The sequence below is a fragment of the Eptatretus burgeri genome, chromosome 4 (genome assembly GCF_056783735.1).
Source record: "Eptatretus burgeri isolate ZD-2024b chromosome 4, Ebu_testis_v1, whole genome shotgun sequence".
NCBI lineage: Eukaryota > Metazoa > Chordata > Myxini > Myxiniformes > Myxinidae > Eptatretus > Eptatretus burgeri.
In genome coordinates this window covers 31867455-31939543 of record NC_140964.1, presented here as the reverse complement: position 1 = coordinate 31939543, position 72089 = coordinate 31867455, and the positions used below count along the sequence as shown (strand labels likewise).

Genomic DNA, 72089 nt, shown 5'->3' with positions numbered 1-72089 from the left:
TCTCCAAACTTTTCTGAGATACAGGTTGTAAAATAGACTTTTCTGCTCAAGGTACGGCTACCCGACAAGATTTGCAGTGGTCTACCCATGCAAGAGGCCATAATAATCTATCATATCTGAAAAGTCAGAGTTTTGAAGGAAATAGCCCAATAGGAGTGGGGGAGTTAGTGGGAGGTTGGGCTTTAAATGTAGATGCATGAGGCATATCTATGGGATGGGAAGTGTAGGGTTTAAAGGGGAACCCAAACACTCATATCACCTCGATGCTAATATATCCTCATTGATACTGTCGTGTCCAGGGGGTTAAATTAATTTCCGCTACCCAATTGTCCTGGACGGGGTGGTTAACACCAGCCTGAAGGGATAGCCAAACAGTTCTCCCTTGGAGGTGAACACGTGATCCTTGGAGGTGAACACGTGATCCTTGGAGATTATGGCACACTGGAAGGAAGAGTGGCAAAGACACATAGCAGACGGAAGCTCAGCACAAGGGTTTATACTCGAACCCACGACAAGGAGACAACACAAACAACATTACTAAAAAAAGGGGTTGATTGAAAATAAATCAAATATTTACAATGGAAACGAGAAGGGCACTCAGGAGAGCGCATGCCTCCACCACGTAATGCCTGATCCACGAGAAGATATCGGGCCCAATACATTTTTGAAATATCATGATATATATAGTACTATATCGTTTTTTTTCCGAATCTCTCAATGATGAAGAATCACTTTAAAAATTAAATAATTCTCGTATTCGGATCCACATCTTCAGCAAAATCGAATCAATTCTTCCTTCTCACACACCCAACATGTCTACCAAGTTTCATCTGAATCCGTCCACAACTTTTTGAGATATCTGGTACACAAACAGACAAACAGACAGAAAGGGGTGAAAACATAACCTCCTTCACCTTCGATGGCGGACGTAATAATTATTACATGTATTACGTTAATTATAATTAAACGTGTAAAAATAAAAACAGAACGTGAGGTAAACTAAATTCCGATTTGAGGCACCTCCACACAGACTTTAATACAGACAAGGGTATATAATAAATCACAGAAAAGTCCTCCCTTTCTCCCGGCACTTAGCTGTGTGCCCAGAGATGAGTTTCTGGAGCTTGAGGTTCACCAATTTGCATTGCCACTGTGCGGGAAAACATGTCCAAAATGGCACCAAGCCACTCTCTGGGCGGGAAGAGTACGGGAGGTAGTTTGGGCGGTGATATTCAACACCAGGGCTCAGAAAGTACCGTGCAGCTTCTTTTCACGATCACACTTGCCAACGCCGCTCCTCTGCTAAAAGGCGCCGCCTTCTTCCCCGATGGCCCAACACGAGGCTCCGAGGCGCGGGCTCACACGACCCAGCCGAACAGTCTATGGACAGTGTCTTGTTCCATCACGTGACCAAATTCACACAAACGAACAATGGGACCCACGCTGCATTTTCCGTCCTGTCAAGGACGGCCAGCCAGAGCCTCGATCTCAATCGCGTTCCTCACAGAACCTCCCTTTTCCACTCCTTGTTCTTGTCCTGACTCCGATCCTAACTCCATCCTCCTCTCTGACGTCACACCCATTAATCATCCACTCCAGGGGTGTGGTTTGTTAGTTGTCATACCTGGAGGTGGGGTTTCTTGCCTGCTTGGAAGTGCAGCTCAGTTGTTGTTGTTTTAAGAACATGATCCCTTTTTATTTCCAGTCTTGAAATGCAAAAACATAGGAAAAGGTCACAGGGGGTAATCGCATACTGGGAGAAATTAGCCTTAATCTCTACCTAATTTCACACAGCACCACCCCCGTGTGGTGATGCGTAACACTTAAGTTCACAGTTTCCCTACTTAATTTACATCAAGATGTCTCCTACACGTCCACAGACCAAGCAACTCTATACAATCCTACCTTTTCTATGAAATTCCTCCATCTAACCCACAAATATAACAATACCCTACAAAATAGATATGATGTGTCCTTTTCCAATTGGTGATTTATAAATAATAAATTTGCAATTTTCTGACTTGCGATTTATAAATTACCCATGCGATGGGCAATTTTCCCATTAAAAATCAAAATCTTCTTCTTCTTCTGTCACAGCCATGATGTCACACCTAGAAATCAACTGCCATATCTGTATTGTCTCCAAGTTACATTGCGGTACGATTAAACTCAAACGGCGAAGAATTTTTGATTTTCCACCAGTATGCCGAATCTATGCATCCTTGGTGGTTGTAGTAATACAAACCGAGATGGTTTCATGCTACACCAATAGCCAAAAGACCCGAGTTTGCCAGAAATTGCATGAGTATAGGTTTTTCCGAAATACCCAAGTGTGGATCAGGCCTACAAATGTTTGTTTTTGTGCTCAGAACATTTTACAGAGCGCTATTATGAAACAACAGAGATGGCTAGATCTTGTGCTTATCCGCTGCGATTGAAAGAGGATGCCATCCCCATGATTAAGTGGAACAAACAGCTGTCGCTCGAAACTAACACCATCTCCATCCAGCTACCGGTACATGTACACGGACAATTTGAATGGTGAATCAAACACCTGTGTTGGCCTGCGGCAGCCAATTTCACTTTGCACGACTCACCTCGACAGTGGGACATGGCACGGACACGACACGGCAGGACCACAGACACTACAGTGGGACACGGCACGGACATGACGGTGGGATATGGCACTACACGGCATGGACATGACCAGACACAAATGGCATCCTGGGAAAGTATGAAATGGGACGATGCTGTAACATACAGAATACCTGGTCAGCCTGCGATGGTCGGACAAAGCATTCATTGCCCATTTTGTCGGTGGTGTCTGAATGTGCCTGGGCGGTGTTCATGCTGTGTCTTGTGCTGTGTCCGTGCCGTGTCTGTGCCCATGTCCGAGTATGCACATGTCATGCCGTGTCCCACTCTTGTCCTATGCTGCATCCCACTGTCATGTCCATGCTGGGTTTGTGCCGTTTCCCACCGTTGTGTCCTTGCCGTGTCTGCGCCATGGCCCACCGGCCTGTCTGTGTCTGAGTATGCCCGTGTCCGTGCCGTGTCGTCTTTCTGCCGGAGTAATACGACTGATTTATCAATTAATACAAAATCCCTTATAAACTGTCAATTGAACTGAAAAACAAAACCTACCAATCTGTCGAGAGCATGCCACCGGTACTTTCATCTTCACCAACACCTCCATTGTCACCATCTTCATCTGAATCGCTCGCACAAGGCTCGAAACGACACGGCTCTATAATTTCCCCCGAAAGCGTTTCCATCACTCATTTTGTCTCCAATAGTTTCTTCAAAATCCTACTGATCAGTTTCAACATACTGTGAACCTTCAGAGTTGCTAATGTTGGTGGAATCAGTCTCGGAAACTGAGCTTGAAATACACTGTTTTTCTATGGAAGCCGCCATTTGGATCAAGGTGGGTTCCCAGTGTGACATCACTGGGAAAAATCGAAAATGGACACTCTCGGGCTTTTTTCGGCACTTTGTGATTGGCAAAAGAATGTTAAAATCTATTTTCCTTTGACATTAGACCGTGATTAATGATTCTCAATGGTTTTCAGGAAAAAAAAACAAAATTGTGCATTTGGGTTCCCCTTTAAAGTTCACCGTTCCGCGTATATATTGGCAGCCTTGTCGTCATTGTAACATCACGGACTGATAAAAAAAGAGATAAAGAGATAAAAAAAAAAGGTTTACGAAGCAGACAGTCCTGAAGGAAGCACTTTGCAATTCTAAAAAACATAATTAAAGATTGTCGCGTCATAATGATCAAGTTATCATAAGGCAGCTTTGTTCTCCCGAAAGCCAAGCAGACATCTATGCGTGCTTCCCAGAGAGTATTCTGTTCATATTCATCACTATGGACAGTTGTTTTCTGTTTTATAACCTTATAATCTGGACATCCTGGCATTCATTCATTACAGTGACAAGGTCATTCAATCATTGTGACCTCAAACACACAGTATGACCGACAGTCTTTCACAACGTTGTTAAAATGTTCTTGCGATACGAAGAATCATTGCATCATCATCGACCTTGAAAGTAGGGGCACGGCCAGATGATGCATGCTGCAGTTGTGGAGACAAGCCGCCTTTTTTAAACGAGTGCACAGGAGAGTGAAATCAAGCAGATTTTTTTTTGGGGAGGGGGGGCTGAAAGCTGCACACAATGACCAAATGCATTGCAGGGTGAGTGGATGGAAAGGTGAGAATAGAAGTCAACTTTGGGTGATTTATGAGTCTGGATCACAAAATTTGGCAAGACTTCGCTATTTAAAAAAAAACAACAAAAAAAGTTTGCAGGAGGTACAGGATGTCTTCGATAAGACCTAACTATTTATTTATATATTTATTTAAACAACTTGAGGGTTGGCAGGATGGCCTAGGCCCGAGAGGTACATTCACCCGTATCTCAGCTGTCGAGCCTGGGTTTGAATCTCAACCCAACGATGAACTGTCATCCTTTCACAATTCACAGGCAGGATGACCCATCAATTAATCTTACAGAACCACTGCTCACCCCCACTCATTCATTCCTATTTTTTTTCACTCCTGTTGAACCAATTTCAACACTCACTTTAATCTCATTCTTCCCACGAGGTCTTCAACACAGCTGTTCATCACCATCTCAGATCATCCCCCATACAAAACCATGATCTTTCCTACCCCTGTTAACCTCCCACCCCACAATTTTCTTGTTCTTCCTTCCTGAGAGTTTGCTCCTGACTGCATGTTGTCCACTCCCTGCATTTTCCCCAACTTCTCATTATTCTCCGCATCCCTTGTTTGTTGACCTCCGTCTATTTTGTCCCTTGGCCCTGCTGTCGGCATTTCCCCCCCCCTCTTTTTCTGTTGTTCCTTTTGTTCTGTTGCATCCTGGTCCATTCTGTGTTTTGGCTCTTCCATGAGCCTTGACTTTGTATCCAAAAAATAAAAAATGTGTGTGCCATCCCTTGGCTGGAAGTTAAACTGGCATCCCATTTGCTGGCATTCATTGGTGGACGTTAAAGATCCCATGGTGTCCATCGCGAACAGTAGGCGAGCTATCCCCGGCACCATGAACAAATTACAAATTCCTGCCCTAACTACTGCTAAGAAGGCAATGGCAAACCACCTAGTTAAACATTTGCCAGGAAACTGCTTCGGCAGCACCGACGTTCTTTAACGGAGTATGGGACATCAGAATCAGAGAAATAACTTGAAGTAAAAGGATTCCCATTTCAAGCAAACTTTGTGGATGCAAACTATAGATCTTAGCATTTGATTCTTCTTGTCTACTTGTTTTAGTCTCTTTCCAAAGCTGGTTGATTAAATCTTGACCACTTAAAATGCAAACGCAGCGTTTTCAAATTGTAGCATGGTTTGACGAGACTTACCCAGTAGTGATTGTTCAACGACATTTCAAGCAGGAATATGACAGAAATGGGTCAGCACCCAACTAAAAACACAACACAGAAATTTCATTGTGATGCTGGTGAAGATGGCTTGGCAATTTTGGGCCAAAACGGTTCATATTGAGGAGACGGTTGCAGAAGTCCTTGGAGCTTTTTGCAACATCTCCATAAAAGTCTGTACTGTAGGAATCTTTACAACTGAATCCGTCAAATGTCTCGGTTCATGGGATTTTGAAAGAAGCAAAGTTAGATCCTTACAGCTTCACATTTGACCCGTGGTCACTGAGGATCCACCTTCTTGCATGTCACTATCACAAGAAAGAAACGAAATATGATGACAAGTAGAATACAACACTTGGCTTGGTCGCGAAGTTTAGTGTCATTCAGTGTCACGGCCAGACAGATTTTTGTCCTGATGAAGGGTTAACACTCGAAATGTCAACTTCTTGCTTCCAAATATGGTCAGTATACAGTACTTCAATTAATCCATCCATCGAACAAGAGAACACTTTTTTCTTGATCATGTCTTATTCAGTGATGAGGAACATTTTCGTTTGAGATCAGCACTTGGTAGAGCGCATACCTCCGCTACGCTGAACACTTTACGTTTCGTATCCCATTGATAGGCAGGATCTACAACCGGACCTCAATCAAAATCGAATCGCCTTGTTCTCGTCAACTACCCAACTCATCCACCAAGTTTTGTCATAACTCGTCCACAACTTTTTGAAATATCGTGCTATATATCGTATTTTGGCTCTATTTCTCAATTATGAACAAGAATCACTTTAAAATATTTTTTTAATTCTCAGATCTGGATCTGGATCTTCACCAAAATCAACACAATTCATCCTTGTCACACACCCAACCCGTCCACCAAGTTTCGTCTGAATCCGTCCATAACCTTTTGAGATACCCGCTCACAAACAAACAAACAAACAAACAAACAAACAGACGGACAAACAGGGGTGAAAACATAACCTCCATCCACCTTCGGTGACGGAGGTAACAAGTTGGTTTGATTGTGTTATTATTTGGCCGAGGAGAACCCTCATCATGCGACTCTCACAATTCACTCAACCCAAAGTTGTCTCTGAGTTAAGGTCGGGTCTGGGAGCAACAACCTCCAGCATTCAGTGAATGCTTTGCCTTCTCCAAGACCGAGTGCCTCTATACTTGGGTTAAGCTGTGCACACTCAGCTACATGATAAATTCTTGAGAACCATATTTACCTCCGCCACCGAAAGTAAACGAGGTTCTGTTTGTTTGCAGGATATCTCAAAAAGTTGTGGACGGATCCGGGTTAAATTTGGTGGGCAGGTTGGGTGTGTCACAAGGACGAACTCATTCGATTTTGTTGAAGATCCGGATCCAGATCCGACGACGAAAATTTTTTTTTTTTTAAAGTGATTCTTCACCATTGAGAGATCGGGCCAAAAACGATTCTTTTGTATATTTCAAAAATGTATTGGGCCCGATATGTTCTCGTGGATCAGGTGTTACGTGGCGGAGCTATGTGCTTCACCGAGTGCCGTTCCAGTTGTTTTTGTATTGAAAAATAAAAACAGCAGCATGGGTATTTCTCAAACTCTTGTGAGCATCTCGTTCATCGTACTTTTGAACAGATTACAACACCCTACTAAACTTGCACTTCATTACTGCCATAACTACATATAATGGTGCAATATGCACGTGTGATATCTCTAAACATTGGGTGTAAAGTGAAGGTGACAGGGTTCCAAGCTGTGCTTGTTCCCAAAGGTTGGCCAACACCTGACTATAAATGAAATGGTTGTGGAAAAAGAACCCTGCATATCTCCTTCGCGTCCCATTTATTATTGGTATTGTTTTGCAAATAGGTATGACACCTGTGGATTGTGGCCGAATCGCTTAGAATTAAAGGTATGCACACTCACCTTTGAGATCTCTACGTTTGGTTAGAATCTCGGCCCTGCTATAAACTGTCATCCTGGTGTTTTGCAAGCCAAGCAAGACAGCAATGTGTGCTCCGTACATCAGAAGGATGTTAAGCCACAGGACCTTCTGCCAGCACTGGTTGTTTGTGGATATTAAAGACCCCACTGTCTTTGTTGCAGCATAGGTGAGTTCTCGCTGGCACCCTGGATAAATTACAAGTTCTTGCCAGTTGAAAGTTAGGCCTGCCCAGCCGGTTTGAGAGAGACTTGGGTCAGAACCAACCCCACAAGAAGGTGGGAATAGTTCTGAAAGATGACTCTGACACCTCCAGTCGTACGATATCATGATCAGTTGTAAAGGGATTGTTGGTGTGACATGTTGAGAAGTAGTTCAAATACAGGAAGGAAACCATGACATGAATAGCCACGTTTGACCATGCATAAAGGAACTACCAAATGAAATGAGGAAGCAGGATGATCCAGATTGGTGGTAATTAATTTTTATAATGCACAAAAATAAACAACAAGGTTATGTATCACATTTCAAACAAGGTGAATATATCCTTTGAGTTGGAGGAATTCCTCATGAAAAGTAGGTCAAGGAATTCAATCGTACTCGTGCGTTTGCATATTGCAGAACTCAACAGAAACAAATGTGTGGCAGAAAATGCCTTGACATTACGAGTGGGTGCACCCCCGCCCTCTGGGGGGTAGGTGCACTGGACTAAAGTTAAAGTGCGTGTTCATTTGCTGGCCACTGAAGGCCTGCATTGGGGTTGGAACCATAGATAGAACCAGGTTTGGTATCTCTACACAGGCCCAAGAAAAGTTAAATGTCATTTTTGGTGTTGCGGTGACATCCACGACGCTTGCTCCATCACAGTTCTATTTCAGAAATAAATAAATAAATAAATAAACAAGCAGTCATAGACTGGCACTTAGGAAATCGTCAACTTGACCTCTGACCTTGTCTAATAAAAGCTGTCTCTCGAGAAGGTAGCGACGCAAACCAGAAGTTTGTACGATGATTCTGCACCAAACCATCAAAAATCGAATGTTTGACCTCACCGTGACCTTGACCTTTGACCGATTTTGACCAAAATCTAATCAGCGCTAGCCATCACCCTCCTGAATCACGTGGTGTAATTTGACATTGGTAGCTTCTTCCGTTCTCGAGTTATCGTGCCTACAAACAAACACAAACACACACACACAAACAAACACATAAACAAACAAACACACAAACAGATGACGGAAGTCATCAATATACTTACGAAATCTAAAGATTTCATAAGTAATAACTAATGACACATTTGCTTTCCTGAGAACCTACTGATGCTTTGATTCAAGTGGCCAAAACACTTTACTGAGCAATCCTGCAGCTGAAAGCAAGAGCGTTGGAGGGCCTTTAGCAATACCGCATGGTTTGTTCATCACACAACTGAATTTCCTCATTGTGGTTCTTCTTTTAGTAGAGAGGGTGTTGCAACATATTTTCAGCAGAGGAAACAGGAAAAAGTCACAGGGTGATTATATATATATATATATATATATACAGGGAGTGGCAAAAAGATGGGACACGTTTGAAAAATAAATATCTTTAAATTATTTAAGTTATTTATTCAACGGTTTTACCATTTGTAAAGTACAGACATTGGAATTTCTTCAGAATACATTAGGTTTTAAAAATATTATCAGTTAAATAGCCTTCTTGGCACGTAACGCATTTCACTGTTCTGGAACCCATACCTCTCAGAACCGTCACAAGAAAGTCTATGAGAATGGATTTCACTTGCTATGTTTTCTTTCAGTTCACCGAGCGTGTGTGGTCTCTTCTTGTACTCCGTCTTTTAAATATCTGCACAGGAAATAATCAGAAGGGCTGAGATCAGGAGATCTGGGAGGTCAATTCTCATCTCCAAATCTGGAGATCAGCTTTCCAGGAAAATTATCTCGCAACAGCTCCATGCATCGCCTTGCGATGTGGAACTATTCTTATAGCCCCGTGTTGTTGTTGCATGGAAGTTTGCCATACATCTGTTTATTACTTTTCTTGATGGTGCATCACAAACTTGGAAATGTCTTCCGAATTCTCTTTGTGCCGAAATCGTAGAATATCTATGGAAGAAGTGCTACACCATCATATATGCTGGTTGTTCACATGTCCAATTTGCCATCCCTGAGGTTTAATTGTCTTTTTTTTTTAAATCTCCAGTTCATCGAATCAAATACAACCTGAAAAATTTTTTTTTCTTCCTCATTTATATATTTTGCAGACGTGATCGGAAGCGAAGTGATACTGCACGCGGAATCCTGGAGGGTTGTGAGCACGGCCTTCGGTGAGGATAAGATGTTGACATTACACAGCCTTGCATATTGTTCCAATACCCCAAAATAATTGGGGGTATTGGGAGAACAAATGAATGAAAATAATTAAAAAATTAAGACGAGTGATACCTTCTATGTCGGCTCGAGGTCGCCGCTACAGGTCTATAATCAGTCTGTGTCGGAGGGATGTGGACTTGGAGTTGGGAGGGGGAAGGGATGCGGACTTGGAATTAGGAAGGGTGCAGGGATGTGGAATTGGAGTTGCGAGGGGGCGGAGGGGACTATACATAGAGACTATACATCATGCAATTTCAAAGCAGAGAGGGACTGGCTCTGTGACGGACAATAATGCAGGACATTTTGGACATCCATGATATAATGAAACTCCATGAGAAATCATCAAGAGAATTAGCGAAGTGATAACGTGTAACCCTAGAAAATTAACAAAGAGCATTTCACATGAAATTGGAGCGTCTCAAAGCAGTGACATTGGAGTGTTAGTACAAAGTCTGATCTGAAGGCTTTAAATTAAAAAAGAAATCCAATTGCTGCACCAGTTAACCTCAGATAATAAGCAACAACATTATGATTTTTTTTTTTTGTGCGATTAAGTAGGATTGTTGCTGAAGTATGAATCAACATCGACGACATAATCTTCAGTGACGAATGACGTGTTTATTTGAATGGTTTGGTGAACAAACAGAATTGTGGGTTTGGGGCATGGAGAAACCATCCCACTTTGTTGAGTTCCCTCTCCACTCGCCAAACATAACGATAGGGTGTGGTCTCAGTAGTCATCGGATTTACGGTCCATACTTTTCTTGAATATCAGGATACTTGGTAAGGGGTGGCTGTGAATGCGGAATGTTAGGCACACATGTCGAAGGCATCTTCCTGGAGTCACGTGACAAACATTTTTGGTGCTCGGTTTCAACAGGACGGAGAAACTGCACGTCCAGCTCGCTTTTCCACGCAGTGGCTCAATAATCGCTTTCCTGGCAGATTATGTCCCACCGATTTGGATTTCCTTGGCCTCCAAGATCTCTTGACCTCTCCCCTCTGGATTTTTAAAAAAAATTTTGCTGTGGGGATTTGTGAAGGGAAATGTTTTCAAAGAGAACCCAATGAACATTCCTGAACTCAAAGATGCTACATTGATGGCTTTTTTTTTTCCAGAGTCTTGCATTCAACACTTCCGTCTTTATTCAGAAACGATTCCATACGTGCAGAACTTAGAGGAGGGCATTTCGAACATTTGTTATAGTCAAACCAGGCTTTATGATTTCCTTTATGTGTCTTATAAATTACAGTATATGGTCTTGCATTTAAAAAAAAATAGTGGATTTAATAAACAATGATAATCAGGTTCCTTTTTTTTTGACAAACCTTGTATTATACTAGTATATACTATTTGTTGTGCTTTCACATTGTAAGCAATAACGAACCGTGCTTTCCCATTGTCTCGGGTCGCTCACCTGCATTAATTTTTTTCATTTATTTATTTTCTTCTCTTTTTTTTTTTTCATTCATTTATTTATAATTTCCATTTACGGATGCTTTCTGACAGTTCTATGATTTCTCCTGGTGTCTCGGCTTTGATATCCATCAGCACGTGAAATTTAACTTTCTACGTCACCTTGAAGGTACCGAACATTAATATCAGTCAGTCAGTGGTTAGAATGAGCTTTATATGTTAGATGAAGGACAATGAGGACATCATTAAACATCAATGTACTTTTGAATGAACAACAAGGACATTGGAGGCAATGATTAAATAAACAATGTAATTATGGGATGTCGACCCGTAAACAGGATAATGAAGCGAGCGCTCAATCAACAAAATTCGTGAAAATTATTTGTTGTCAATTTTTTGAACCTGACTGCAAATTTTGTTTTAAAATTAGTTCTTTCTGTAACATTTTTCTGAATGCAAACAAGAAAAGAAATCAGAAGAAAGACCCAGACCAAACAGTGTCTGCTGTGTGGTCTATGTCCCTCCAAGCTCAGCCCTCCACGTCAAATTTCAGACAATTGATTGTTCATCTTTCTTGCGAAACACGCCAGTGTACTTTTCAGATAATCATTCACATTTGTTTTCAGCTATCATGCTGCATGCAAGTTTGAAACACGAATCTTCTGTTTAAATGAATAACTGAAAGCAAATGTGGATGTGTTGCGTGTCTTCTTTTTGAACAACAGGGCCAGGGGAACTTATCAGCAATGTATTCTCATCGATTGTAAATGAGTTCATGTGTTGGTTAAACTTCATGGTTGTATATTCTGTGTTTCTCAACTTCACTTTGCGCTTAACTTCTGGATTGGCCTATTTGTGTTCCCTCATGATGCAAGGAAGTCAGGTTCACCCTTGTCCACCATAGGTATTTATACATTGTATACTAATGTTGATATAATTCATGTAAAGGCACACTATGTCTGTCTGTCTGTCTGTCTGTCTGTCTGTCTGTCTCTCTCTCTCTCTCTCTCTCTCTCTCTCTCTCTCTCTCTCTCTCTCTCTCTCTCTCTCTCTCTCTCTCTCTCTCTCTCTCTCTCTCTCTCTCTATCGAGTGCAGCCTGTGGCTGCTGGTTGCATCATTGGTTGGGATGCGGCTACGTCGCTGATGCAGTGTCCCCCTTACCAGTACACTGGTGCTCATTTTGCCGACCTCGGAAGGATGACAGGCTGAGTCAACCTCCTAGTGTAATTTTTAATTCAGCGGCCAACGGGGCTTGAACTCAGGACCCTTGGATCCCAAGACTTATGTCTACTTGATCATATCTTTGTCCTGCATGTTATTTATGTCCAAGTTTCTCCATGGGTCTAACATCATTGTTGGATTAAAAAAAAACAAATTTTGGTGGGTGCGGTGATTACATATTGTATGTGATGCCTCCAAGTTAGTGTTGATGGCCATCAGTGGGTGCATTGTAGTTTAGTCATCACCAATGATAGTCGTTTGGTGAGTATAGAATCAGTGAAGAATATGCTGTAGTTGAGTTTGGTCATAATGTGGAGGCACAATAGACGTAAAAGACACGTCAACAAACCCTATTGATTTTGTTTTATTTGGCTCAGTCCCCTACTGATTTTACATGATATATATATATATATATATATATATATATATATATATATATATATATATATATATATATATATATATATATATATATATCTCTCTCTCTCTCTCTCTCTCTCTCTCTCTCTCTCTCTCTCTCTCTCTCTCTCTCTCTCTCTCTCTCTCTCTCTCTCTCTCTCTCTCTCTCTCTCTCTCTCTCTCTCTCTCTCTCTCTCTCACACACAACACCCTATTAAGTTGGGGTCGAAAGCTCATCGAGCATGTACACTTCATCCAGAACTTTCATGAACAACCTCGCCAGAACTGATGTTTGATGGAAACGGATTTGGGCAGGAATTTTCAATTTGTTCAAAGTTATGGCAAATAACTCCCTTACTCTTCGTTGAAAGGCCTCGTGAGATATTTAATGTCGACAAACGAGTGCATGGAGACAACACACTCAGCTTAACATCCATCTGAGGGACGGTGCACTTTTTAATGGAACGCCCTACCTGCGAATCAGCAATTTGACGATTATTTAGTTGGATCTGGAATCAAACCCACACAAGACTACTCATAGGTAAGCTATTCAGGCCACATCCTGACGGACCACATCTGCTTGTTACGAAGAAACAGATGAAACACAAAATGTAAATCAATTTAATTTTCAATCACAGTATATCAAACTACTGTAGTAAAAAAGGTAAATATCACCGGGCTGAACGACATCGGACTCCTGCTCAAAAATGGCAATTCTAACCGTGTTTCAATATTATGCTTTGAAACTTCTGTTAGCATGGGAAACACCAGCTTGAGGGTTCCGCACGTACACATACAGGAAAGCCTGTTAATATAGCTGATGAGACATCAGTTTTAGCATGCTACATCCTGCTTATGCAACACCCCGGATGGTTTGTCAAATTTAAAATGACACTTGAAGCCCCACCCGTACAAATGCAAGTATGAAACGGAGTGTTTTCAATGCAAATTCTGATATTCAAGAATAAGAAAATAAAACGAAGAAACAACTAGATATCTACGATCACAAAGCGATCGCCAAGGGTACGGTAAACCTCCCCCGGCACCCGCGTTCCATTGATGGCAAACTTGTTTTTGTACCGCCACATGACGTTGATGTTCAACATTTAGGGAGAGAGTGTAAATTAAGAAAATGCGTCCCTATCTACAATCTATCCAAAAAAAAACTCAACATCATGAAAATTGGAGGAAAATTATTCAAATTATGATGAAAAACATGTTTTTAGTTAATTAGATCACAATCTGAAAAATGTAGGTCAAGGACAATAATCAGGTAATAAGGTGCACAACTTCAGTTCAGGTACACTATTATGGTGCGAGAACATTTTCGGAAGACAAAGCGGTCTTTAAGATTCCACAATGGCACAAATGAACGAAGACAAAAAAAGACTTTGCTTTTTCCAAATCACCATTTAACCTTGACCTTTAACTCAGAAGGGTATGATGTGAATTACGCATCAATGTGCCTTACTCTAGGCTATGTAGAGAGGGCAAATTCGTTTTGATTGAACAAACCTTAATCGAGTTATCGGAAATAATGTTTCATTGTCTATAATTAAGTCATGACCTTAAAAATTAGGTGAAAGCCAAAAAAAACGTGTCAATCTCACATTCTGTGTATTCCCATTATCGATGCTAAATTTCATTGGAAAAGTCTAAGCTGAACAGCTCGGGGGGGGGGGACATGGATTGGCAGAAAAATGTTGTCAGTCCTATTTTTCTATGAGCGCGATATCTCAAATTTATGGACAGATTCGGACAAAATTTGGTGGAGAGGTTGGGTGTGTGATAAGGACAAATCGATCCGAATCTGGGTACTAGAATTTTTAAAGTGATTCTTCATCATTGAGAAATAGGGCCAAACACGATAGATGGCATGATTTCTCAAAAAGTTATGGATGGATTCGGACAAAACTTGGTGGATGAGTTGGGTAGGTGACGAGAACAAGAGATTCGATTTGGGTTCAGGTCCAGATGCAGATCCAGATTAATAATTATCAGTGGGATACAAAGCGTAAACTGTTCAGGCTGGCGGAGGTATGCGCTCCACCGAAAACCGTTCTAGTTACATAATTGAATTGAAAATAGTAAACTACTTTTGTCGCACTTAGTGCAACATCCAAGGCGAGACACGAGTTTAAACACAATAACTCGGATGCATTTTGAGGTCGGGAGGAAATCTCAAATTCCGATGCTTGGCTTTCTTGATTGATGGTGGTTGTTCTGTCTGAACCTCATGCTTAGTTGATTCCACTTTAATGGGCCAAGTAGTTGTGGGATTAAAGCCCTGGCTCAGAGCACCTGATGTTTAACAGAAAGTGCTTCACCACATTGATAATCAGAAAAGGCAACCAACTATAGGTTATCATGTTACACATTGTACCATTATCATATCTACAATAAAGATGTTGTAATTTGTTTGCAATGTTCATTGAATTGCATTGTTAAAATTTAATTTATTGTTGGGTTTTGCACTAACCTTTGCTCGGCCAACTTTGACATTCTTCCCTTCACACTGTGATGGCTCTTTTGGTACTAACTCTCATTTATTCTTCTTTTCCAAGTTTTCATACAAGTTTCATCCTGCAAATTGTTGTGTTTGTTCATTGTGTGTTTGCATCAAAGTTTCATTCCAAGGGTTGACAGGATGGCCGCACACTCACATCTGAACTGCCTGGCCTGGGTTTGGCACTCAGCCCAGCTATAAACCGTAATCATGGTGTTTCGCACGCAAGACGAGGCATAAATGTGTGTGCCGTCAATCAGAAGGATGGTAAGAAGGAAACCCCTTCTGGCGAAACTACTGTACCTAAATCCAGGATCACTGCTCATCTACATTCATTCGTTCCTCTTTTTTTCCCCCCACCTGTGGAACCAATCTCAGTCTTCTCTCCAGGTCTTCAAGACAGCTGTTCACAATCTCAGATCATCCCCAATCCAAAACCATGATCTTTTTTTTTATCCTCGTTAACACCCTCCCACCACCCCGACCTACTCAATCACTCCTCCATCCAAATTTCCAGTGTTCCCTCCTTGGAGTTACCGTCTGTATCCATCTTGTTCACCCTTTGCATCATCTCATCCACCCAATGCCTCACACCCTTTGTTTGTAAAAGTCTTCCTCTTGGCCTTCTACATGCTGTTGGTGTCTCCCCTTCCCCCTACCCCCCTTTCCCCTGTCTGCTGTTCCTTTTTGCGTCCTGTTACGTCCCGATCTGTTCAGTGTACAAACTCTTCCACGAGCCTCGATTGCATATACAAATAAAAGCAACAGAACGGGTAATAAGTGGTGAACGTTCAAGAGTACATGAGTTGCCACTGGCATCCTGAACAAATTCCAAATTCCTGCCACCTTCAGTCGAACCTTGCCAGCTAATTTGTAGACCATTTGGTCCACCTGGTCGAATATTACACGCATGAAAATAAGTAACATCAATCAATTTTTACATGAATGACAAGGGCACTAAAAACACAAAACACAAATCGTTACAGTGTATGGAATTTTACCTTGAACCACAGCAACCATCACGAGATGATCAATCCATTTTCTCAGTCTATCCCCATCATTTGCATCATATCTCCTGCACAATACGATATATTAACAGCCTCACAGAAAACCGTTTTCACCTCGACCTTGATCACTGTATACTGCATGGACATGCCTTTTTACAACCCAACACCGAATAAATGCTTTGACCTGTATAGGTAAGTTGAACTGTTTTAATGATTTGGAACAAATTGTCACCCACCCTACCCACATCTCAGATCGTCATGACAACACTACCAATACTTTGGATTTATTCTTCACTTCCAATCCGTTTGCATGACAACTACACAATTTCACCTCCATTTGGTTCTTCTGACCACAATCTTGTGAACATCACTTTACTTACCACCACTTCTTCTCATCCGACTGATCCGACGAAACTCCAGTATTGGCATTTCAATGATGCTGGCTGGACTGGTTTCCAAAACTTCTTTTCTGACTTTCCCTGGAAAGACTACTGCCTCTCCTCGGGCGATGCCTCTATCTCTGCCGAACGTATAGCCGAGGTTATTGTTGCAGCAATGGAGGCTTATATCCCCTTCTCTTTCAAGTATATCTCTCCGATCAATTCTTGGTTCAATAATTCCTGCTATGCGGCCATTAGTGCAAGGGATGCCGCATATCGGACATGGAAAAACTCTTATTCTTCCGACTCGCATTCAACTTTCATATCTGCCAGAAATCATTACAAACATGTTATTCGTGAGGCGAAACATTCCTTTATTCAAAAGAAATGTGACAACCTCTCATCTTCTTCCACTAATAGATCTTTCTGGTCCTTAGCTAAAAGTATCTCCAACAACTTCTGTCGCTCTACCTTCCCTTCCCTTTTTGGTTCTGATGATACTATGGCCGTCTCTCCGACCGATAAAGCAACTCTTTTTGGTTCTCTTTTCTCCACTAACTCCACTCTGGATGACTCTAACATTCCATCTCCCTCTGATGTTGCCCTCAACAATCCTCTGTCGCTTCTCTAATCTCTTTTCATGCAGTCAAAAAAATACTCCTCTCTCTCTCTGGACATAAGCAAGGCCTACGAGCAAGATGGCATTCCTCCACGTGTCTTGTAGGAATGTGCTTCAGAACTTGTACCCGTGCTTGCTCGTTTGTTTCGTTTTGGTTTAAAAACCCCTTTTCCTCCTTCCTGGAAACATGCCTGAGTACAGCCAATTTTAAAGAAGGGTGATCATCTCAAACCCTTCTAACTACCATCCCATTTCTCTGATTTCCACTGTTTCCAAAGTCTCTGAATGTCTTCTCAATTCCCATTTCGTCAAGCATCTTGAATCTCACAGTCTTTTATCCGACCACCAATACGGCTTTCGCAAGGCAAAATCTACAGGTGATATCGTTTCTTACATTATAAATGTCTGGGCCTCTTCTTTGAGAGACTTTGGGGAATCCTTTGTTGTCAGCCTTGATATCTCAAAAGCCTTTGACAGAGTTTGGCATCAGGGTCTGATGTCAAAGCTTCCCTCTTTCGGCTTTCCTCCTTCATTCTGCTCTCTCACATCGAACATTCTCTCCAAACCGCTCGATCTCCGTAATTGTTGATGGTTCAACATCAACCCCCTTCCCGATCAACAGCGGTGTACCTCAGGGTTCTGTTCGTCTCCAACACTCTTCCTTCATTTTATCAATGACCTTCTTTCTTCCACAAATAACCAAATGCACTCGTATGCTGATGACTCGACATTACGTTCCTCCATGTCTTTCCCATCTTCCCCGTCTTCCCTCACTCGATCTACATCTCGTTTCATCACAGCCACCTCTTTAAATTCGGATTTGGACAAGATCTTCCAGTGGGGCAAATGTAATCAAGTTAAGTTTAATGATTCAAAAACTCAATTTCTCTCTCTCTCTCTCTCTCTCTCTCTCTCTCTCTCTCTCTCTCTCTCTCTCTCTCTCTCTCTCTCTCTCTCTCTCTCTCTCTCTCTCTCTCTCTCTCTCTCTCTCTCTCTCTCTCTCTCTCTCTCTCTCTCTCTCTCTCTCTGTCTCTCTGTCTCTCTGTCTCTCTGTCTCTCTGTCTCTCTGTCTCTCTGTCTCTCTGTCTCTCTGTCTCTCTGTCTCTCTGTCTCTCTGTCTCTCTGTCTCTCTGTCTCTCTGTCTCTCTGTCTCTCTGTCTCTCTGTCTCTCTGTCTATCTATCTATCTATCTATCTATCTATCTCTCTCACACTCCTCTCAACTCTCCCATCTCCTTTTAAAGCTTTACAATGACAACATGTGATACAACAAACCGACTCGGTATCACTTGAACATCAAATTTATCCCAGAATCCACACATTACTCAAATAGCTAAGCTTGCCTCGAAGAAATTAGGAGTCCTGTTCAGATGTCGAAGATTCTTCTCCTCTGAACAGTTGCTCCAACTATATAAAGGATTGATTCGTCCTTGTATAGAGGACTGCTCTCATATCTGGGGAGGTTCCAACTCCACATACTTAATGGACATAATATAATACAAAGTTATTCGACTTGTCAACTCCAACAATGTGACCTCAAAACTCGACACGCTCAAATTACGCCGCACAGTAGGCTCTCTTTCTCTCTTCTACAGATATTACTTCGGGTTCTGCTCGCAAGAACTTGCTGCTTGTGTACCTCCACCATGAGCGAGACCAAGGAAGACTCGGCAAGCCACGACATCACATAATTATTGTGTGGCCATTGGCAATTCAAGGGTGGGCCGTTACAATGTTTGTTTCTTCCCCTCCAGTGCCAAACTCTGGAACTCTTTACCTTCTCACGTCTTCTCAAACACTGATGACCTCCTTTTCAAAAAGCAGATTTTTTTTACTTTTTCAAAAACTCTTTAGACTATTCTCTCTTTCCTTACTTTTCTATTCATGCAGTTCTTTTATTTAAGGCTTGGCCTCGATGAGGACTATTCAGTCCGTGCCTGGAGCCTTCAACATTAAAAAGAATTTTTAAAAAGTTGTCAGTCTGAAATTGAGCCACCTTCTTCATGTCTGAGTGCCATGGTCCTCTCACTCTCTCTCTCACTCTCACTCTCACTGTCTCTCTCTCTCTCTCTTCCTCTCTCTCTCTCTCTCACTCTCTCTCTCTCTCTCTCTCTCTCTCTCTCTCTCTCTCTCTCTCTCTCTCTCTCTCTAACAGAATGATTATGGACCTGCAGTATACTCAACAAAGGAGGGCAGGCAGGTCTTCTTTCACCTCCTGACCCCCCTTATGCCAAAGAGCATGTTAATTCAGGTGCATCAAAGAGGGGAAACATTCTGTATTGTGTGCCAAATGCCTGGCATACGGGTACGGTAACTCGAAAATAGAAAATAACCTTGGCATAATCCGAGCCGATCCATCGTGTGCGACACGATGGTGCAGAGGTAGTGCACTTACCTTTGAGCTTTCCAATCTGGGTTGGATTCCAGAGCTGAAAATAAAATGTTGGGTTGGTGTTTCGCAGGTGGAGCGTTGCATTACAAAGTTCACCAGCTTGGATTGATGTTCATCTCGGTGTCCCGTCTGCGAGCGTTATAGGTGGTGGACGTTCAAGATCCCATGGTGTCTTTCACGAAGAGTAGACGAATTATCGCCGACATTCGGAATAAATCACAAATTCCTGAGACCTCCAATGGAACGTCAGGCCGAACCAGCCGGTCTCTCAGCGGACCCCGCGTTAAGAAGATGGCAATAATTGGTGTCGTTAAAGAAGTAGTATCTCATGGTCCTTGCAAAAGGACAAGACATGGTGAACGGTACCAAAAGTTACAACTTTGCTGTATAGACACACACACACACACACACACACACACACACACACACACACACACACACACACACACACACACACACACACACACACACACACACACACACACACACACTCACATATGAGCTACCAACTGCAAAAAGCTAGTGGGACCAGGCCTATCATGACCTCTACTCCCTCCGGTGGGGCAAGCACATTCCTCAATTCAATGGGTTGAAACATAGAGCAATCTGAACTTTCGATCTTATCATTATTTGTCCTTTCTGGTAAATTTATTCACCGCAGGGTCACCCCCAGCTGACCGCCCCATGCTCAATCCACACCCATGGTCGAACAAATGGACGCTCAAGCCCATCTTTCCTAATCCGCATGGAACAAACTCTTGCCACCACATTCTTTCCGACATTTGTCTGTGACCTCTTCTCATCACGTTTCGTCCTCCACATTGTTTTCCCACTTTAGAACTTGGGGTTGACAGCTCGTTATTATAATTATTATTATATACGCCAAGATAACTCAACACTCCAGATCTGTAAAAGGATTACATCTGCTTATCGACAACAGGTCGTTTCAAGTTGGGGGAAACCGAAATTCTTGCCCTTTACTTTTAAAGAAAAAAAAAAAACATGATGTCCAGCTTATTGTCCCGGGGGGAGTGATGCCAACTCGTTCGCTGCGCCTGGGATGCCGCTTCAGCCATGACGTCATCAGAAACATGTCGAGCTGCTTGCTGCACGTGGTTCACAAAGACACTGCACGGACACGGATGGAAAAGTTTCCCCGAATTGACAATATTTGAGGAGAGATTCGCTCGTTTTGTACATGTATAGATATATTCATGTCCTTCTCGTGTGGTTAGTTTGGCTCAGAATGACGATCAAAAATACCAATATTAATAATTAAATAATTTAAATAATAATATAATTAATAAATAAATCACAGCGTTTATGTGGCGCCGAAATATGTGCAAAGTTACCCGTTCGACGACTACGTGGTGAACGCCTTGACACTCGTGATTTGATCCGAATCGTTTGATTTGTTCGCGACGGAGGGACTAAGGGAGTATCCCGTGGAACAAACACTTGCGAAACAAAAGCGAGTGTGACGTCTCGATGCGTGACGTCACGCAACGCCGCTCGACGGGCGCATTTCATTGGACAACAGCAGACCACAGCTGAACAGACCATATTAGCTCCGCCCTCCCCGCGCTGATTGTTTTTTTTTCCTCCTCCGCCAGGGAGGATTTTCATTGGATGAGCAACGCCCGAGCTCAACACGCCACATTAGCTCCGCCCTCACCACGCCCCTTTCTCTCGTTCGGCAGGTGATTCTGATTGGACGACGAACGCTCCAAGCACAACACACCATATTGGCTCCGCCCTCGCCGCGCCTGTTATTATTCCCCGTCTCCGCCCATCGGGAATGCGTATAACCACGGCGGTCCTCTCCATCACCAGGTTTCCTCTCTTACCCGCTGCTTGCGCTCTCGAAGTTTTGACCCTCCTTCGCCGTGGTCTTCGTTGTTCGCTTCACCATGCGCATCCTGCCCTTGGCTGTGGCGGCTGTCGGTCTCGCCCTGGTCGGCTTGGTCGTCCAGACGTGCTTGATGCCCCTGCTGAATCACAAGGTGGCCCAGGTAAGTCAATCAGTGCATTCATCAATTTGGTTCCTGGTTAAAAAGAAATAAAAATAACCCTTGGTTGAAACTTGGTGAGTGGATGACCCCTTTTAACCGTTGTAACTTCGAGTTGTAAACTTCCCTTTCCATTTGAGTTTTCCATCACGCGTCGTTGCCCTGCTCTGCACATCCGTCGGGATGTGCACATTTCACCCCATTTATTTATTTATTTGTTTGTTTTATTTATTTGGTCATTGCACTAGTTAACTTGTGGTCGGCTCTTTCACATCACGACTTGGGACCATCTGAGTCTAGGATGTACTGGTTTGAAACCAGAAGATGACCAATCAATCACAAAGCCACAGATAAATAGAACTGACTCAAGACTTGCCATTCACTTCTTTATTTGGGAATTCTCACTTGTTGACATGAACCCAACAAGTATTTTTTTTTTTTTTTAAGGATTATCCAGATGGTCCATTGTGCTGTTTATCTCGATAAGGACTAAAGCCACTTGTAAAACCTTTTTTTTTTTTTTTGATGCAATTTATAGTAAATAATAATTTATCTATTTATTCTCTTTTAAATAAATATGTGATTTAAAATTCATCTGTCATCTCGTGGAGGTCATGGAAGGCATTATCTATAAATGTTCAAGTACGTTTTGTATGTGCGTTCTCTCTCGCTCTACAAGATGGGCCACCCAGTTTAACGTCCATCCGAGGGACGGTGTGCACGCACACGTTGATGTGAAACTCCAGGGTGACTATTTATAGCTGATTCACGATTCGAACCCAGGCGAGCGGTGCGTACGTACCTTTCAGCCATCCTGTCGGCTCTCCTCGTCATAATACAACATATTGATGTTCACACCATTAAGTCTTGCATTTTGCTCATAAAAGCACAGCATTCCTTTAGAGTTAAACTGTTTGATTTTTTTTTAAATGCAAACTTTTTAGACTTCCTCCTTTTACATAAACTTTAAGCATATGTTATCTTCATGCTGCGCATCCTAGCTCCGCCATGAGCCTCGACGCTGTACAAATTAAGAAGGTTCTGCCCTTTTATCAGTATTTGCAGACTTTTTGTCTTTGCTTTAAACCAACACCTAAATTGTGCCTGTCAGAGACTTCAATGGGTTAGTTATTCCTTCGATGGTTATTTAAGACCTCAGTTTTGGGAAAGCTGGTCAACGTTGATGAAAGTTTGGCAGAGGAGTGCAGGTGCGATTGATTATTATAGGTGTGTTTGAAAAATTCTGGAGATGCAATCCACAATTGTCCAAGAAACTGCAAGGAGTTTGTTTTGGGAGAAAATATAAATATGATTTCTAAATAATGCTTCTTCACTCGTATATTTGTATATGTGAAAAGAAGAAAACCATGTTTCGTGAGTCGCTTTTTCTAACTTTTTAAACGTCTCGTAATATTCGATAAGAATTGCTTGGGGGTTGAGGCATTTGATGTAATTATTTTGTATTTTGTTTTATTTTTTTTTAATCTAAAATCAAAAGAGAAAGGAAGGTTAAATCGGAGATGACATTTTCATCTTGGCAATTGATTCCAGAGTTTGTGGTGTGAGGAAAGAAAGAGTATAATCCTTTGGTTCTGCATGTAAAGATGGCTATCTGAAGCCAGATGAGTGGAGCAAAGAGATATCGTGGGTGGAGGAACTGTAGCTGATAATTCCTGCAGAGCAACACCCATAGATGGTAACGGAAGAAGAGTGATTGAGAGTGAAGTGCTCTCTGGTGCCTTAGGCTACAGGTGGATTGCTAACGGTATGTGAGCTATCGCACAATTGAAATTGCCTTGGATTGTACTCGATTATGGAGGAGCTCCACCCCAAATTTCTGAGCAGTATTCCATCAAATTTTATTTATTTATTTGGGATTTATAAAGAATTTGGGAAGAAGTAAAGTACCTTTCGACTTTGACTTGGCCTTTCTCGTACTAGTTCCAACATGTGATTTCCAGGATGTATAAGAAGACACTTCACCCACGTAGTATGTTGACGGTGAAAATCTGTGAGTGATGTGCTAGACATGAACATTAGTTTTGACTTTAATTGTCCCCTTCCAGTTGCACTGGAGGGTACTGTAGGTTTGTTGTCTGTTCCAACCTGTGATTATTATTTTCTATTTCTCTCCCCCCCCCCCCCGCCCCCCCGCAATACCCTTTAACATATTCAACTTAAACTTGGTGAACAGCTTTATTATAAGTTGCAGCACAAGTTCGAGTTTCAGGCCATTTCGTCAATTTTTCTGAGTTGTGCCCTTTCGGACTTAGAAAATATCACATCGGTAGGGGAACATGTATTGCGAAGCAATTCTTGCTCTTGTTTTAGATGAGAAGGGATTGGATATTTTTGATTGATTATCGAATTAACATCAGAATTCAGAGTTGTCAATTGAAGTGCAGTTTGCATTCAGTGATTGGGAAGCAGACAACAGAGATGTGGAGAATTGAGTTGTTGATATCATGAGCGTCGATTCACTCCGATACCAACGACTCTCTTCTCCATTGAGTGAATGGGGGTTTATCGTTAGTAAATCGGTACAAGGGTCATTGATGAAAAGGAAAAACAAGATGGGTGACATTACAAAGACCTATAGGACTAATTAATGTGGAACCTCCTTGATAGAGTCACACAGGTAAGAAATGGAACATCCTGGAATGAAGCTTTGCAGTTATTTAATAGGAGAAGGAATGACCATAATTGGGTTACTTTAGCAAGGCTTGTGTCGACTCTGGAAGATGCCTTTGAGATGAGTGCAACATGTCCCTCGAATTCCAACTCCAGGACGTACACATTCGTCCAGTGACCCTCTCCTGGTTAAACTTCCAAAATGCATGCTTGCTGCACACCCCCAACACTTTAAAAAAAAAAAAATATTTTTGGTTCCTCACTTCTCCCTTATGTGGAACTGCCTTCCAGAGGCTGTTCCATCTCAGGGTACCTATCACATGTCATCCTCCATCACTAGTCCCAACCTATACAAGCTTTAAGTCCCCCCCATTAACCTTGTCGAGCCCAACCCTCTTACTTGCAAGTTTAGGTGTTACCTTCTCTACGTATTGTGTTCAATAATTACTCCAGTGAAATGTAGATCAGCCAAACTAACAATGCCTCTTTTGTTGGATTTGCTGCAGTAATCATTGGCAAGTTCCATTTGGGACATTATCTGTTATGTCATTGTGTCTCACAATGATTTGCCTCCTGGGATTGGGAATGGGAACAGGAAGGGGAAGGAGGACCAGGAATTTCTCATGGAAATTGAGAGTACTCATAAATCTGTTTTTTACCTCCATCACCGAAGGTGAAGGAGGTTATGTTTTCACCCCTTTGTTTGTTTGTGTGCAGGATATCTCAAAAAGTTGTGCATTGATCTGGATGAAATTTTGTGGACAGGTTGGGTGTGTGACAAGGACGAACTGATTAGATTTTAGTGAAGATCTGGATCCGACTACTGGAGTTTTTTAAGTGATTCTTCACCATTGAGAGATAGGCCAAAAACGATATATAGCATGTTCTCGTGGCTCAGGCATTACCTGGCGGAGGTATGCGGTCTACTGAGTGTCCTCGTTTAAATAATGTCATTGAAACGTGAGGTTAACAAATTAATCTGGTGTTAAAAGCCCAATCATTGCGTAAAGCGATTCGATTGGTTTCTGGGGTTGGGTATGAGGAGCGGCTGAAGGAGACCAGGCATGACTCATAAACGAGGAGATCTGATCGAGGTTTTGTATAAGATCATGAAGGGGATAGACCAAGTGAGTGCAGAAAAGTTTTTCAGCAAAACAGACAGATAAGACCACGGGCCATATGTTTGAGAGTGAAGAAGTGGAGAGTTGGAAGGACTTTTAGACAAGGATCTGTCACTCTGAGTAGTTGATGCATGGAGTAATGTCTGTAAAGGTAGTGTGAGATGGGTTTAAATTGAAATTCAATTTGTACCTGGAAGTATTGGGGATGGAGGGGTACATGGATGTTGGCAGAAATGCACAGGCATGATTGGCCCGATTGTCATCTTTGTATTTCCTTTTATTGGAAGACAAATATTTTGGAGACATTAAGAAAACAAACTTATTATGGACTGGTAGATCCGCTCGCCAAATTAGCATGTTGTGGGGCATTCGATTATGATGTTGTGTGTTGTAGTCGGACCATAACCAATCAGGCTTTCCAATCCAGGGTGCTTTTGCGTTGGTTTGTGGATTAGGTGACGCCTTGTGGTTCCACTTGTTTGTGATTGGGTGATGGCATCTCACACCACTAAAGGATTATCTTTCTTACCCATCTCCACCCTCACCCCATTTTTCTTTGCCTGCCTTATTATCGGTAATCCACCGCCCCCCCCCCCCAAAATATTTTAATTGCAAATTTGTTCTTTGTGGTGTTATCTCGTATCTCTTTGGCTGCATTGCACTTCCTCCCTTCCTCCCTTCCTCCCTTGATCCCTTCCTCCCTCCACTGTCTTTCTGCTTCATTTTGCTCTGTGGGTTGACAAAGTGGCCATGGGCATGGAGTGACAGATGTCTTGTCGTGATAATATTCAGCGTAGTGGAACACTTTGAAAGCACATTCCCCATATCCTCGAACCTTCCTGTGCATGCCGTGCTTTCCCTTCCAGGACATTAGTGTGACCATTTATTTATTTATTTATTTTCCCCTGCAGGGAGTGGTCCTTAAACCAATGGGCGAAACCTTTGAAATGTGGCGTGCACCATCTTTGCCCCTGTACCAGCGGATTTACCTTTTCAACTTGACAAATCCCACAGAAGCTCAGAATGGCCAACAACCCAACCTCACCGAAATTGGTCCCTACGTTTACAGGTAAACTCGGCAAACGTTTGCTCGATGCTACGCTCCCGATTGTCGCCGGTCTTTCATTAAGGTTGTGCTGTTTGAATTATTTTCATGAGTGTGTAACTTCATGCCTGGTGTTGGCTTAATGGTTAGGGTAGTGGGCTTGGGATCCTAGGGTCCTGAGTTCAAATCCCGCTCAGCTGTTGAATTAACACCAGGTGGGGTTGACTCTGCCTGTCATCCTTCCGAGGTCGGCAAAATGAGTGCCAGCATGCTGGTATACTGTGTCGGAGTGGCGACCCATCCAGGATTGTTCCCAATAGCCAAGGAGACTGCTTAGGCGGCACCAACGCTCTGCACAGAGTATGGTCCTAATGGATGGATGGATGTGTAACTTCATTTGAACTGGCAGTAATTTTTATTTCTTTATTTCTTTCTTTGTTGTTGACCAGGGTATACAGAACGAAGGAGAATATAACATTTCATGACAATGCAACTGTTTCTTACCGAGAAAGGAAACGTCTCGTGTTCGTTTCTGAGCTTTCGGCAGGGAGTGAAGATGACATCATCACAACCATCAATATTCCTGCCATGGTGAGATCTCCACAGGTGGACCCAAAATGGGCATGCCTGCAATGTTCACATAAACGTTCCATGCAGCCAGTGTTTCTGCTTTCATCCTTTCATCAGTTGAACTGTCTAACCATGTCTGTCTGGTTTTGTCTCTGTCTGTCTCTTTCTTTCATGAACGCAACGGTATTGGTAACTTTAAAAAATAAAAAAAACTTTTTTGTTTATATAACTTTTGTGACAAACGTGCAAATGTATAAATAGAAATACTCGGTTTGAAATTAGGAGGCATAAGAAACCAGGAATCGAGCAGGAAGGCTAACAGCAAAGATGAGAGTTTTTCGGGCCCTGCATGTTGGTTTTGCACTAATGATTTGCAGCGCCTGTAAAATGCTCATCTTTGCCGACTGTTCCTTGTTTCTACTCTCATTTTTATTTATTTATTTTATTAATCTTTTCATTTTCCGATTTATTTATATTTCTGATTAAAGAATTTTATTTATTTATGTATTTCTTTTAAATCACCTTCACTGTCATCATATTGCTCTTCTTTTCGTCTGTCTTTCCAGTCCATGGCTATGACTATGAAGAAAGCCTCATTCTTTCCCCGGCTGGCAGCCTCAGCCACCGTTAGCTACACGAACCCAGAAACTATACTCAGTCTAAATGTGTCCTCACTCCTTTGGGGCTACACTGACCCTATGGTGGATACTCTGACCTCATTGGGCATGATGCCATTGGGACGCTTTGGCCTTCTTGCTGAGGTATGATGTTTCTTTGTTTGCTCAAGTTTGACCGAACATGATCCTGTACTGTTGCTCTTATTAACCTCCGCCATCTTCGAAGATGGATGGAGGTTACTGTTTTCACCCCTTTCTGTTTGTTTGTTTGTTTGTTTGTGAACAGTATTATGGAAAAACTCCTCGACGGATTTCGACGAAACTTGGTTATGTATGGTCCAAGGATCATGCCATTAAATTTTAAATTTTGGACTTTGTCCCCCTCCCCCCAAAAAAAAATTGTTTATAGAGAAAAAAATTTTTTTTTTTGCATTTCTACATGTTTTAAGTGATTTCCAATCCCCCCAAAAATTGTTAGAGAAAAAATATATATTTTTTGCATTTCAACATGTTTAAAGTGATTTCCAACCCCCCCCCCCCCCCAAAAAAAAATGTTGGAGAAAAGAACTATAACTCTGTCAGCACTGTTGACATCATATTTAATGAATAAGATATAAGGTTCACTTGAGTGACCCAGCAGTATTGGCGGCAGAGGTTTTGCACTCTCCTGAGTGCTCCCCCTCGAGTTTGCTCTGTAACATCCTGACGTATGAATTTTTTTTTAATAATATTTGTATTCCCCTCCCCCACCCATAGTTTACTTCCTTTGGATGTCAATTTGATGATCCTCTTGCTATTGGATTTGCTAGTTTTACCTCCAAACTAATCTGTAGTTTTAGTTGTGTGTACCAATTGAGAAATGTTTTTTTTTGTCCATTTCATGTCTTAACCATCAACACAGAGGCTAATGGAGACTTATTGGCCTCTGTTTTTGAAATACTTTCATATCAACCCTGCACCTACTCAGGAATGGGTTTGGGGATCATTTAATATTACCTTTCACAATGCTACAAAGGCTTAGGCACTACAGAGTGATTGAAAAAAATTAAAAATCCAATTTATTTCATTTTTTTCCCCATCTGAAACGTTCCCCGGCACTCACTGAAGATCCATTTGGCCATATTTGAGAATGGCGGCGCACGCACACACTGCTCTGTTGTATAGATTTGGTAAAGGCCTATCCTTTCATCACAGCATTTTAGTACCCCAATCTCATCTCCCTGAGGGTATTAAAAGTTGCCTACATAGTGCAAGCTGACAAGCCCAGGGAGAGCAGGCAGATTACCGACTCTGTGAATGTCGTTATTGAGGAAGCAATAGTGATTAGTTTTATTTTCTGTTCTTATAAGCTTGGAATTGATATCCCTAATGTTTCAGCCAAATTTCATGGCACTATATCTTGGATTTTGGTCCATTGTTCTCATTGCTTAGTTGGCCATCATCTCACGCTCCATTTTCAACTCTGTTTCTTAAACAGCACAACGACTCTCTATCTGGAGTATTCACAATCTTCACGGGCGAAGATGATCCGAGGAAAGCGCACAGCATAGACATGTGGAATGGAAAGAGACAGGTATTGAAGAATGGGAGTTGGGAGAGGGGGGGGGGTGGTCAAGCAGGTTGGTTTTAGTGAAATTCTTTGATATATTGTTCATTTAATTTTTCTTCCTTGTGGCTAGGTGAATTACTGGAAATCTGAGATTGCAAACCAAATGTTGGGGACAGTGGGACAGTTGTGGCCTCCATTTCTGCCTGCTAACCGTCCACTTGCCTTCTTCAATCCAGATGCCTGCAGGTGATGGTTTTTGTAATGTCACACCATTCTCATACCCGCTCAAAATCGGTGTTATCTAGACAAGAAACTGCAGTGTGACTTGCCATTTGTTGTGATTGTGGTACTTTGTTTAACTGCTGTCACCATCGGTGGGATCTTTCAATGTTCTGAAGCTGTTGTTGTTTTGCTTCGCAATGACTCTGTCCCTTTATCAATCTTCCTGTTTCACTCCTCAAGATCTCTCTGGATGGAATTTGCTGGCGAGAATATAACTGATGGCATAACGGTCTACAAGTATCGGTTTGCACCGTCCCTTTTTTCTTCAACGCCTCCTGATTCATTCTACCCTCCATCTCAGCACGACCCTCTACCCACGGAAGCACCGTCATCGTCATCGTCATCGTCATCGTCATCGTCACCACTATCATCGTCACCGTCCTCCGATAAAGCTTACTGTCCCTGTTGGAAGTCTGGAACGATCGGCCTCAGCAAGTGTCGAAAAGGTCAGCAAAAAGAGCTCGGTATTAGACGTGACACAAATAATGCTGGGCTTCCATAACTTTGAAAAGTGGGGAAAACAAAAGCATCATTTATCAGAAGCAAACCTCATTTTGCAAAATGTAATCACTTTGCTTCTCATTTTGTAAAGTAAATGACTTTTAGTCAACCAACTGTTTCTGAAATAACTGTTTGTTTTTAAAAGTTTGTGGCGTTTCATTGCTTGATATGTTGGTAAAACATGTTCACGTATTTATAATTATTTAAATTGTTTCATTGGAGTAGGCCATTGTGTGGTGGTGGTGGTGGTGGTGATGCTATATTTATGTAATTACTGTAATGTGTTTCATCTTCTTTTTTTTTTCTTTTTTTTCTTCTTTTTTAAAATTAAAACTCCTTAGACCAAACCTTCAAAAAAAAAAATGTTTTGCAGGTGTGCCAATCTACCTCTCCCAGCCTCACTTTCTGAATGGTGACCCCAGTTTGCAGCTGTCGGGGCTTGCTCCTGACCATGCACTACATGGCACTGAAGTATTAATCCACCCGGTAACTGCGCCTTAACGGCTAAACATGTTTATTACTGATATTAAATGTTAACTTTTCTCAAACTGTTGACCATCGTCTCGTAATTTGGAATTGGGATTATTGGCTTTTGCAATCAAGGTTATTTAAATATGGTTCTTGTATTTTATTTTATTTTTTTCAACAAGGACTATTATTGACAGAGCACATGCAGGTACGATTATAATTAATTTGGGTTATCTTATTATCTCGTAAGCAGCCTGTGGTTGCTGGGAGTGTGGCTTCCCACTGCTGCAGTGTCCACTGTTCCTAATTAGCTGGTACCCATTTTGCCCACCTTGGAAGGATGACTGGCTGAGTTAACCCACCAGGTGTTATTTAACGGCATGACGGGGGCTCAAACTCGAGACCCTAAGACACCAAGATCTTGAGCCAGCACCAGGCTTTTAATTTAGGTGATGAAGATCCAATCCTGGAATGTGATGTGAGATGAGGGAAAAAGGGACCATCTACATATTAGATGTGCAGGAGATTGAGAATGAGTAAGAATTGATAAATCAAAAAAGGAAGAGTTTAGTTTGTGAATAAAAATGCTTCTGATTCAATGTTTTGCTACTTTATTATGTGCTTGTTGGAAAAAATGAAAAGATGACTGTGGTTTCTATTTTCATAATGGGACTGAAATAACTGCACAGATAGTCAGATGTGGTTCAAAGTGGCATTGCAATTTCCCTTGCACACTTTTAAAATGTTCATTATTTCAGGACGTGTCGAAGACTTGCCATTGCAGCACCTTAATTGAGTTCATAACGAGGATGTATGATTCAAACGTGCTACTACGACGAGCACGGATTCCTTGATACAACCCTCTGTTAGCAGGTGTACAAGTCCTTGTGACTTAATTGGAACATGGCAACCAGGCTTTTACTTAAACCTCAACATTTATGGCTTCTCTTCAATCCTAAAGACATGTAATGGAGTAACGTGTTTGCTTCTCGTTGCGATTGACATTTTCTTTGTGCCGTGTGAATCCGCTTTCTTTTCGGCATATTTTAAGGATGATGTTTTTCAATCTGCTCCTCTGCCAGCTTGGAATAATTTGGCCGCCATTCCGGGCTTATATTGAATTGACCATCGTTACAACGACCATTTACTGAGAGATCTGTGCTCATTCCTTTCAGCTTACGGGTGTTCCTCTGAGTGTGAACATGAAGTTTCAAGTGAATCTTCTGATCGAGTCCATGTCAGACTTTCTGTAAGTAATGTCCAAATTGCATCCGTTCGCCATCTTGATTTTTATTTTTGTGGCTTGGCTAACCGGTTATTATCCCATTCCTGCTGTCTTCCACAGAGTAACGAAAAAGTTCTCCCAAGTTTTGCTACCGTTGGCTTGGTTCTCGGAGGTATGAACGGAAGCTGAATTGGAGAAAGTCGTTGTGATTTTTGTATTTTCTATATGGCATATGATGTAATCGAGTCTCACCATCCATCCCCCTTCAAGGGAGGAGAGGTAACTGGAGGCTTTCGTGACAGAATCTACACCAACCTTGTCTTGATGCCTCACGTCGTATCGTTGGCCGCCTGGGTAGCTCTGGGCCTCGGTGTGGTTCTGTGCCTTGTTGCTGCAGCCCTTGCTGCCAAAAAGGTGAGAAGCTTTGGTGGTCAGTTGGAGCTAGCGGTCATCAAAATGGTTAAATATTTATGTAAATATAAACCTTGTTGAAACTACTTTTGACTTCACCAAGCCAGAGGTTGTGCATGGTGGTAATTGGCCATTGAAAGTGTTTGAATATTGCATTCATTCATTCATTTATTTATTTCAGAGAAAAAATGGAAAGGACCACCCAAAAATTGCTCTTGAAAGGTGAGCTTTAACTCGGGCATGAATTAGAATTGTAAATATTTATTGTGGATGCTTTAACTGTTTTACAAAGTTGGTTTTCGTTTTCGAAGTACTTTTGTGGCTCGGGTTACAATCCTGGCTGGGTCGCCACTCCGACGCAGGCAAAATGCATTCCGAGTAGATTTAAAAGAAAATCGTAATCGAGTTGTGGTTAAATTGGAAGGAAGAATGTTATCACCAAGATTTTGAGGTATTCTTATCACGCACCGCCTGTCCGTCTCCTTTTTCAACTTCTCTGGCCAAACCGCTGGGCTGATACGGCTGATATTTCACAGCAATGTTCCCCTCCTGACTGGTAACAGGAATTATAAAGCTCATTCCGGTCGCTTGACTTTAGGTCAAAATGGCTGACTTGAGAAGATTTATGAAGAAATTTATTTAGACCCACCTCTCGGAATGCAAACAAATTTGGGTTGCAACATTATGGTATGGTATGGATGTTAATTATATTGTGGAAGTCATGCGGATCACGTGACCAGAAGTGTCAAAATTGCCGACTTGGCCAACTTTTGGGAAAAAAAATCTCATTAATTCCTTTGAAGGGATCTTCTCTCGACGCACCCATCAGAATGCTACCAAATTTGAGTCGCAACATTAGACCAGGGCTCATGAAAGCTACAGGTCCGTTGGTTATTTATTTATTTCCCTATTTTCTCAATGATTACTTTGTCAAATCGTTCTCTGGGGTACAAAATTAAAACGGGTAGCCTCAAAGTGTTTCAAGTCGTGTGTATATATATATATATATATATATATATATATATATATATATATATATATATATATATATACCCTCATCCCTTTGGGGACAGGAGAGGTGTGTTTTGTCCTCTTCAGTCATTATCATTGTCTCATGGTTTGTTCTTGTTTCCAGCAATGGGAAGGATTCTGAAGTGGAGATACCCCTGAAGTCTAAGCTAAGCACAGAAGATGAAACGAGGCAACAAAGTGTCTGAAGAAGACCCCTATCTTGAGAGTTTCTATCTCTCGATGGTCCCTTTACTTTTATTTATGCGCCTCCTCCTTTTATGAGGACTTTGTTTTGTTTTCTTTGAGGGGGAGGGGGAGGGATGGCATTCCCTCCACCTCTTTTTCACCAACATCTAAGCTGCTCACTGAAGCATTGCCAAAGTAGTAACACGTTCAAGAACACTGAAATTTCCGTTTGTATTATAACCTGTATAAAAAAAAATTTAAAATGCAGTAAATTTCATAGGGCAGCTGGGGGAATTCAGCCATATAGTTTGTATTACATCATTTTTGGTGTTTTGGGAACTATTTGGGGTTTTTTTTTTCTGGAGGGGCAGAGCTTTTATGTAAGTAGCTGTAATTTGTAAAAGTAATGTGAATAATTTTGTCTGTTCATCGAACTTTGATGTGTTTTTTCATGTAAAGATGTTCTGAGAGCCATATTTGAAACAAACTTTGTACAGAATGGATGCCTTTGTTCAGGAATTGTGGCACCAGAGGTGTTCTGTGGGGATTTTGAGGCTATCTATTTATGTATGCAAAATTGTATATTTACCTTATTTTCCTACCTGAATTTCTCTATTTTTTTTTTCCTTTTCTCCCTTTTATTCTCCTATAATTTACTCCTCCTTCCACCCCAACCTTGGTGCTTATGTAATATATAGGTGGCCTCATGAAAGTGTTACAGTATTTGTATATAACCGAACTAAGCATATGTTGGATGGTGTATTTTATGCATCGGTGGGAAAAGTTGGCACAAAGTTAAAATATTTCAAAATACCTGATCATGTCGTTGGGCAAGTCAGATTACTTGGTGACCTATTCATGGTGCAATCTTTGGGATGTGAGAGTGATCTGGTCTTTTCTTTGGTTCTCACTGTTTATTGGCCTTTGCTTTCTTGGCTGTGCAAAAGTGCAATTTTGTAAATTGAAAATAAAGGAATTTATAATTTTGAATATATCAAATGTTTCACTGCTATGTGATTTTTTTTTTTTTTTTTTTTTTTTTTAAGACTAAATGGTATTTCTATGCTACATTTTGTTCATGCCAGCAGGAGTCTTCAAAGTGGTCATGGTGACTGTCCAATCACTGATGTTCTGATGTAGAACGTTTTCACTTTTTGTTTTGATAATTCTCTGATTGGATCATTGAACAGTTGCTCACCATCAACTAATTGTCTTCAACCGATTAGAATTTCATTCGTCACAATTCCTCAGCCACTTTGCTTTCATTGAGTTTCATTTGTCTGACAAATTTTGCCTTCGGAGAGGGTATTGCGTTTGGGTCCATTTGTTTGTCCGCACAGAACTTTCGTGTTTTTTCGCGGGTTGACACAATTTTCACCATTGGAGCGACTACTCATTTAGAATGTTTGAATGATAATTATGACATGACTGGTCACGTGCTGTGGCAGCCATGTTGGAAAAACGGCAAAACTTTGGACCTCTATCTCTGACCGCACTAAAGAAAAAAAAAAAATAGAAACTTGGCACAGGGCAAGTACTCATGGGGAATGAATTATTTATTTATTTTCAGTGCCCTCGTTATGACATGGAGAATGCCACATCCAATCGGAATAAAATTTTGAGGGTCATCTTGGAATAAAATGGTCTACAGAGAATAAAAATCATGTCATCGGTCGTGTGATTCAGCAGCTATATATATATATGTGTGTAATTTTTCTTTTTTTGAACTTTAAAAAATCTTCTCAAATGGCTAAAAAGATCGAGGCAACTTTACACATGTAACCTTTCCATGAGGAACACAAGTGTCATAGGTCACATGGTTTGGAAGCCATATTGGATTTACCATAAAACCTATGAAAATGCACCACTCAAAAGGTCCTGGTGAGGGTTTGCTCTTTTTGTAGAAAATGCTGCAATTGTATGACTATCTCTTCCAATTGGCACTTGTTTCTGAAGGACGTCCTGCGTGCAATCACTATTTCACCACCTGGATTATTTGATTTGCCTTATCCAAAAAGGGTAATTTTTTGAAGTTGTTTAACGATGACCATGTAATTTGACTTGTGGTCCAATTTCAGCATTTAAAAGGATGAGAGCAAAGACCATCCCCATGGGGAGGAAATGCCCCCATTGAGTGGTGAGAAAAGCAGCGCCATTGTTGGCCCTGTTACCCACAGAACTTGGAGGAAGTACTGTCACTTCCTGGGGCAAAGTGGCTGTTTTTGTCTCATATGACAGTCCTGCATTGTTTTGTGTGTTCATCTACTCCCTTGTATGTGTGGCAGATCCACTATGAGCCTTTCCTTTAAAAAAAAAAATGCATTTCAGTCAATTAGATTGTGCCCAAAGTGTCAAGGCAAGTATGCAGGGGGTTGCTGCATCCACTTTCCTCCGGTACTCCAAGGGCCTCCGTCTTGCCATCCCCCAGGCAGATGCCTGGCCCATCTTGAGATGCTGATCAATCTACTGCAACTACGAAGCAAGTGGTCAGCCCGTTCGCCTCCATCACTGACGCTCCCTCGCTAAGAGAATCTGGTAAGCAGGATCAGCATCAGGAAAACAAGTGTCACAGGCTATACAGGTAACAAATGTCATCTGAGTGTCTCACTCACTCACTCAGTGATGGCCAAGGATTTTTCAAAGAGACTGGTACTGAAGGAGTGAAGTCTCTATATCAGATAGTCAGAGTCCAAGTCTCATATCCGTAGAGCAAGACTGGAAGCACCAAGGACTTAAAGACTCAGACTTTCATAATCCTGCATAGGCACTGACAGCACCACACCCCATGACTCCCCAGGCCAGACCCAGAAGTCGATTGACCTCTGGCTCAGAACATGCGGAGACATGAATGTCCCTGCCAAGGTAAGTGAATCTCTCTGTGACCATCACCACAAACAGGTGCATCCAATATGTCATTAAAAGTCTGGATCTTGCCTTTGACCAAGGAAACCCATAATCTCAGCGGCTCCGACTCCTCATTCAGTGCCTCGAGGGCCCCCATAAGGATATCTAAAGTCTCCGCAAAGATGACCATCTGCGAATTCAAGGTCAGATCTTGACATTCCCAAATAATGCACTGCAGTTTGAGCTTTCTGACATCCTCCCCATAATCCAGTCCATACAAGCGCTGAAAAGTGTGAGCCAGTACACAAAAGAGTAGTTGAGGATAATGGGAGGAAGTTATGAGGGGAAGGAAGAGGAATGTATAAGATATGTGGGATGGGGAAGTCAGTTCTGCCATGTTTTTGTACATTGGATGTTCATGGACACTGACAATTTTCGTGGAGGGTTTCACCAGGTTCAATTTGATAAAGCAGGTAGCAATTTTCAATTATTTTTATTTTGTAATGCATATACAGTTGAGCAAAGCTTAATTAGAAACATTTATAGAATTGTACATGTAAATACCTCTCAAAATAATTCAATTTTTAACCTCAAATTCAAAATATCGAGTGTCTGTGGGTGTGTGTTTATTTAGCTTGTATGTACTCATGGAATGAGTAAAACTGGTGGTTGTACAAGAGGTGTGAATTAAGTTTTAGATGGATGGGAGAAAGTAAAAATCATAACTCCTGGTTCAGAGTGGTGGGACGACCCCAATTGTCTGTAAATATGTATGATCGAGGGCTGCTCCCAGTGGCAGGGGGTATTACAAGTTGTGCTGAAATGCCCCAATTGTGGGTGAGTTACCCCATTGGTCAGGACGAACTGGTTCTTTGCTGGTGCAGTAAACTTTACAAACTTCAATGACTATTGATGGATGCAACAAACCTCTTTCTTCAGAAATCGATCAGAGAGAAATAGTTGAACAGATGAAACTTTTTGTGAATTAAATTAGTTTAACATGACCCAGCAGCTCCAACATCACGTAAATCCAGAACTGTGTAATAATATGGACATGTTCCTCCACCAGGTGAAAAGGTATGAGTTTCTGGTATGAAGATTTACATCACGACACCGAAGTTATCAACACCAGCTTTGGTACCCTGCAGGTCAAAAGAAATGAAACAAAAAATAAACGAATTAATGATGTACATACAGTACTATCGTTTATTATTATTATTATTATTATTATTATTATTTTTTTTTTTTAAGCTTGATGTGAGCTGAGTAGTTAAGGTGGCTGGCTTAAGATATTGGTGTCCTGTGTTTGAGCCCCTGTCTTTTTTTTGTTTGTTTTTCCCCCCTTTGCCCCCTCAACTCAAATCTTATTACAATTAAAATTATATACTTGAACATTACAACACAAATCGACTCCTTGGCACTTTCAAAAACCTTGTTTAGTAGTACTTAGCCAAAATATGATGGTATTTTGTTTCTTACAGACCCTGTCCATTTCCTTTTCATCCTCTCTTTCCTTCTGAAGACTGTGTAGGTTAAGGTATTCCATTAACTCTCATTAGTCTTGGCCCAATGGGGTTGTGAGACTATTGTTGTGTGTGTCCATATCGATTTTTGTGTATGTATATCTAATTTTTTTAGATCCTCGTGGAGGATCTCTCAGTCTTACTCACGGTGTTGTTCTTCTGCTTCTTCTTGTGGACTTTTTTGTTTCACAGCCTACAGTTTTCATCAAAACTTCCTGAAACTTGGCATACATATGTAAAAATATCCTGCGCAGACGGTAACCTTCTCCGATTTTGAAAATTCCTCCTAGAAAAAAAAGTTATGACGTCAAAATATCTCCGCTAATGGAAATTGCCGAAAAAATTATCTCAAACTAGGCAAGCTTTTTGAATTCTGTTTGCGGGAATCGAACAGGGCATTAGCAGAGATGAATTAACGCACATATGAGACATCGCTATGACGTCATATCAATTTTTATGACGTCATTCCTATTTTTTTGACTTTTTTGTTTCACAACACAGAGTTTTCATCGGATCTTCGTGAAACTTGCCATGTGTATGCAGAAAGCCCACGCGCAGGCAGTAACCATCTCCGATTTTGGAAATTCCTCCGAGAAAAAAAGTTGACGTCATAATATCGCCGCTAATGGAAATCGCCTATCCCATTATCTCCGAAACTAGGCAAGCTGTTTGAATTTTTGTTTGCGGAAATCAAGCCGGCATTAGCACAGATAATTTATCGCAAACATGATGCATCATAATGACGTCATATTCGTTTTTATGACGTCATTAAGAGGACGAGGATCTTATCTCATTTGAGCTTTTCTCTCCTTTTGCAACCACTTGTCCAATTGATGTAAAACTTTATCCCCATGGAGAATTTTAATGATGACTGACATCCTGGATTAAAGGAAAGAAAAATAGATGTCTCAAAGTGATCAATTAACAAAAAAAAGAAAAAATATTAAACTTGGCATATGTCAAATCTCCATGGGGGTAATCATGATGTCATTAGTGAAGAGGTATTCCAGCCATAACTTATTGAATGAAATCCATATCTAATGTGAGTGAAGAATTCAGTTTATGATGACTGGTGGCCATATTGAATTGAAAATTAAAACGTTAAAAAAAAAAAAACGCCTCCAGAACCACTTAACAGATTGACGTGAAACTTCCTACATATGATCGAATAGCCATGGAGAATATATTTTTCATAGTCATCTTCGTTGATGCAATTTAGCCTTAATGTGCACAAACTTGGTCCTTAAACATCATCAATAAAGTTATGGATAATGGCAATGTATGTGACATCGGGTGCATGGATAAGGGTCATAGCAGTGGGCCATAGTAGTGTGTGCAATTAACGATGGTATTTTTGTTCACAATGAGCACATTAAATGAGACCGTGTGCTCTACTGAGTGCCATTCCAGTTCATTTTAGTTTACCAATGGGAAACATTTTGTTTATGGGAGGTTTGAATTGTTTAATAATTTTATTATTTGTTTTTCCTTCTTACAGTTGATGTTACGAGAAAGCTCTAAATTCATTGACTTCAATATTCTGTAGAACAAAAGGTTCTAGAAAGCTACAAATTTGTACCTTTTAGTACTTTGCCTGATTTTATTATACCACCAGCTAAAAGAAGGCAATTCTCCCTGTATGTCTACATTTGATAATTGAAGAAATCTAAAATGGCCCCCAGAAGAAGCAGGTGTTTCTTGTAATTAAGTGCACCTGCCAGCTCTTAATGAACACCTTTTTTTCATTGCAAACTATCCGGTCTGTGTGTAATATAGATTTGTTACCTGTTAACACATATAGATTTGTTTTGTGGTCCATTCAAGTTGATGAATGTTCATCTTAACGAGAAATTATTTAATTGAGAACTAATCGGTTAATGGAACTGTGAGCGATTTGGTTCTTGGACATTGAACAACCTGACTACCTTTTTCTGTTTAGATTCACTGCTACAAAACAGGAATATGTGGAGACGCCTCACATATTTATCTTCCCAGAGAGCATGCGATGCAGCCAATGCCAATCCAAAAAGAGCAAATCAGCAAATCAATAGCCAGATATCAGGTTTGTTTTTTTGATAGACAAACCAGCCCCTTTAACTGATCAACAGTCAGCTCTTGTATGTGGACTTTTCTTTTGAGAAATTAAATATGCATTTGATTATGTCTCTACTCAAGTAAATGCTTTGCCTACCTTGCGAGATTTCTTACAGCAGCAGCAGCAACAGCAGCAGCTCAAGCATATGGGGAAAATAACCATAAGGAGCACAGTTCCTGCAAACAAACACCACCCGTGATTGATTATCAATCAGTTGCCGCCATCGTTGATATCCAAACCATAAACTACTGTTTTCACGAGACAGAGTAAAGCTTTACTCTGCATCTCCTGCCTTAAACATATGGAGACTCCCACCACTCAAAATGGACAAGATGGAACTGTCACTGGAGATTTGTTGCCTGTTCTAAGGAAGAGATGTGCAGTGGCATCACTGTTTCAACTTGAAGAGATAACATAAACCAACAAAGGAAAAAGATATAACGTCATAGCCCTTGTTGTTTTACTAGTTTTGCTCTATGAAGTTAAAGGGCTAGCCCATATTTATTTCCAACTAAAATGACTGCCAGTCTACCAGTCGGCCATCTTTGATCAGATCACGAAATGAAGTGAGGTGTACTTGTATGCCATCATGTACTGTGCTTGTGCTGAGTTTGAACAAAATCGGACCATGCTTGTCTGAGAAATGGTTGGAGACGCATTTAAGGAAGAAAATGGCTGCCAGTCTGCCATCTTGGATCTAATCTCGAAAAAAGTGATATGCACATGTAAGGCATCATTCATTATGTGCGTTCCAAGTTTGAACAACATCAGTAAATGCATGTCCGTGAAATGGTTGTGGACGTGTTCGACATCGGTTTATTTTTTTTACAACTAAAATGGCCTCTGATCGGCCATCTTGGACCTGAATTCGAAAAAAAATGGCATGCATATTTAAGCTATTATTCACTATCTATGTGCCAAGTTTGAATAAAATTGGACCATGCTAGTCTGAGAAATGGTTGTGGACATGTTCAACATCGGTTTTTTTTTAACAACTAAAATGGCCTCCAATCGGCCATCTTGAACCTGAATTCGAAACAAAATGGCATGCATATTTAAGCCATCATTTGTTATCCGTGTGGCAAGTGTGATCAACATCGGTTAATGAATGTCCGAGAAATGGTTGTGGACATGTTCAACATCGTTTTTTTTTTTTTTTTACAACTAAAATGGCCTCCAATCGGCCATTTTGGACCTGAATTCGAAACAAAATGGCATGCATATTTAAGCTATTATTCACTATCTATGTGCCAAGTTTGAATAAAATTGGACCATGCTAGTCTGAGAAATGGTTGTGGACATGTTCAACATCGGTTTTTTTTTAACAACTAAAATGGCCTCCAATCGGCCATCTTGAACCTGAATTCGAAACAAAATGGCATGCATATTTAAGCCATCATTTGTTATCCGTGTGGCAAGTGTGATCAACATCGGTTAATGAATGTCCGAGAAATGGTTGTGGACATGTTCAACATCGTTTTTTTTTTTTTTTACAACTAAAATGGCCTCCAATCGGCCATTTTGGACCTGAATTCGAAACAAAATGGCATGCATATTTAAGCCATCACTCACTATCTGTGTGCCAAGTCTGATCAACATCGGTTGATGCGTGTCCGAGAAATGGTTGAGGACGTGTTCAACATTGGGTTTTTTTGCAACTCAAATGGCCGCCAGTCGGCCATGTTTTATTGCATCAAGAAACAACATGATGTGCATATGTAAAACCATCATGCGTTGTCTTTCTGCCAAGTGCGAATAAAATTGGTCCATACATGTCCGAGAAATGGTTGCGGATGCACGCACGCACGCACGGACACGAAACTCAAACCCCCGTTTCGCATGAAGTCCAACGTGGGCTAAACATCATGGACCGGAGGAAATGAAGGAGAATAAAATATTTATTGTTCGAAGAAGACTCAACTTGTACCATGACAAACAACAACCAGCAATGGTGTTTGTGTTACGGAATTTATAGTTTGCCCATGATTCGGTCAAGGCTCAGCGAAGCGGAGTTGGGGCCGTTTATTCCTCACACATGAAACATCCAACAACCCATTCCTGCACAAAACAGATTTTGTTTTTGTTTTTGGAACAATGATCGCATTTTTCATTCAATCACCATGTAACTTTGTTTAAAAAACACACATGGGGAGGGAGGCGGTCATATATTCAACGTTTTGTGTCAATCGGTCAAGCGGTTGAGGAGAAAACAAATCGAAAAGCAAACAAGAAGCGAAGACCTCGTTATCGCGCGGATGGGGGCGGTAAACGGTTAACGATGAGGAAACAAGTTTGCATTTATAAAATGTAAATGTGGACACGGTGAATCAGCATGAAGATGGGAAGGGTTGTGGCGTTGGATAAATTTACATGTACAGCCCTCAGATCAAAGGGACGGACGAGGCCATAAGTGTGACAGAAGACCCCGGACAGAATATCCAATGATATCACAGCGCGACGTCGCCGCTCTGTAAAAATGGTGCAAAAGTGAGAACCTTCGCTGATGTTCCACAACATGGTCAATCGTTCCAGTTCGTCGTTCACGTCTCATTCCAGTTCGTCGTTCACATCTCATTCCTGTGTTCGTGACTCATTCCAGTTCGTCGTTCACGTCTCATTCCTGTTTTCGTGACTCATTCCCGTTCGTCGTTCACGTCTCATTCCTGAGTTCGTGACTCATTCCAGTTCGTCGTTCATGTCTCCTTCCTATGTTCATAACTCATTCCAGTTCGTCGTTCACATCTCATTCCTGTGTTCGTGACTCATTCCAGTTCGTCGTTCACGTCTCATTCCTGTTTTCGTGACTCATTCCCGTTCGTCGTTCACGTCTCATTCCTGAGTTCGTGACTCATTCCAGTTCGTCGTTCATGTCTCCTTCCTATGTTCATAACTCATTCCAGTTCGTCGTTCACATCTCATTCCTGTGTTCATAACTCATTCCAGTTCTTCGTTCATGTCTCATTCCTATGTTCATAACTCATTCCAGTTCGCCGTCCGCGTCTCATTCCTGTGTTCGGAGCTCGTTTCAGTTCGTCGTTCATGTATCATTCCTTTGTTCGTGACTCATTCCAGTTCGTCGTTCACGTCTCATTCCTGTGTTCATGACTCATTCCAGTTCGTCGTTCACGTCTCATTCCTGTGTTCATAAATCATTCCAGTTCGTCGTTCGTATTTCATTCCTGTGCTGGGAAGTCCTGGTGTTATCGGTGATCACGTGTTTGTTTACGCTCATAAACTTCTCCCCACACCCTTTACGGTTTGACTGAGACGGGCGAATAGTGACGTCCATAACTTGAGATACACCAGCAGAAGAGTATGTCACAATGGCGGATGAGGGGTAACCTTCTTAATTTTAACACTATTCATCCTTAAAACTCCTATAAATCCGAAAATAACGAGAAATAACCTTCCATTCAGTGCCGACCCGGAAATGTTGTCATGCACCGTGCTGACGTCACACACAAAAACACACACACACAGACACACACAGACACACACACAGACACACACACACACACACACACACACACACACACACACACACACACAGTTACACACACACACACACACACACACACACATACAGACACACACACACAGATACACACACACACAGACACACACACACATGCATACACACACACACACACACACACACACACAGTTACACACAGACACACACAGACACGCACAGACACACACAGACACACACAGACACACACAGACACACACACACACACACACACACACACACACACACACATACACACACATACACACTGACACACACAGACACACACACACACACACACACACACACTGACAGACACACACACACAGACACACACACACATACACACACACACACTGCGTTTTATTAGTATAGATGTATGTTCTGCACTATAATATTCTCTGCGAGCTTGTCTCAAGCTTCTGTGTGTGTGTGTGTGTGTGTGTGTGTGTGTGTGTGTGTGTGTGTGTGTGTGTGTGTGTGTGTGTGTGTGTGTGTGTGTGTGTGTGTGTGTGTGTGTGTGTGTGTGTGTCCTCCATATCTGCAAAAACCAAAAACATAGGAGCTTGAAACTTTGCATGCATACTAAGAAACCTCCATTGAAGTGCCAGAATGAAATTTGGGTGTTTGGGTTAATTAAAACATCACTTTTGAAGATAATAAACGGCCTTATTTAATTGCATCCTTCATCAGGCGATCCTCGGCCACCTGCTCTCTGTGGTCTTCAGGCGTTTCCTTGGTAACCTCGCTGGGGTCTGAAGCCGCCATGTTTTTCAGCCTGCTCAACCACGCCCTGACTTTGAACAGAATGAAACGATTTCTTAACTATAAAGTTTTTTTTCACTTTCCTCACTCATATTGAATGCCGGTTCATCATATCTACAAATCGTTGTATACATCGCTGTTGTAAGTTATATAGTTTTCAAATTAGGAGATTGGTGCAATTTTATGCATTATATGATACGATTTTCCATGATATACTCTCACGGACTAATTAAAGTATATAATCGAAATATTATTTCGGTTTTGAGGATCGGATATCATCCGGACAAAATAAGTGTCGAAACATGTTGTGAAATCTGATATTTTACAGAAATAACGAATCTTATAACTAAGCTGATATACCTATCTACTTTAGGCAAGCAAGGCTATGTTCCCTCCTCGACACATTCGCAAGAAAATGTGAAATTTCCAAAACATTAAACTTGTCTTTTTCTACTGTTTGGAGAATTATATTCAGTGAACAAAAAATTTAGGAACGTAGCAAAATTAACGAGCTCCATTGAACTATATGATTTAATGCATTCACTGCAGGACCTCACGCCCTGTCCCTGAGAGGGACTGCCTGTCCATAGCGTCTACCAGATCTGTGTCTATATTATCGGAGGTTTCGCAAAGTGCTCTTCAGGGAATCAAAGCAAATCTGGTAAAAAAAATTTTTATATATATATAAAAAAAAGGAAGTCGAAACGATGTACCACGTGACACGTGCAGAACCGGATTTGTGTTGCGGGGCCCTGGAACCTCGAAGTACGCGGGGCCTTCTCAGGGCCGCAGCCATTTTTACTTTATATATGCTTATAAGAGTATTCATATATAAATGCACCAACCTCGGCTGGGCAAAATAAAAAAACACGGTTTATGTGTAAAAACATGTATTTCAGAAACTACGAGTAACAAAAGTTTATAGACAAGAAACACCACTATGGATAAAAACAACGGAACAGAGACAATAATCGCAAAACCAAAACGTGATGGTATCATCTCAAATCTCAATGTAGAAAGTTTTTTTTGTCGTTTTTGCAGATATGATTGCATTATTGAACACTTTGTAGTAATTGCTACAATATATTTGCGAGATGTTTAAAAACCTACAGAATCTTTTATCTTCTTTTACGCCTGCGCAGTACAGAGCAAACATAGATTCAGGGCGGGCGTGTAATTTTGCAAAAATGAAACCGAGACGGCCATAGCTTGCTGGGATTGGGAAAACCCTCACTTTTTTGTGTGACCTATTTCTGTGGTAGACCTTAAGATTGGGCTCTTATGATCAGTGGAAAGGAAAAAAAGTAAGTTCAAAGATGTAAAAGAAATGATAAACAGAACCAAACAGATGCCAAATTAACAGGGATATCGAGTATTTGTTTCGTGATTCACTGACTATTTACACAAACGAACTAGATTTTTTTTCACAAACAAACAAAAAGGGGAAAATAGCAGAATTTCTTGTAATCTTTGCGTTTGCGCGGGGCCCCTGGGAGGCGCGGGGCCCCGGGCCGTGGCCCTGTGGGCCCTGCCCTAAATCCGGCCCTGGACACGTGCACATCCGAGCAGGCAAGATGGCGGATTATCTGCAATGTTCATTTCACTGGTGATTGAACTTTGCGACATCTCTGGAGTTGTTCTGGATTAAGCTGCAAGTCTTTTGTGGATAAAATCATTATGTGAATGAATTCATTTTATTTATTTAACCGCTGCGTGCGCAGTGAAGACCGGCTTAAAATGTTTAAAGGATCCTTTATGGTATACAGCGACAGCTTGGCGAACCGTTCCTTATCAACCATTTAATTGGAGTGCTTGCACGAGTGCTTGAGCCACTTGCCGAGTGCCCATTGTCAATAGGAAAGAATAAAGTTGGTGAACATATCCCTGAAAGGTCGAGATAAATGCAAAGTTGTTTTTTGATGAAAGCTACTCAAGGTTTCTGGGTTGTACACAGTATGTACTGAAGTTGGTAATCACACTGACTCCAACCTGCCAATTCCCGAAAAATTGCCAATATCGTGTGTGTGTGTGTGTGTGTGTGTGTGTGTGTGTGTGTGTGTGTGTGTGTGTGTGTGTGTGTGTGTGTGTGTGTGTGTGTGTGTGTGTGTGTGTCCATTGAGAACAAAATATTCTTTCTGCTAGCTCTCCTACTCCCTCCTCCTGTCTCCTCTCTCACTCTCCCCTCCCCTCTGGCTCTGTCTCTGTCTGGATATATCCGGACGGTGGTTGTGTCCGGATGGTGTGCATCTCCAGCCTTGTCCGGGCGGTCTTCGTCTCCGGACAGCTTGGCTACAGACATGTCCGGGCGGTATTTATGTCTGGACGGGAGTTTGTCTCCAGTCCGTGTTTATGGTATGACCGGTAGAAATGGATTTCGGACATGATTTTGTTTCCATCTTCATTGTTATTCTATGCAGAATCATTTTAATGAAATGAATCGTAACTAACGCTCCACCGCATGTCTGTCTTCCCTTCCTCTCACCTCACAGTCTTACCTTCCCACACCCCTCATTGCTCCCACTCCCTCCTCTCTTTTCCCCTCCACCCCTTCACTCTCGCCACTCTCTCCCCCCCACCCTCTCTCCTTCGCCCCCCCTCTTTTTCTCCCTCCCCCTTTAGTGCTACCGTTGGCGAAGCGACGGCTGGTATTCGCTGGTGTATAATAAACGGGAGCACTATGAAATCTTGGATCAGCTACATGAGGTAACGACCCAACACACCCATCAGGAAAGAAAACATGAACATTAAATTTGTGTTTCTCACGTCACCGAGTTACCTGATGGACCTATCCAACGACGGTGACATTGCCATGAAAATCCACCATCTCACAGAGATGTACGACGATATCACCAGCGAGCTGAGGGAGAATCATCTTCTTCGTCGACACATAAAAATGTGGGAAGGAACTGGTGAACTGGAAGGCACATGATGTGAAATCCTTCAATATGTTATGAAGTGGGAATTCGAGGAATCTTTCCCAAACCTTCCCATCACACTGAGGACGTTTCTCATCACGTGTGTGAGTATTACAACGTGTGAGAGTAGCTTCTCCAAACTGAAACTGATAAAGACCTACCTCAGATCCACAATGAGCCACTCGAGGCTCAGTAATTCAGCCATCCTCTCCATCTAGCGTGAACTAGCCGAGTCAATTGACTTTCAAGTTGTGATGAACAAGTTTGCTTCACTGCAGGCCAGGAAGGTATGGACCACGCAGTCACAACTGAACACTTAGTTGGCCAATGACGATTTATAAAGGCAGAAAACAATTGTGTGACTGTTTACCTGCAAATGTACTTTACTTAATGACCTCTGCCACCAAAGGTGAAGGAGGTGATGTTTTCACCCCTTTCTGTGTTTGTCTGTTTGTGTACAGGATCTATCAAAAAGTTGTGGACAGGTTTGATGTGTGACAAGGAAGAATTGATTAGATTTTGGTGAAGATCCGGATGCGGATCCGACTACGAGGATTTTTTAAAGCAATTTTTCACCATTGAGAGATGTCGCTAAAAATGATATATAGCATGATATCTCAAAAAAGTTATGGATGGATTTGGACAAAACTTGGACAGGTTGGGTGTGTGGCAAGGATGAATTGATTCGATTTTGGTGAAGATCTGAATCCAGATCCGGATATGCCAATTATTTGATTTTATAAGTGATTTTTATACGCCCGATATATATATATATATATATATATATATATATATATATATATATATATATATATATATATATATATATATATATATATATATATATATATATATATATATATATATATACAGTAGACTAGGCGTAAGTCGGCAGCGTGTAACTCGTCACTTCGCCTAAGTCGGCAGCGTCAAAAAGTCCCGAATTTATCTCATGTTAAATCCCTTTGAATAAAGGGTCATCCCTCTGTAAGTCGTCATCTCTAAGTCGTCACTTCATCTAAGTCGTCAGATGTTGTCCGTTCCCGCGTAATGGAAACTCAAGTAAATTACCACTCCTAACTCGTCACACGGAACTGCTGCCTCGTGAGAAGCCCGATTTCATGGAATCGTGATGCTCGCTCATTGGTTTACACCGCCAGTGATAGGCTATTTATAACTGCGTACACACGTTGATCGCACTGCAGGCAGGCCAATGGCGACTAAGCGTAAGCTTACAACTAAAACCTACCAAGAAAAATACATTATCCAGTTTTGCGAGGCAAACCCACTGATGAAGAAAACACCCACAGCTGAGAAGTTGGACATCAAACAGCAGACATTGAACGATATCTTGAAGAATAAGGGCACGATATTTGGACAAGTGGAGAAGATCGTGAGGCCGGTGGTAAGTGTGAAACGCGTGAAATGTGTGTCCTTTGAAGATGTTGATGACGCGCTCATCATCTGGTTTCGGCAAATGTCGGCTCAGCCAAATATTCGGTTGGACGGTTTAATGTTGCTGCTGAAGGCACGTAAATTTGCTGCGGACCTCGGGCATGATGATGCCGAGACCTTGCCGATGCACTGGATAGACAGATTCAAAGTGAGGTTGGGGAATCGGCAAGGTCAAGAAGTGTGGCGAATCAGGCAGCGTGGATTCGCCGATACTGTCTGGATGTGATGCGCCGATACTGTCTTTCGGTGGAGGATTGCCCAGACAACATCATGGAATACAATGACCGGTTTGAGTCCTTTCTCATGCACCAGATGCCCAAGAGTTTGAGGCAGTCAAGCATAACGGATTACTTCGCGAAGGAGTAAAGGATCAATCAAGCTTAGTGTTGAAGTCCGATCATGGTTTTATATTGGCTTGTTTTGTACATTACCGCACTCACTTACACATTGGCATTGAGTGGTAATCATCACCACGATGACTGTGTGTCATGTAATTTGTCACCATACCATCACCAATGGTATATGAGTTGTCTTACAGTTGTTCATTATCTTTACTTTTGATAAACTGATTCATGAATTCCATCTTTGCTTGATCACTTTCCAACTCACCAATGAACCCCCACCTATGCCCCGAGGATTGTGTTTTCCTTTTGGTACAATAGCCGGCTCTCACATATACGTGTCCAGGCCACGCGTGACTTCCTCCTTCACCCCACAGTCATCATGAATGTTCGCATACGCGTAAGTCGTCACATTTCTAAGTCGTCACTTTTTTCTCGGTCCCGATGGTGACGACTTACGCCTAGTCTACTGTATATATATATATATATATATATATATATATATATATATATATATATATATATATATATATATATATATATATATATATATATATATATATATCTGGCGAATTATGTGATTCCGGTCGTCCGTCTGTCCGTCCGTCCGTTCCTGTCAGCACTTTAACTCCCAAAGTTTTCAACTTTCACGTTTCATATTTGGTACATAGGTACAGACTGTGGAGACAGTGTGTCACGACATAAGTTTGTCATCTAAAGTGGTTGCCATGGCAACCAGGATGCTGTTTTTCATGTAGTAGCACAATTCTCTATATACCTTCTTGTTCGGGTGTATACGAGGTGTGTTCAAAAAGTATCCAACCTTAATTTTTCGTGCGTAAACAAATGAAGCGAGGGAGGCGTGGTTTGGTACACGTATGTAGGCGATCCTAATCCGTATGCGTGAATATTTTCCTACCTGCAGAAGCTCTCAGTTGCTGACAGACCTTCGATGAGTGAGGAAGTGTAAGTGAGCGCCGTCGGATTTTCGTTTTTGACAAAATGACGGAAAAACTTGAACAACGCTACTGCATCAAATTTTGTGTAAAGCTTGGCGATTCCCAAGTGGAAACGATCCGCAAGATTCAACAGGCCTTCGGGAACGAAGCAATGGGCACCACACAGATAAAAGAGTGGTACAACCGCTTCAAAGATGGTCGCACATCAGTGGAAAGTGAAGCACGTTCTGGTAGGCCCTCAACATCCCGAAATGAGATCGTCATTGACCAAGTGAGGACCCTGCTGATGCAGGATCGTCGAATCACGATCAAAGAACTTGCAGACGAGGCGGGCTTCAGCATTGGATCCGTTCATTCCATTGTGACTGAGGATTTGGGCTTAAGGAGAATCTCAGCGAAGTTCGTGCCAAAGCTGCTAACGATCGAGCAGAAGCAACTCCGTTTGGGGATCGCACAGGACATGCTGGAGACTGTGAACAGCGACCCCAACTTCTTCAACACAGTGATCACTGGCGATGAGACCACAGTGATCCGTCATTTTGTCAAAAACGAAAATCCGACGGCGCTCACTTACACTTCCTAACTCATCGGCGGTCTGTCAGCGAATGAGAGCTTCTGCAGACGGGAAAATATTCACGCATACGGATTAGGATCGCCTACATTCGTGCACCAAACCACGCCTCCCAAGCTTCATTTATTTACGCACGAAAAATTAAGGTGGATACTTTTTGAACACACCTCGTATTGTGCTCACTTGAGCTCTTGTTCACCATTGAGAGATAGGGCCATAAACGACATGGAGCATGATGTTTCCAAAATGTATTGGGCCCGAGCCTGATATGTTCTCATGGATCAGGCATTACCTGGCGGAGGTACGCGCTCTACCGAGTGCCCTTCTAGTTTGATTTGTAATAGTTATTTCATTCGGCTTTGTATTTGATTCAGCATGTGAGTTACAATAGGGTCGGCAATTTGACATCTCGCCCCAAGCGGCATTTTCCCTCGATACGCTGCTGCTTTTAAGCATATGTTGTGTTTTCTGTTATTTTCAAATTTTCAGTGTCATAGATAAATAAATAAATGTCAGTGTACAGTACATATTGCCAATAATACAAAGAGAACCAATTATGATGCAGCACATAGACCGATACCATGAGGAGGAAGGTGGGGGGGGGCATGAAAAATATATTTTTCATAGGACAAGTTCACCCCCCCCTCCCCCTTGTCTTCAAAATTCTGTATATTCCTCTGCAATGTGCATGTCATGGAAAAATAACCACATGCGATCTTCTTTTCTCCGATCATTTATTCTTCAGCATCTTTCAACTTGAGCTAATTATTTTTTCCCCCCAAATTTTTTTTTGTCACATATGTTGCATTTACATAAACACAATGATTGCTTCAAACACCCTTGAGTGGTGGTCCATGATCCTGGCCGACATTGACCAGCCTTTTCTCATCTCGTTTAAAGTAAATATTTTTTTTACCAAACCAATGTGTATGATCTTGTGCAGAGGAAATTAACCTGATGTTGCTCTCATATTGTAAAGAATATTCTCCTTCAATGTTTTCTTACATTTTTGTGCAACAAATGGGCCCGAAACCATCTGTTCAACTTTCATTTGACTTGCTATAACAGTATTGCAGGTTCCACGGGTTTTTCTTGATTCCATCCCCAATCAATTGACATACCCACAAAGATGACAAACACTGCCAGTGTGACAGCATCCCATGTGTTCTGCATCGGATTGAAGGATGTCAACTTTCCTTGACCCATTTGCTGAAGATAGGATAAGTCGTTATGAGCCATGGTTTCCAAATGTCTGGGATGGCGGTCTACGCCTCGTGCTCGTTCAGCTGCAACACAGACAAAGAAAGGCAATTGCAAAATTGAATCATATTGTCTCGTGCTTATGAAATTACAATTGATGATCTGAGTGAGGAGAAGGAATGGAACATTTTGGGACATCAGGAGTTGGAGAGAGCTCGGGTGCGATTTGAAATTGCTTATGCAAAATGTAGATGGCCTCAAATGAGCCACCAACACTTTCCAGCCATGTTCCGCACAACAAATCGAAGGAGAACTAAACTTACACATTCTCTCCAATCTCATTCTTCCCTCCAGGTCTTCAAGACGGCTGTTCACCACCATCTCAGATCACCCCCCCATACAAGACCATGATCATCCCTACCACCGTTAACCCTCCCTGCCTCCCCCCACCTCCCCCTCCCCAATCCCACCTGTTTCCAAGTTTACAGTTTTTCCTTCCTGAGAGTTTGTTTATGTATCCGTCTTATCTACCCCCTGTGTCCTCTTCTACCCCCTCTTTCTTACTTGCATTCCTTATTTCTCCAAGTCTCCCTCCATTTTATCCCTTGTCGCTGCCCCCGATCTCTCTCTCTCTCTCTCTCTCCCTCTCTCTCTCTCTCTCTCTCTCTCTCTCTGTCTGTCTGTCTGTCTGTCTGTCTGTCTGTCTGTCTGTCTGTCTGTCTGTCTGTCTGTCTCTCTGTCTCTCTGTCTCTCTGTCTCTCTCTCTCTCTCTCTCTCTCTCTCTCTCTCTCTCTCTCTCTCTCTCTCTCTCTCTCTCTCTTTTGCCCTCCTATTCCTTTTGTTCTGTTACATCCTGATCCATTATATGTTGTGGCTTCTCCATGAGCCTCGACTTTATAGACAAAAAATAAAAAAGGGAGCGGATCAAAGATGATGGGTGAGATATCAAGGCTCAGAAATCAAAGTGAGTCAGGCCATTGAATAAGAGGTTATAATCAGATCAGACCATGTATCATTCTCTATACAAAGCACTGGTTCAGTCAAAGCAGTCTCTTTAGCTGGGATTACAATCCCGGACAGGTCGCCACTCCGACACTATCGAAGCCGGGGCAGGAATTTTGGAAATTGTCCAGAATGCCGGCAATAGCTCGCCTACTCTTGGTGGATTTGACCGTGAGATCTTTAACATCCATCAACTCATTCCGACAGACAGGACACTCAGTTTATCATACATCTGAGAGACGGCACAGACACTGACGAATCACCCTGCCTGTGAAATCCTGGGATGACAGTTTATGTCGCTGGGTCGGGATTCAAACCCAGGCTAGACAGCTTAGAGCGAGCGTGCATACAACTAGACCATGCCGCCAACCTTCATAATAAGAGAAGTAAGAAAGGAGACTTTGGGAAGAACTTGAATCTCGAGTCATTGAGAATGCAAATGGCATCTCTGCGTCACAAAACCGGCTTTTCAACTTGTTGGTGTCATCCATGAAGCCTCGACACAATAAAATCAGGTAGGCCTACATGAACTACCCACTTATCTTCCTCTTTAGAGTCAATGATAAACTTTACACGTCATTCATGGCGTCATTCAAACTTTATCAAAATAACAAAACGTCCCGTTAGCTTGGAAGGATTCGTCTTGGGATGTCAGCACATACACATCACGCCAGACACGAACACAGCTGACTACAAGCGATCTCGGTCTACAAGAGTCCATAATCTGGAAACATTTAGTACAAGAGAAGAATAATAACAAAGAAAATTTGATGTCTTTTAATTAAATCTGGACCTCGTTTTCATACTTACATCTCGGCCGACACAATGCTGAGATTGTCAGTGTCCGCCTCGGAAGGTGGAATGCAGTGTGGCTTTCAGTAGGTGTGTACTGTGTACCGCTTGGTATTTGGTAGGGCGGGGCGAGATCACGACCCGAGAATCCGAGATCATGTACAGCCATGCAAGGTTTTCCGACCACTCTCAGTATTTTGTCTGTGTCCTCCTAAATGTCTGTAAACCCCAAATCTCGTCGTCATCTGATATTTGAGAAGGAATTCTAAACTGGGTTATAAATTTGTTGGGATTATACCTTGAGGGTTTTTCAGAAGCTTCTACAAAAAGGATATGAACAACGTTTTAAAAATCATATCAAAATATGAATATTACACAAATGAAATATCGAAATGTACATTTTATTATGTACTAGCAAATACAATTCATCGCTTTGCAAACGGGTATATTAAGAGGGGGGGGTGGAAAAAGAGGGATGGAAATGAGGGGAAGAAGGGGAGCGTGGAGGGTTGAGGAGTGAGGAGCGGGGAGCTTGGGATGGGGGAAGAGCAATGAAAAGGGGGTGGGGAGAGCGACCCCTCACCAAATGTCGCAACACACTCTGGAAGGGGAGGATGGGGGAGAGTTTTGGAAGGAGGCAAGTGTGAGGGGAGGGAGTTCTGGAGTTGTGTTTGGTAGCATGACTTGTGGAGAAGGGGGTGAGGGGGGAAGGGTTGTACAGGGTTGAACAAAATGGGGTACATGAAAACAACATGTTGATACAGCACATGCAGACCGCCAAGAGAAGTCCATGGGGGTGGAGAGGGGAGAGGAGGTTTTTGGGAGGAGGTAAGTGTAATGGAAAGGGATAGCGGCATGCAGGGAAGGGAAGGTGCTACGAGGGTTAGGGAAGATTCTACGATGGGAAGGGAAGATACTGCGATCGGGAGGGAAGGTGCTACGAGGGGAAGGGAAGGTGCTACAATGGGAAGGGAAGGTGCTGTGAAGGGAAGGGAAGGTGCTGCAAAGGGAAGGTGCTACGAGGGGAAGGGAATGTGCTGCGAGAGGAAGGGAAGGTGCTGCGAAGGGAAGGGAAGGTGCTGCGAAGGGAAGGGAAGGTGCTGCGAAGGGAAGGTGCTACGAGGGGAAGGGAAGGTGCTACGTGGGGACGGGAAGGTGCTACGAGGGGAAGGGAGGGTGCTCCGAGGGGAAGGGAAGGTGCTCCGTGGGGAGGGAAGGTGCTGCGAGGGGAAGGGAAGATGCTACGAGGGGAAGGGAAGGTGCTGCAAGAGGAAGGGAAGGTGCTGCGAGAGGAAGGGACGGTGCTGCGAGAGGAAGGGACGGTGCTGCGAGTGGGAGGGAAGGTGCTACGAGGGGAAGGGAAGGTGCTGCGAAGGGAAAGGAAGGTGCTGCAAAGGGAAGGGAAGGTGCTGCGAAGGGAAGGTGCTACAAGGGGAAGGGAAGGTGCTGCGAGAGGAAGGGAAGGTGCTGTGAGGGAAAGGGAAGGTGCTGTGAAGGAAAGGGAAGGTGCTGCGAAGGGAAGGGAAGGTGCTACGAGGGGAAGGGAAGGTGCTACGAGGGGAAGGGAAGGTGCTACGAGGGGAAGGGAAGGTGCTACGAGGGGAAGGGAAGGTGCTACGAGGGGAAGGGAAGGTGCTACGAGGGGAAGGGAAGGTGCTACGAGGGGAAGGGAAGGTGCTACGAGGGGAAGGGAAGGTGCTGCGAGGGGAAGCGAAGGTGCTACGACGGGAAGGGAAGGTGCTACGAGGGGAAGGGAAGGTGCTACGAGGGGAAGGCAAGGTGCTACGAGGGGAAGGGAAGGTGCTGCGAGGGGAAGGGAAGGTGCTGCGAGAGGAAGGGAAGGTGCTGTGAGGGAAAGGGAAGGTGCTGCGTAGTGAAGGGAAGGTGCTGCGAAGGGAAGGGAAGGTGCTACGAGGGGAAGGAAAGTGCTACGAGGGGAAGGGAAGGTGCTACGAGGGGAAGGGAAGGTGCTGCGAGGGGAAGGGAATGTGCTGCGAGGGGAAGGGAAGATGCTACGAGGGGAAGGGAAGGTGCTGCAAGAGGAAGGAAAGGTGCTGCGAGAGGAAGGGACGGTGCTGCGAGTGGGAGGGAAGGTGCTACGAGGGGAAGGGAAGATGCTACAAGGGGAAGGGAAGGTGCTGCGAGTGGAAGGGAAGGTGCTGCGAGTGGGAGGGAAGGTGCTATGAGGGGAACGAAAGGTGCTGCGAGAGGAAGGGAAGGTGCTGCGAAGGCAAGGTGCTATGAGGGGAAGGGAAGGTGCTGCGAGGGGAAGGGAAGGTGCTGCGAGAGGAAGGGAAGGTGCTGCGAGAGGGAGCGAAGGTGCTACGAGGGGAAGGGAAGGTGCTGTGAGAGGAAGGGAGGGTGCTGTGAGGGAAAGGGAAGGTGCTGCGAAGGGAAGGGAAGGTGCTACGAGGGGAAGGGAAGGTGCTACGAGGGGAAGGGAAGGTGCTACGAGGGGAAGGGAAGGTGCTGCAAGAGGAAGGGAAGGTGCTGCGAGAGGAAGGGACAGTGCTGCGAGTGGGAGGGAAGGTGTTACGAGGGGAAGGGAAGGTGCTGCGAGAGGAAGGGAAGGTGCTGCGAGTGGGAGGGAAGGTGCTATGAGGGGAAGGGAAGGTGCTATGAGGGGAAGGGAAGGTGCTACGAGGGGAAGGGAAGGTGCTACGAGGGGAAGGGAAGGTGCTGCGAAGGGAAGGGAAGATGCTACGAGGGGAAGGGAAGGTTCTGCGAGAGGAAGGGCAGGTGCTATGAGGGCAAGGGAAGGTGCTATGAGGGGAAGGGAAGTTGTTGCGAAGGGAAGGGAAGGTGCTACGAGGGGAAGGTACGGTGCTATGAGGGGAAGGGAAGGGAATGCAGTGTGATGGGAGGGGAAGGCAGTGCGAGGGGAAGGGAAGGCAGCATGAGTGGAGGGGAAGGGAAGGTGGTGCTCAGGGAGGGAAAGTGAAAGGCAAGACAATGTGTTCAAACAGCAAGATTTTCTTTTTAACCACCGGGTTATATATAAAACAGGGTAGGAGCATTTAAAAACCCATGCCATCTACCTGGCAAAAGCCTGCCTGCCTGCATGCATGCATGTTCGCACATGCAGTGACCTTTGCATCCCTCCAGTCGGCTCACTCCGAATTTGATTCATACATGATACACTCTTGGGAAGACGTTTTAAATTCAAAACTAAACTGTCAGTCATAAACAGTCCGCTTAACAGAGGGGGGGGTGGGGGAGAGAGAGAGAGAGAGAGAGAGAGAGAGAGAGAGAGAGAGAGAGAGAGAGAGAGAGAGAGAGAGAGAGAGAGAGAGAGAGAGAGAGAGAGAGAGAGATAGAGAGATAGAGATATGGGGGGGGGAGAGTGAGAGGGGTGAGAAATGGAAAGGGGGAGAGTAGAGGGAGAGAGGAATTCTGTCCGGCAGATTTGATGTCACTTTTAACGTCCATTCAAGAGACGGCACACATAATGATGAATCACCCTGCCTGTAAAACACCAGGATGACAGTTTGCAGTTGGGTTGGGATTCAAACTCAGGCAAGACCTGAGTCAAGATCCTCGTGGCATCGAATCAAATCTGATTCTGGTGTATGCTCCCCTCTTTGGGGGCGGGGGGGGGAATTGATGATGCCATCAGTCACCTGGTTCGGCAGCCATTTTTTTTTTTTTACATAAAAACCTTCAAAAATCTTCTCTGAAAACCCTGAGCAGATCGAGGTGGAACTTTACAGATATGATTGCCTATCCATGAGGAACAGAAAGTTCTCCACCGATGACGCTATCAGTCACATGGTTTGGCAGCTATGATTTTTTTGAAGAATAAACCTTAAAAAAAATCTTCTTCAGAAGGGCTTGAAGATCGAGGGGAAACTTCACCCACATGTTCCCCAAGCCCTGGAGATACCAGGGTGTTGACAAATAAATAATAAGTCACATGGTCTGGCAGCCATAATAGCTTGAACAAAAATCTTTTTAAAATTATTTCTTTTGAACCACCTCATCAATCAATGCGATACATCACAGTTATGATTTCGTAGTCATGGGGAATAGATGTTTTAAATTTCAACCTCATTGACCTCATTGGCATATGATCTGGCAGCCAGAATTATTTAATATTTTGAATCTGGGTTCAGGGATTTAAATCAGACTTGGCATAACTATGTGTAATGATGTAATAATCTGGGCGGAGGCAAATCTGGCAATGTTGCGACGTCGAAGAGTGCCCTTCTAGTTTTATATGTATCTATCTGTGTTGAAATGACGGGTCGTATCATGAAATAAGATCGTACAAAATAAAATTGCACATTTTCAGCAGGTGAGCCACTGCCTGAGGAACCGCACGACAATGTGGGGCCAAACGCAGGTGAATGGGGCCTGAACTTTGTTCAAGTCGATTGATATGTTCAGTGACAGTGTGCATACTTTTGCCGTGTATGAGCATGGCTTTGAAACAAACAACCAAGCAGCTTGTAGAGTGCGATGCCAAGTGACTTAAGCACTGAAGAAAGCACTCCAACAAAATGGTTGATAAGGCACAGCTGGCTTGGCAAGCGATTGGTGGTCGCGGATCGGTCAGATAAACACCATGCACCCGGAATGTCAAGGATTGTCTGTATTTGACAAATGAACACTTTTTTGCAGTAAAAACTGCTGCTGTGATCAAATAAGAAGTTTAAAGTTTGAAATTAGACTCAGATGAGATTTTGAGGTTATAGCATGTGTGGAAATGAAATAAAGCCAAGAATGCTGGCATCTCCAAGCGATTATAAGCATTGCAATGTATCCAGCGATTCGTTGGTATGATGATGAGGCATTTGATGATATGAGTGAGGAAAGTGAAAAAAACAAAAGTTTATCGTGAAGAAACCGTTGCAGCCTGTTCCAAGTTAAGATGCTGTTAAGCAGGCCAAAAAATGGCGAATTAAGACACCAGCGAGGTGACCAAGGATAATGCCTTGATGAAGGAAAATTAAATTAGGCCATTAATTATCTTCAAAAGTGGTGTTTAAATTTTCCCAAAGACCCAATTTTCACTCATGCACTACCTTGGAGTTCCCATGGTATGCATGTGAAGTTTCAGGCTGCTAGATTTCATGGTTTTGGAGTTACGGAGGAGGCGGATGGACACTCGCTGACATTTATTAGTATAGATTAGTGCTGGCCTGATATGGACTCTGCAATCGGCAATTTTTTGGTACTTGGCATCAGCTGATTGGAGTCCATGTAAGTCCTGATTACCGATTACAGTACTGTGCTGTGTACCACACAGACACCTCAATTAGCTCTCACCCTTGTTTAGGGCGTATTTCTAAAAACAAATAATTAAAAAAACAATGTTGAACAATAGACATTTCAAAGAGATGTGCATAAGTATTATTCTTTATGAACAGCAGCCAATTGTCATGTGACAGGTAAGAAAAATTTGGCTCTGAAATTTTGAAAACATTCATATGGCAACTGGCTCGGGATTCAGGTGTTATCATGGTTATTTTGCTGTGAAACTCACAAAGAGAAACAACATAACCTTTCCAAAGCACACCTGATTTGATTTGCCGACTGTATGAACGATTCTTCAGAACCTTTGGACTCCCTGTACTCTATTTTGTATAAAACTTGCTTTTCACACGACCAGACATATGAAATGTTTCATTTTATAACCATCAATAGCTTATTGAATGAGCACATGGCCGCTCATCGTTAGTTTGAAAATGACAGGATGCTGTGCCGTTCAATGCTCCAATCGATGAGAGAAGGGATTTAAAATGTATTGATCGATTGGTTCCGTACGAAATTCCGCACGAATAAAGTATGCAAAAAGGAGAACCACAAAGGTTTACCTTTAAATGTGGAATTCAAGTGAAAAATTAGCAAAATTCAATTCCCACAGAGACCACACAAAATGTCAAACCCAACATGGCAAAAGTTGTATTAGTATATTGATAGATTTGTATTTATCTTTCATATAGAAGGCAGATTACACAAAAAGGTGAAAATACAAATTGTGTTCGTAATTGCCGAAAAAAAGTACCCCTGTGGACTATCGCCATGGCTTGCAAAATCAGATTCCATCCCGGGAGTTAATTATTTTTGTTGCGCTCCATGAAGTTACACTTTCTGCACATTCCTTAATCTTTTTTTCACTCAATATAATTGTCCAAAGAGTAGAAAAAGTTGCGTTTCATGCTTTGCTTAAATAAACACACTTAGTTATAAAAATCGATAGTTTGTTAAAGTTTTCAGATTTCACTCCAGATTTTGACACTTATAAAAATATCCGTGAGATCTGATTCTCAAATCCGATATAATATTTTGATTATATACTTTTCTTAGTCTGTGGGAGTGGGTTGTGTTTCCCAGGCATGGCATGTTTAAATAGGCTGAATCAATATGGTGGCTAAGACCCCTATGAGGTGAACTTTGGCTGACCAAGGATAAGCCTTTCATGGAGGTAAGCTATTAATATCTTCAAAAGGGGTGTTTAATTCAAACATCCAATTTACATTCATGCACTATCTTGAAGTTCCCTCAGTATGCAGGCAAAGTTTCAGACCGCTAGATTTCATAGTTTTGGAGTTATGGAGGAGACACACTGTCTCTCACACACACACACACACACACACACACACACACACACACACACACACACACACACACACACACACACACACACACACACACACACACACACACACACACACACACACACACACACACACACACACACACACACACATAGACACACACACTCTCTCTCGTATCGATTAATATGCCTCATTCATTTTATCACAGGAAATACATCTTGGACTATTGTGAGTATCTCGTTAGTTAAATATTGTACACCAGTCCTTCCCAATGCCATAACCAGGTGAAGCATGATGTCACTGCCGGGTGCCAAAGGGAGGGCGTACTCAGTTTTCACTCCAGTTTTACTTACAAAATCTAAAGATTTCGTAAGTATATTGATTTTGGTCAAAATCGGTCAAAGGTCAAGGTCACAGTGAGGTCAAACATCCAAAAAAAAATTATAACTCGAGAACGGAAGAAGCTACCAATGTCAAATTACACCACGTGATTCAGGAGGGTGATGGCTAGTGCTGATTAGAGTTTGGTCAAAGGTCAAGGTCACAGTGAGGTCAAACATTCGATTTTTGATGGTTTGGTACAGAATCATCGTAGAAACTTCTGGTTTGCGTCGCTACCTTCTCCAGAGACAGCTTTTATTCGACAAGGTCAGAGGTCAAGTTGATGATTTCGTAAGTACCAGTCTATGACTGCTTGTTACTTACGAAATCTAAAGATTTCGTAAGAATATTGATGACTTCCGTCCTCTGTTTGTTACTTATGAAATCTAAAGATTTCGTAAGTATATTGATGACTTCCGGACTCTGTTTGTTTGTGTGTTTGTTTGTAGGCATGATAACTCGAGAACGGAAGAAGCTACCAATGTGAAATTACACCACCTGATTCAGGAGGGTGATGGCTAGCACTGTTTAGATTTTGGTCAAAATCGGTCAAAGGTCAAGGTCACAGTGAGGTCAAACATCCAAAAAAAAATTATAACTCGAGAACGGAAGAAGCTACCAATGTCAAATTACACCACGTGATTCAGGAGGGTGATGGCTAGTGCTGATTAGATTTTGGTCAAAGGTCAAGGTCACAGTGAGGTCAAACATTCGATTTTTGATGGTTTGGTACAGAATCATCGTAGAAACTTCTGGTTTGCGTCGCTACCTTCTCCAGAGACAGCTTTTATTCGACAAGGTCAGAGGTCAAGTTGATGATTTTGTAAGTACCAGTCTATGACTGCTTGTTACTTACGAAATCTAAAGATTTCGTAAGAATATTGATGACTTCCGTCCTCTGTTTGTTACTTATGAAATCTAAAGATTTCGTAAGTATATTGATGACTTCCGGACTCTGTTTGTTTGTGTGTTTGTTTGTAGGCATGATAACTCGAGAACGGAAGAAGCTACCAATGTGAAATTACACCACCTGATTCAGGAGGGTGATGGCTAGTGCTGATTAGATTTTGGTCAAAATCAGTCAAAGATGAAGGTCACAGTGAGGTCAAACATTCGATTTTTGATGGTTTGGTACAGATAACTCGAGAACGGAAGAAGCTACCAATGTCAAATTACACCAGGTCATTCAGGAGGGTGATGTCTAGCGCTGATTAGATTTTGGTCAAAGGTCAAGGTCACAGTGAGGTCAAACATTCGATTTTTGATGGTTTGGTACAGAATCATCGTAGAAATTTCTGGTTTGCATCGCTACCTTCTCTAGAGACAGCTTTTATGAGACAAGGTCAGAGGTCAAGTTGATGATTTCGTAAGTACCAGTCTACGACTGCTTGTTACTTACGAAATCTAAAGATTTCGTAAGTATATTGATGACTTCCGTCCTCTGTTTGTGTGTTTGTTTGTTTGTTACTTATGAAATCTAAAGATTTCGTAAGTATATTGATGACTTCCGATTCTGTTTGTTACTTACGAAATGTGAAGATTTCATAAGTATATTGATGCCTTCCATTTCTGTTTGTTACTTACGAAATCTAAAGATTTCATAAGTATATTGATGCCTTCCGTTTGTTACTTACGAAATCTTTAGATTTATTGATGACTTCCGTTTCTGTTTGTTTGTTTGTTTGTTTGTAGGCACGATAACTCGAGAACGGAAGAAGCTATCAATGTCAAATTACACCACATGATTCAGGAGGGTGATGGCTAGTGCTGATTAGATTTTGGTCAAAATTGGTCAAAGGTCAAGGTCACAGTGAGGTCAAACATAATTCCGTAAATTCATGTGGAGAAATGGAGTATTTTTGCTTCGCTCGACGTTACGAGTTCGTTTTAACTTCGATTTTAATTTTGTCTTCGGTTTTTGCGATCGCTTAAGGCCCGGTCACACCTTGACGTTTTAGCCAGCGATGGCAACGTATTAAAATGTATGTAAAACGCTGGCTGACGTTGAACTTTTGATGTTTTTTTTTTAAGATTCGGACGTATTCATAACGAGTTGGTCGTATGCATAACATATTAGTAATGGACACAGAACGTTTCGTTGTGTTATAGATAACTTATACCAACGAATGCTGAACCTGTTGTCGGCCTACACAACCGATGCCCAACGATAGTCTAACTTCGGCATAGCGCGTTGCACGCATCGCCGACGATGTCGTGACGTAGCCTATTAAAAGGCTGACGCACAACGATTCGAATCATAACTGCCGTAGAAATGGAAGTGTCAACATCGCGGTCACACCTTGGCGATCTTGCCAGCGTATGCCGACCTAAGAAAAATGTGTCTAAAACGTTGGGGGCACGTCAAATACGTTATGAGTAAGTTTGGTATACGTGAGTACAACGCTAAAGTACGCTATCATACGTCGTAGTAAGTGGAGTACGTCAAGAAATTTTAAACATGTTCAAAATTTTACGACGTACTCGGCGTATGACACACGTTCCGCATGCGATGGGGATAAGTTTTACACACGATATGTGGACGCTTACACACGTCCACAAAGGCTACTTATAAGCTACTCATAAGTCGAAACACGTCGCGGTAATGTCTTTTTTACACGAAACTTATTTCTAACTTATGTTTGACGTGCTTTGAACCAATTCTGTACGTAGTCCCAACACACATCGACGTATGTAGACGTATTCCAATGACGTCTTCTGGTCGACAAAAAAAAAAAAATTAACGTGTTTCTAGCTTACAACTGCCATATAAAGACGTGTTCCCAGCGGTTTTGGGAATTGGTATATAAAAATGCTGCTCATAAAAGGGGAACCCAACAGTGTTTTCGAGTTCCTTTTTGAGTCAATGTCCATGTCAGCAGTATCAGTATCAGTATCAGTATCAGTATTAGTATTAGTATTCGTAGTAGTTTGTTCATGTTGGCAGTAGTAGGTGAGTGTGAGGGGGAGGGTGTGGGTTATGATGGATCCTCCTTGCGTCCGCGTGTCCATGGGTAGGTTCATAGGCTGTCACTCAACGATTTAAATGGCTGCATCTCCACTATTGAAAGTAGACGCTTGCGCTCAACAATTGGATTTTTTTTACACTCAACGACTTTTAAACGGTACCACTCAACTATTTTCATTGTTTACAATGAACGATTTAAATTGCTGTCACTCGCCTTTGTTTTTTGACGCTGAGGTTTTGAAATTTGAAGCGTTTCTTCTGAACGTGTAAAAACGCTCAAACTCGACTATTTTAAATAGACGCTGCCGATGGACAATTTGAATCATAGCCAAGCTAGACATCGAAGTGTGAACATCCTCGTCATGCCGAAGAAAAGTTTGAAGAATGCTGCAAATAAGTGTCCTGGCCGTGGCCGTGGACGCTGACGCAAGGACGATCCATTATACCGACGTCTTTCAGCCTATGAGTAACTTAAAAGTAACGTCTGTCTGTGTGGCAACGATCGTGTAACGTGCCAACAACACGTTAATCATAGGTTAGAAATAAGTTTCGGGTACGCTAAACATTACCTCGGCATGTCTCAACTTATGATTAACTTACAAGTAGCATGTGTTGACGTCTGTCAACGATCGCAGACCGTGCATACAACTTGTGGCCAGCGTAGCGGAACGTGTGAGTCATACGCCGGCATACGTCGTGAAATTTCAAGCATGAAAAAATTTGAGGACAACCGAAAAGTACAACGTTTAAAGCCAACGTACAACGACGTATGGCAGTGTTTTTCAGCGTGCTCTCAATGTTATCAAAACTTACCCATAACGTATTCAACGTGTGCCAGCGTTTTAGAAAAAAAATTCAAAAATCGGCATACGTTGGCTAAAACGTCAAGGTGTGACCGGGCCTTGAGGATGCTTAAAACTCGGTTGTCGAAATTCTGGTAAAAATCCGATGTTTTGGAGACGTTTTAAGATTGTATAAAAAAATATTTCACTCGACGCATCACGGGTCGTCCCATGATGCAGTGCGCTCGAGCAGACGCGTCGTTGAGTCACGTTAAGGTTTTCCGTGTACGCGCTGACGGTGTTTTCGATAAAGATGGTGTTTAAAAGTCATTTTTATCCCAATAAAGGTTATCGTCGCATGCCTGACTCGCTGAGCCATCGGATTATGTAAAGATTGTTGGTGGATGGCCAAATATTACGGTTTTGTGACTTTGATAAAATAATATTGAATAATTGCGTGGAGAAATGGAGATTTTTGCTTCGCTCGACGTTACGAGTTCGTTTTAACTTCGATTTTAATTTTGTCTTCGGTTTTTGCGATCGCTTAGGACGCTTAAAATGCAGTAGTCGAAATTCTGGTAAAAATCGGATGTTTTGGAGACGTTTTAAGATTGTATAAAAAATATTTCACTCGACGCGTCACAGGTCGTCACGTGATGCAGTGCGCTCGAGCAGACGCATCGTTGAGTCACGTAAAAGTTTTCCGTGTGCGCGTTGACGGTGTTTTCGATAAAGATGGTGTTTAAAAGTCATTTTTTATCCCAATAAAGGTTATTGTCGCATGCCTGACTCGCTGAACCGTCGGATTATGTAAAGATTGTTGGTGGATGGCCGAATATTACGGTTTTGTGACTGATAAAATAATATAAAATAATTGCGTGGAGAAATGGAGATTTTTGCTTCAGTCGAAGTTACGATTTTTGATGGTTTGGTACAGAATCATCGTAGAAACTTCTGGTTTGCGTCGCTACCTTCTCTAGAGACAGCTTTTATTACACAAGGTCAGAGGTCAAGTTGATGATTTCGTAAGTACCAGTCTATGACTGCTTGTTTGTTTGTTTGTCCGGACGATATCTCAGCTATCCTTTGAGCTGGGAAGCTGAAATTTGGGGAAAAAGTGAAGATGTGCTTTGATGAAAATTTTTATTTTTATCTTTTGATTAACCTATTAATTGATTACTTACTTAATTACTATGTATTTATTAATTGCTTATTTATTTTATTTCTCATCCTGGCAATATTTCAGGCACCTTTTGAGCTCGGAAGCTGATATTTGGACATGGCAGTGCCAAAGTGATTTGGCTATAAAGAGTGTTTTTTGATTAATCAATTAATTATTTTCCTTCCTGCTTTCCTGGTGATATCTCAGCTATCCTTTAAGCTGGGAAGCTGAAATTTGGGGACAAAAGTGAAGATGTTCTTTGGCAAAAATGTATTTTTTAAATTTTTTTATTAATCAATTAATTGATGAATTACTTAATTATTATCGATTATTTATTTATTTTATTTCTCATTTGGGCAATACCTCAGGCTCCTTTTGAGTTCGGAAGCTGATATTTGGACATGAGAGTGAACAAGTGATTTGGCTATAAAAGGTATTTTCATTTAATTGATTAATCGATTAATTGTTTTCTTTCTTGTTTGTCCGGGCAATACCTCAGCCATCCTTTGAGCTTGGAAACTGAAATTTGGAGATAAAAAGTGAAGATGTGCTTTGACAAAAACTGTATTTTTATTTTTTGAATCATCAATTAATTGATTAATTACTTAATTATTATGGATCTATTAATTAATTAATTGTTTTCTTTCTCATCTGGGAAATATCTCAGGCATCTTTTGAGTTAGGAAGCTGACATTTGAAAATGACAGTGAACATGTGATTTGGCTATAAAGTGTATTTTTAATTTATTAATTAATCAATGAATTATTCATTTTTCAATGATTTAATTAATTTTCACAAAGTTACAACTTCGGATGAAACAGTGGTGGTTGTGGTATGCTATTAGCCAATTGATGAAGAAATTCATTATTTTCCGATTATTATTTCTTGATTTTAATTTCGCAATTAATCAATGAATTGTTTTCTTTGTTTTCTTGTTTGTTTGTTTGTTTGTCCAGGCAATATCTCAGCCATCCTTTGAGCTAGGAAACTGAAATTTGGGCACAATAGTGAACAAGTGCTTTGGAAAAAACGCTATTTCTTATTTTTTGATGAATCAATTAATTGATTAATTACTTAATTATTATTGATTTTTTAATTATTTATTATTTTCTTTCTCAGCTGGGCAGTATCTCAGGCATCTTTTGAGTGAGGAAGCTGATATTTGGACATGACAGTGACAAAGTGATTTGGCTATAAAGGGCGTTTTTGATTTATTGATTCATCAATTAATCGATTAGTTATTTAATTTTTCGATTAATTTATTTTCAAAAAGTTACAGATTCGAATGAAACAGTAGTTTAGGTATGCTCTTACCCAATTGCTTAAGAAATTAATTACTTTATGATTATTATATATTTGTTTTAATTACACAATTATTCAATGAATCAATCAATTATTGTACACCACTCCCTCCCAATTCCTTATCCATGTGCTGCACGGCGGCATCACTCGGTGCCGAAAGGTGCCCTGGAAATGTCGCGCGCAAGGGGATATGTTATTTATTAATTTGCCATGGGGCGTTATACTTTGAACATACCTCTGCTTGTTTTGAATCTGATTGGAGAGACAGTTCTGCCATGATTTTGTACACTGGATGTTCATGAATACTTATGACATTCATTTTCGTGGAGGGTTTCACCTGGTACAATGTGATAAAGCAGACGACAACACAATTTTCAGAGTTGTTTTAATACACAAGGACAAGTCACATTGTGATAATGCATATATAGCAAGGCTTCATTAGAAAAAATACTTCTAGAATTGTGCAAGTAAATACCTCTAAAGCAAAATTAATTTTCAACCTCAAATTATCAAGATATTCAAAATATAAATCAAGACGTGTCTTTGTGGGCCTGTATGTTTATTTGGCTTATATGCACTCCTGATGGAATGAGTTGAAAACTGGTGGTTGTTCAAGGGGTGTGTATTAAAGGCTTTAAAGTTTAAATGGATTAAAAAAATTCATAATTCCTGGTTCAGTGGTGGGAGGAACCCAATTGTCTGTAAATATGCATGACATAGCGCTGTCCCCAGTGGAAGTGGGTATTGCAAATTGTACTGAAGTACCCCATTTGTGGGTGAATTAGCCCATTGGTCAGTATGAACTGGTTCTTTGCTAGTGCAGTAAACTTTTCAAACTTCAAGAACCACAATTTATGGATGCAACAAACGTTTTTTCTACAGAAATCAGAATCAGAGAGAAATACTTCAGAAACTTTTTGTGAATAAAACTATAGTTTGTCATGACACAGCGGCTCCTATCAAAATAACGTAAATCCAGGACAGTGCAATAATAACACGGCCATGTTCCTCCACCAGGTGAAAAGGCACAAGTTTCTGGTGTGAAGATTTACACCACAACACCGAAGTTATCAACACCAGCTTTGGTACCCTGCAGGTCAAAAGAAATGAAACAAAAAATAAATTAATTATGGACATACTATTGATCATTGTTTTGATTTATTTATTTTATTTTATTTTTTTTAAAGCTTGATGTGAGCTTAGCGGTTAAGGTGGCTGGTTTAAGACGTTGGTGTCATGCGTTTCAGTCCCTGTCATACTGTAAATATCACAAGGTGGATTGACTTAGACTGTCACCATTCTGAGGTCGGCAAAGTGAGTACCAGCTCTGGGAATAAACCATTTGGGTATCCTGCATTGGAGTGGCCACACGTCCAGCATTTTTCCACAATTCAATGAAATGGCCTCGGCAGGTCTATGTGCCTCGTGACATGAAAGGAATGGCTTGTTTATTTCTGACATTCATTTTATCATTTGGAAATGTTCTGTGAGTTTTTGGGAAATTCGAATTGTTCTTAATCTAACAATTATTTGTGTTTCCTTCCGACAGTTGATTCTATGATAAAGCTATAAATTCATCAACTCGAATGGTTTGCAGAACAAATGGTCCTAGAAAGCTGCAATTCTGTGTCTTTCTAGTACCTTGCCTGATTATCCTCCTATATAAAATAAGATAGGTGTGTGTGTGTGTGTGTGTGTGTGTGTGTGTGTGTGTGTGTGTGTGTGTGTGTGTGTGTGTGTGTGTGTGTGTGTGTCTGATAATTATAGAAAAGACCCCCCTCCCCAGGTTGCTCCCAGAATGAGCAGGTGTTTCTCGTGTATCTAAATGTACATGTATAAATTTGTCCTGCAAACTTTTACAAATTATTCAACCCATCGGTGGAGACCTGTTCATACATACAGATTTGTTCTGCAGATCATTCAAGTTGAGGAATATCCACCTTAATGGAACAATACATATACAGTGCCTTCAGAAAATATTCACACCCCTCGACTTTTGTCACATTTTGTGTTTCAGGCTGAATTTAAAATGGATTACATTTTAATTTTTTTGTCACCAGTCCACACAAAATACCCCATAATGACAAAGTGAAAACATGTTTTTAGAAATGTTTACAAATTAATGAAAAATGAAAAGCTGAAATGTCTTGCTTCAATAAGTATTCAACCCCCTGAGTGAATACTTTGGAGAAGCGCCTTTGGCAGTAATTACAGTTTTGAGTCTTCTTGTGTATGTCTGTATCAGCTTTGCACATCTGGATTTGGGGATTTTCTCCCATTCTTCCTTGAAGATTTGCTCAAGCTCTGTCAAGTTGGATGGGGAGCATCGGTGAACAACTATCTTCAAGTCTTTCCACAGATTCTCAATTGGATTCAAGTCTGGGCTTTGGCCGGGCCACTCAAGGGCTTTCATAGTCTTGTTCTGAAGCCATTCTAGTGTTGCTTTGGCTGTATTCTTTGGGTAATTGTCCTGTTGGAACGTAAATCTTCACCACAGTTTAAGGTGTTTTGCACTCTGAAGCAGATTCTTCTCAAGGATTTGCCTGTATTTGGCTCCATTCATTGTTACCTCTATCCTTACAAGTATCCCAGTCCCTGCTGCTGAATAGCATCCCCATAGCATGATGCCGCCACCACCATGCTTCATGGTCGGGATGGTGTTAGATGGGTGATTAGCTTAGCTTGGTTTCTGCCAGACGTAGCACTTTGCATTCAGGCCAAAGATTTCAATTTTCATCTCATCAAACCACAAAATCTTTTCCCTCATGCTGTCAGAGTCTTCCACATGCCTTTTTGCAAATACCTGGCATGCTGCCACATGCATTTTTCACAGGAGTGGCTTCCATCTGGCCACACTCACATAAAGCCTAGATTTGTAAAGTGCTGTCAAGATTGTTGTCCTTCTGGCAGGTTCTCCCATCTCAGCCAAGGAACTCTGTTGTTCTGGCAGAGTGGTTATGGTGGCTGGCTTGGGATCTTACGGTCCTGAGTTCGAGCCCTGTTGGCTGCTGAATTAATACCAGGTGGGGTTGACTCAGTCTGTCATCCTTCCGAGGTCGCAAAATGAGTACCAATGTACTGGTATAGGGGCACAGCATCAGCGGCATAGTTGCACCCCAATAAAATGATATCTACCTGGTAGCCAAGATGCCATATGCAAAAAGAAGAAAAGTGGTCATTGGGTTCTTGGTCACCTGTCTGACCAAGGTCCTTCTTACCCAGTTGCTCAGTTTGGTCAGATGGCCAGCTCCAGGAAAGAGTCTGGGTAGTTCCATATTCTTTCCATTTCCTAATGATGGAGCTCACTGTGCTCTTGGGAACTATCAACACTCCAGAAATTGTTTTATACCCTTCCCCAGATCTATGTCTCTTCACAATTCTATCTTGGAGGTCTACGGACAGTTCCTTGGACTTCATGGTAGAGTTTCTGCTCTAACCTGCACTGTTAACTGTGGGACCTTATATAGAAAGGTGTGTTTCTTTCTAAATCATGTCCAATTAATTGAGTTGGCCACAGGTGGACTCCAACCAAGTTGTAGAGACATCTCAAGGATGATCAAAGGAAATTGAATGCACCTGAGCTCAATTTAGAGTGTCATTGCAAAGGGGTTGAAGAGTTATTGACACAAGACATTTCAGCTTTTCATTTTTAATGAACTTGTAAAAACTTCTAAAAAGAAGTTTTCACTTTGTCATTACAGGATATTTTGTGTGGATCGGTGACAAAAAAAATTAAATTTAATTCATTTTAAATTCAGGCTGGAACACAACAACATGTGACAAAAGCCAAGGGGTGTGAATACTTTCTGAAGGCACTGTATACAAACGGTAACATTTTTTTTTTCCTCCATGGATTTTAAGTTAATTTCCTTGAAGAAGAAAGAATCCAAAGTCCCGTGTTTATACCACGGTGCCATTCACTGTGAATATCACCAAACCACCGAGGAATGTGTCATATACCACCTACAGGTTACAATTTGCAGTTACATTGGCCATATTGAGAAAGAAGCCATTCAAGAATGTTTCATGCTCTGCAGCTGGTTCGATCAGTTAATATAATGAAGCTTTTTGCTGCTACTGCTGTGAAAAAAGCAACAAAACAGAAAAACAATGTTGAACTGTGCCCGTGACTAAGGACACTGCAAACCTCATCAATGGACCATACATTATTAAGCGTCGGTACTGCAAAAGTAGTTTTCGCGAGAGTTGAGCTGGATGGTTTGCTCTTGTCTTCCCAACAGTCAATCAGACTAGGAATTTGGAAATTAATCAATAGCCTCTACTTCGTGCTGGCGATAACTAGCCTCTACTTCTTGAAATGTGCTCTTGGGTCTTTAACATCTACCAATGACCAGTAATGGCAGATGGGTCCTCTGGCTCAACATCCTTTCAAGGGATTGTGACAATGAGGCCTCTCCCTGCATTGGAAATAGCAGGGTGACAGTTTATAGCTGGGTCACGATTCCACAAGTAAGTGCACGTACCTTTAAGCTATCCTCTCAGCACTAATTTTTAATTCCACGATAAATTTTGTTAATGAAAACTTTTAAACTGAGCACCAATTAGCCAAGCGAACAAATTACAAGTCACTGGAACTGCTTGGGATTTGGTTCTGGGACATCTCACAATCTGACTTTTTTCTGTTTGGATTCACTTCGATGTAAAACAGGTATTTCCAAAGACTCCTCATATATTTATGTCGTCACAGAGCATGCTGCACAGCCAATGACACGATTAATCCAAAAAGAGAAAATCAGTAAGTTACATGTGTGAGGATCAGCAAATCAACAGCCAGATATCAAGTCTGCTGATATTGGTCAGTTTTTTTTGATCCTCGTGGAGGATCTCTAAGTCTTACTCACGTTGTTGTTCTTCATCTTCTTGTGGACTTTTTTGTTTCACAGCCTACAGTTTTCATCGAAACTTCTCGAAACTTGGTGTATATATGTAAAAAATACCCTGCGCAGACAGTAATCATCTCCGATTTTGAAAATTCCTCCGAGAAAAAAAAGTTATGACGTCAAAATATCTCCGCTAATGGAAATGGCCTAAAAAATTATCTCCAAAACTAGGCAAGCTTTTTGAATTCTGTTTGCGGGAATCGACCAGGGCATTAGCAGAGATAAATTACCGCACATATGATACATCACTATGATGTCATATCAATTTTTATGACGTCATTCCTATTTTTTTGACATTTTTTGTTTCACAACCCAGGGTTTTCATCGGATCATCGTGAAACTTGCCATGTATATGCAGAAAGCCCACGCACAGGCAGTAACCATCTCCGATTTTGGAAATTCTTCCTTGAAAAAAAGTTGACGTCATAATATCGCCTCTAATGGAAATCACCTATACCAGTATCTCCGAAACTAGGCAAGCTGTTTGAATTTTGTTTGCGGGAATCAAGCCGGGCATTAGCACAGATAATTTATCGCAAACCTGATACATCCCAATGACGTCATATTCGTTTTTATGACGTCATCATTAAGAGGACGAGGATCTTAGCTCATTTTCCACAAACAATCCGACCCCTCTACCTGATCAATCGTCAGCTCTTGTATGCAGGCTTTACTGAAGGGAAATTAAACACGTGTTTGGTTGTCTCGCTACTCAGGTAAATGCTTTGCTTACCTTGTGAGACTTCTTATGGGAGCAGCAGCAGCAGCAGCTCAAGCACATGGGAAAAATA

The 72089-nt window shown here is 41.8% G+C and overlaps 2 protein-coding genes and 2 long non-coding RNA genes across 5 annotated transcripts in view; 1 reads left to right on the top strand and 3 right to left on the bottom strand.

The window, feature by feature from the left end:
- Positions 1-20039: 20039 nt before the first annotated feature.
- On the bottom strand, positions 20040-21248 carry LOC147027745 (uncharacterized). The gene is made up of 2 exons (XR_015057241.1): positions 20999-21248; positions 20040-20774 (listed from the first exon to the last, which is right to left on the bottom strand). It is a non-coding gene; the product is annotated as an uncharacterized LOC147027745 (long non-coding RNA).
- A 188-nt stretch (positions 21249-21436) lies between these two features.
- LOC147027744 (scavenger receptor class B member 1-like) lies at positions 21437-34271 on the top strand. The gene is made up of 13 exons (XM_085877308.1): positions 21437-21658; positions 26319-26476; positions 26902-27043; positions 27589-27783; positions 29117-29212; positions 29319-29434; positions 29651-29916; positions 30345-30457; positions 31615-31688; positions 31785-31836; positions 31935-32078; positions 32257-32297; positions 33211-34271. Exons 1-13 carry the CDS (start codon positions 21557-21559, stop codon positions 33290-33292), a joined length of 1581 nt encoding a protein of 526 aa, XP_085733434.1. The 5' UTR covers positions 21437-21556; the 3' UTR covers positions 33293-34271.
- Positions 34272-36593: 2322 nt separating this feature from the next.
- LOC147027743 (uncharacterized) lies at positions 36594-53429 on the bottom strand. The gene is made up of 4 exons (XM_085877309.1): positions 53264-53429; positions 51373-51537; positions 39831-39910; positions 36594-37258 (listed from the first exon to the last, which is right to left on the bottom strand). The coding sequence occupies exons 1-4, from the start codon at positions 53412-53414 to the stop codon at positions 37217-37219; spliced, it is 438 nt and encodes a 145-aa protein (XP_085733435.1). The 5' UTR covers positions 53415-53429; the 3' UTR covers positions 36594-37216.
- A 13321-nt stretch (positions 53430-66750) lies between these two features.
- The window catches only part of LOC147027742 (uncharacterized), a 14048-nt gene continuing 8709 nt past the window's right edge, over positions 66751-72089 (bottom strand). The window contains exons 3-4 of one of the 2 annotated variants that reach the window (XR_015057240.1): positions 72032-72089; positions 66751-67487 (exon numbers count right to left, since the gene is read on the bottom strand). The exon at positions 72032-72089 is cut by the window's right edge and continues 19 nt beyond it. This is a non-coding gene — a long non-coding RNA (uncharacterized LOC147027742). The remainder of the gene's footprint in view (positions 67488-72031) is intronic. The other variant, XR_015057239.1, reaches the window with a different exon arrangement.

Bases quoted from the DNA above. Each gene is read 5' to 3' on its own strand.
- LOC147027743 (XM_085877309.1), bottom strand. From the start codon at position 53,414: ATGGCTGTACATGATCTCGGATTCTCGGGTCGTGATCTCGCCCCGCCC. The intron at 51,538-53,263 runs GTAAGTATGAAA...TCTGTGTTGCAG, and splicing joins AGCATTGTGTCGGCCGAGAT to CTGAACGAGCACGAGGCGTA. The intron at 37,259-39,830 runs GTAGGCAAAGCA...TTTGACCTGCAG, and splicing joins GCTGTAAGAAATCTCGCAAG to GGTACCAAAGCTGGTGTTGA.
- LOC147027744 (XM_085877308.1), top strand. From the start codon at position 21,557: ATGCGCATCCTGCCCTTGGCTGTGGCGGCTGTCGGTCTCGCCCTGGTC. The intron at 29,435-29,650 runs GTGATGGTTTTT...TCACTCCTCAAG, and splicing joins TTCAATCCAGATGCCTGCAG to ATCTCTCTGGATGGAATTTG. The intron at 32,079-32,256 runs GTGAGAAGCTTT...TATTTATTTCAG, and splicing joins CAGCCCTTGCTGCCAAAAAG to AGAAAAAATGGAAAGGACCA.